The 60000-nt window shown below is 44.4% G+C and overlaps 3 protein-coding genes across 5 annotated transcripts in view; all 3 read left to right on the top strand.

Moving 5' to 3' along the window:
* cped1 (cadherin-like and PC-esterase domain containing 1) overlaps positions 1-14076 on the top strand; it is a 25428-nt gene extending 11352 nt beyond the window's left edge. Inside the window, exons 12-23 of one of the 3 annotated variants that reach the window (XR_013772995.1) lie at positions 3599-3666; positions 3758-3938; positions 5231-5402; positions 9406-9505; positions 10328-10464; positions 10625-10845; positions 10919-11020; positions 11616-11703; positions 11790-11936; positions 12075-12950; positions 13068-13176; positions 13458-14076. Coding sequence is in view for 1 of the 3 variants with exons in the window: in XM_079294062.1 (XP_079150188.1) it covers positions 3599-3666; positions 3758-3938; positions 5231-5402; positions 9406-9505; positions 10328-10464; positions 10625-10845; positions 10919-11020; positions 11616-11703; positions 11790-11936; positions 12075-12242 (1384 nt within the window). In the remaining 2 variants the exon portion in view is untranslated. Of the gene's footprint in view, positions 1-3598; positions 3667-3757; positions 3939-5230; positions 5403-9405; positions 9506-10327; positions 10465-10624; positions 10846-10918; positions 11021-11615; positions 11704-11789; positions 11937-12074 lie in introns of all 3 variants that reach the window. The other 2 variants (XR_013772996.1, XM_079294062.1) reach the window with 2 other exon arrangements.
* A 4770-nt stretch (positions 14077-18846) lies between these two features.
* Positions 18847-24213, top strand: wnt16 (wingless-type MMTV integration site family, member 16; the record flags this gene model as incomplete). Its single annotated transcript, XM_079294828.1, has 3 exons — positions 18847-19093; positions 20765-21054; positions 23543-24213. The coding sequence occupies 3 exons, from the start codon at positions 18847-18849 to the stop codon at positions 23999-24001; spliced, it is 996 nt and encodes a 331-aa protein (XP_079150954.1). The 3' UTR covers positions 24002-24213.
* Positions 24214-24934: 721 nt separating this feature from the next.
* Positions 24935-31650, top strand: stab2 (stabilin 2; the record flags this gene model as incomplete). The annotated part of the gene is given in 11 exon segments (XM_079294827.1): positions 24935-25024; positions 25707-25831; positions 26021-26136; positions 27291-27376; positions 28393-28459; positions 28815-28839; positions 28841-28908; positions 30364-30486; positions 30571-30767; positions 31231-31355; positions 31545-31650. Coding segments are annotated over 11 exon segments (1128 nt in total).
* Positions 31651-60000: the final 28350 nt, after the last annotated feature.

The following is a 60000-nucleotide window of genomic DNA, read 5'->3' as shown; positions in this document are numbered from 1 at the left end:
GTTTAGAGAAAGGACGCCTGCCTTGTAAACTCCTATGGGCCTGATTTGAATACAAAGGTTTTGCTCAAGCTGAATCTGCAATTGGGCGACTGCTACCATCATAACTCCATCTGATCATCCACAACATGACTCAAATATCAAAACATGATCAATACTAAAGTAACAACACAGTCATTACTTGAAACTGAAACATGTCCTGTTCATCTTCAAAAGAAGTTGGTTTTCAAAATTGCGAGAATTCCGTCTCGCTCATCATGGGCTGAAGACTAGTCCTGCGATGCTAAATATCCTTTCACAGGCCGCTGAGGCAGGTAGAGGTGTGTTCAGCGTCACAGACAGCTTGCGCACAGCTGCGAAGAATTCCCCGAATGCTGCGCTCTCGCGGCTCCTGTCAATCCGTGTATATAGCTATAGCTAACGTTAGGCAACTAGTGCTGCACAACTGTCAACACTTCCTCAGCTCACTAACTCGCTAGCGATCCACTGGTGTTGGTCTTCGTCACCACCGTCGTTTGTTGCGGGAGTAGCAGGTGCTTCCATTTCTGCTTCCATCATGAAATCAGTCATCGTAGAGTGGAATTATACTCAGGTAGTCGCCCGCTAGCTATAGCATGTAGCATCCTGGGAATCACTGGGAATCAAACACCGCGGCTTTGAGAGCACTTGTTTGCAATTGTGCATTAACGTGATTAACCAATGATTTAACTTGCTGCTAGGACCACTGATTCAACAAACCTGCTTGCTTGCAGTCTGTGTTCCACCACAGTCCCCGACGCTGCTCTCATGATTCATTTTGTTTCTAAAGATAGATTTGATTTTGTAGCGAGTAACGAAGGTTTCAGGGGAAATGTATCGGAGTAAAAGTATCAGTTTTCTTTGCAAAATGTAGTGAAGTAAAAGTAAAAGTAAACATAAATATAAGTAGTAAAGTAAAGTACAGATACCCAAAAAAACTACTTAAGTACAGTAACGAAGTATTTCTACTTCGTTACTATACACCACTGTTAATATCCATAAGTAAAAAATCTTAATAAATGTCACTAGAATATGCACAAATCTGACTTAAATTTTACCTTATTTTTCACGTCTGTCCTTCTCACTTCTCCAATGGTTGTACACTTTGTCCAGGTTGATGGCTTCGTCTGCTTCTTGCTTTGACTTTATGTCGCTGCCCGTTCGTTTCGCCATGATAAGGGTTAGCATTTGCGTCTCGTAACTCCGCCGCACTGTTGATAGCTAGCTAACCTGCACGGCGCGAATGGGCAGGGCAATAGTGTCAATGCTATGATTGGCTGCGTAGCGTAAGTGAACCGAATCGTATCATTGGCTGGACACCTGTCACTCACTGAGTTACGTTGCAAAATAGTACAGAAAACAAAATTATTATTATTATTATTATTGGTTTAATTGATTAGATAAGATTAGGACTAATATTAGATATTAATTAATACGTTTATGTTGAATTTTATTTTATGCGCTGCATAGATTTTCTTGTGCGCTGAGAATGTGCGAGCAGTGCGCGATTGCTCAAGCGCGCAGCTTAGAGGGAACATTGGTGGTGATGATGGTGGTGATGGTGATGATGATGATGGTGGTGATAATGGTGGTGATGATGGTGGTGATGATGATTATGGTGGTGATGATGGTGGTGATGATTATGGTGATGATGATTATGGTGATGGTGGTGATGATGATAATGGTGATGATGATGGTGGTGATGATGGTGATGATGGTGATGATGATGGTGATGATGATTATGGTGGTGATGATGGTGGTGATGATGATTATGGTGGTGATGATAGTGATGATGGTGGTGATGATGATACTGGTGATGATGATGGTGGTGATGATGGTGATGATGGTAGTGATGATGGTGGCGATGATGGTGGTGATGGTGATGATGGTGGTGATGATGGTGGCGATGATGGTGGTGATGATGGTGCTGATGGTGGTGATGGTGGTGATGATGGTGGTGATGATGGTGGTGATGGTGGTGATGATGGGGATGATGGTGGTAATGGTGGTGATGGTGATGGTGGTGATGATGGTGATGGTGGTGATGGTGGTGATGATGGTGGTGATGGTGATGATGGTGGTGATGATGGTGATGATGATGGTGGTGATGATGGTGGTGATGATAGTGGTGATGGTGATGATGGTGGTGATGGTGATGATGGTGGTGATGATGGTGGTGATGGTGGTGATGATGGTGGTGATGATGATACTGGTGATGATGATGGTGGTGATGATGATGGTGGTGATAATGGTGATGATGGTGGTGGTGATGGTGGTGATGATGGGGATGATGGTGGTGATGGTGGTGGTGGTGGTGATGGTGGTGATGATGGTGATGGTGGTGATGATGGTGGTGATGGTGGTGATGATGATACTGGTGATGATGATGGTGGTGATGATGATGGTGGTGATAATGGTGGTGGTGATGGTGGTGATGATGGGGATGATGGTGGTGATGGTGGTGGTGATGGTGATGGTGGTGATGATGGTGATGGTGGTGATGGTGGTGATGATGGTGGTGATGGTGATGATGGTGGTGATGGTGACGATGGTGATGATGATGGTGGTGATGATGGTGGTGATGATGGTGGTGATGGTGATGATGGTGGTGATGGTGATGATGGTGGTGATGATGGTGGTGATGATGGTGATGATGGTGGTGATGATGATACTGGTGATGATGATGGTGGTGATGATGATGGTGGTGATAATGGTGATGATGGTGGTGGTGATGGTGGTGATGATGGGGATGATGGTGGTGATGGTGGTGGTGGTGGTGATGGTGATGATGGTGGTGATGATGATGGTGGTGATGATGGTGGTGATGATAGTGGTGATGATGATGGTGATGATGGTGATGATGGTGGTGATGATGGTGATGGTGGTGATGATGATGGTGATGATGGTGGTGATGATAGTGGTGATGGTGGTGATGATGGGGATGATGGTGGTGATGATGGTGATGATGGTGGTGATGGTGGTGATGATGGGGATGATGGTGGTGATGATGGTGATGATGGTGGTGATGATGGTGGTGATGGTGGTGATGATGGTGGTGGTGATGATGGTGGTGATGGTGGTGATGATGGTGATGATGGTGGTGATGATGGTGATGATGGTGGTGATGATGGTGGTGATGGTGTTGATGATGGTGGTGATGGTGGTGATGATGATGGTGATGATGGTGATGATGGTGGTGATGATGATGATGATGCTGATGGTGATGATGGTGGTGGTGATGATGGTGGTGGTGGTGATGGTGGTGGTGGTGGTGATGGTGATGATGGTGCTGATGATGGTGATGATGATGATCATGGTGGTGATGATAATGGTTGTGGTGGTGATGATGGTGATGGTGGTGATGATGGTGATGATGATGGTGGTGATGATGGTGGTGATGGTGGTGATGATGGTGATGATGATGGCGATGATGGTGGTGATGGTGGTGATGGTGATGGTGGTGATGATGGTGATGATGGTGGTGATGGTGGTGATGGTACTGGTGGTGGTGATGGTGGTGATGATGGTGATGGTGTGGTGGTGATGATGGTGATGATGGTGATGATGATGATGTTTCCTGCAGAACCGATGAGTCAGAAGAACGGACCAATCAGGAGCCAGCTCTGTCTTCTTCTCAAGACTTGACTGAAGGTAGAGTGAATAATATGAAGCTTTTATAAGAACTACATTCCCATAATGCCTTGGGGCCATGTTGACAGTGTGAGGTCTCTGTGTGATTCAGGTCCCTGTGTGGACCCCCTCCTCAGACAGATCTACAGCGACCTCACCCTGATCCCCCCCTTCAGCCCCCGGGTGAAGGAGTACCGGGCCGAGGTGACCTTTGACACGGTGATGGTTAGGATCCGCCCACAGCCCGTCAGCTCAGCCTGTCGGGTCCACCTGGACGAGCACCGAGGACCCAGGTGAGACCAGGACCTCTGACCCTGATCCTGACTCCAGACCCTAGACTCCTGAACACTGACTTGTGACTCTTGACTCTTGTCTCCTGAACACTGACTCTTGACTCTTGACTCCTGAACACTGACTCTTGACTCCTGAACACTGACTCCTGACTCTTGACTCTTGACTCTTGACTCTTGACTCTTGACTCTTGACTCTTGACTCCTGAACACTGACTCCTGAACACTGACTCTTGACTCCTGAACACTTGACTCCTGAACACTGACTCTTGACTCCTGAACACTGACTCCCGACTCCTGAACACTGACTCCCGACTTCTGAACACTGACTCCCGACTTCTGAACACTGACTCCTGACTCCTGAACACTGACTCCTGACTTCTGAACACTGACTTCTGAACACTGACTCCTGAACACTGACTCCTGAACACTGACTCCTGAACACTGACTCCTGAACACTTGACTCCTGAACACTTGACTCTTGACTTCTGAACACTGACTATTGACTCCTGAACACTGACTCCTGACTCTTGACTACTGAACACTGACTCCTGACTCCTGAACACTGACTCCTGACTCCTGAACACTTGACTCATGACTGCTGACTCCTGACTCTTGACTCTTGACTCCTGAACACTGACTCCTGAACACTGACTCCTGAACACTGACTCTTGGCTCCTGAACACTTGACTCTTGACTCCTGAACACTAACTCTTGACTCCTGACTCCTGAACACTGACTCCTGAACACTGACTCCTGGACACTGACTGCTGAACACTTGACTCTTGACTCCTGAACACTGACTCTTGACTCCTGACTCCTGAACACTGACTCCTGACTCCTGAACACTGACTCCCGACTCCTGAACACTGACTCCTGACTTCTGAACACTGACTCCTGAACACTGACTCCTGACTTCTGAACACTGACTCCTGAACACTGACTTCTGAACACTGACTCCTGACTCCTGAACACTGACTCCTGACTCCTGAACACTGACTCCTGACTTCTGAACACTGACTCCTGAACACTGACTCCTAAACACTGACTCCTGAACACTTGACTCCTGACTCCTGAACACGACTCCTGAACACTGACTCTTGACTCCTGACTCCTGAACACTGACTCTTGACTCCTGACTCCTGAACACTGACTCTTGACTCCTGACTCCTGGCTCTTGACCTCACAGCTCAGAGTATTGAGTTCAGGTTCTTCGTCTTTGTCTTCGCCTCATTTCTTTACGTCTGACTCAAAGTTGTTGATGATGAAGATAAAACGTCTCTCTTCATCTCCAGGATGGCGAACTACCCGGTCGGCCTCGGCAACAGCCGGATCAGCATCCTGGTGACGGACGATGATGGCGAGCCGGAGTCCGTCGTCATGACGATCTACACCGTCCGCGTGTACCGGGAGAGCCGGCCCAGTCTGCCGATGTTCGGCGATCACGTGACCTGCGGCTTCGTGCAGGTACGTCAGCCGCTCTCCTATTGGCTGCTGGGCTGTGGGCGGGGGGGGGGGGGCAGGATGTGATGTCAGGTGGTCAGGTCATAAATAACGATGACTCATCATTTAAATTCTGCCATCTGAGCCGAGCGGTGATGTCATAACATTTAACATAATTAATCCAGTTTTATTTTTTTATTTTAGATTTGTTTTCATCCAAACACACAAACACAAACTAGGCAAAAACAACAAATAACAATAAAAAAGAAGGAAAATAAATCAAATAAAAAATTAAATTAGAACCCAAATTAATCCAATTCATTTATTTAAATAAAAGATATTTACATTTTTATTCGTCCAAACACACAGATACAAAAAGTAGGCAAAATAAAAAATGTAACAACAAAAATATTTTAAAAAACAGTAGAATGAATAAATAAATAAAAAGGAAAATAAACTAAATATATATGTTTTAATCCAGTAAAAATAATTAATCCAGTTTAATTTGTAAAGGTTAACATCTGGACTTCACATCTGTTTGAAACCTTCTTCAGTATGACGTCATCTGTGTCATCTTCCTCTTCATCAGAGCTGCAGTTCAACCAGCAGGTGACAGCGTAACACTCAGAGTTTAATCTTTTACTCTGAAAAACAGCCTCTCACCTTCAAAATAAAACTCTTCAAATTAAACACAAATCAACGAGTTTCAAAAAGAATAATATGTTTCTGGATTTCATGACACCCTTCAACATGTGTTTATTCTAAGTTTGTAATGACAAAATACTTCCTGTTGTTTTTATTGTTGACCAAGTTTATTTCTCTCATTATTTTGTGAATAATTTATATATTCATGAATAAATATATCATGAATAGATAACAATTTAAAATGCATTAGTTACTCTCGATATATTTAAAAACAACAAAATGAACATTTCGACCTCAATATTTAATATTTTGTTTATTTAATATGTTCATAAAACAAAGTCTATCTATTCATCATAAAAACTGTTTATTCAGAATAAAGTCTCATTAATATTCTGCTACACAAATTAAATATTAATCTTCATGATAAAAGTGAAATCATTCCAAAAACTAGAATAATGAAAATGAAGTTACATCAATTTATATATATATATATATATATATATATATATATATATATATATATATATATATATATATATATATATATATATATATATATATATATATATATATATATATATGATATAAACAAACCCTTCTTTAATCGTCTTTATTATTTAATATGTCATCTTTAATCTTTATTATTTAACTTTATTACTATTTAACTGTATTCACATTTCTTTAACCTGCAGATGAATGAAGACTCATTGAGACATTAATGTTACATTTAAATGAGAGAAAAACTGAAATAAACTATAAATATAAATCTGAAGTAATTTCATCACAAAAACATTCTGGATTATTTCTTTGTTTGAGTCACAACAACAACCCTCTGAAACATAAACAGGGTTCAATATTCAATGACCACGTTTATCCATCACACAAAGAGGTCTTGAGTTCTGGGTCTTTAGTTCTGGGTCCTGGTCTCTGGGTCTTTAGTTCTGGGTCCTGGTCTCTGGGTCTTTAGTTCTGGGTCCAGGTCTCTGGGTCTTTAGTTCTGGGTCCTGGTCTCTGGGTCTTTAGTTCTGGGTCCAGGTCTCTGGGTCTTTAGTTCTGGGTCCAGGTCTCTGGGTCTTTAGTTCTGGGTCCTGGTCTCTGGGTCTTGGTCTCTAGGTCCTAGTCTTGGTCTCTGGGTCTTGGTCTCTAGGTCTTGGTCTCTAGGTCTTGGTCTTGGTCTCTAGATCTTGGTCTCTAGGTCCTGATCTCGGTCCCGGTCTTGGTCTTCGGATCTTGGTCTTCAGGTCTTGGTCTCTAGGTCTTGGTCTCTAGGTCTTGGTCTTGGTCTCTAGATCTTGGTCTCTAGGTCCTGATCTCGGTCCCGGTCTTGGTCTTCGGATCTTGGTCTTCAGGTCTTGGTCTCTAGGTCTTGGTCTCTCAGTCCTGGTCTTGGTCTCTAGGTCTCTAGTTTCCTGGTCTTCAGGTCTTGGTCTCTAGGTCTTGGTCTTCAGGTCTTGGTCTTCAGGTCTTGGTCTCTAGGTCTTGGTCTCTCTGTCCTGGTCTTGGTCTCTAGGTCTCTAGGTCCTGGTCTTCAGGTCTTGGTCTCTAGGTCTTGATCTTCAGGTCTTGGTCTTCAGGTCTTGGTCTCTAGGTCTTGGTCTCTCTGTCCTGGTCTTGGTCTCTAGGTCTCTAGGTCCTGGTCTTCAGGTCTTGGTCTTCAGGTCTTGGTCTCTAGGTCTTGGTCTTCAGGTCTTGGTCTTCAGGTCTTGGTCTCTAGGTCTTGGTCTCTCAGTCCTGGTCTTGGTCTCTAGGTCTCTAGGTCCTGGTCTTCAGGTCTTGGTCTCTAGGTCTTGGTCTTCAGGTCTTGGTCTCTCGGTCCTGGTCTTGGTCTCTAGGTCCTGGTCTTCAGGTCCTCTCTGTGTGATGAAGACCGGCGGCGGTGCGTTTGATGTCCTCAGTGGGTGCTCTGTGTCGTGGCGCGGCGGTCCAGCGGCGGTCCAGCGGCGGTCCAGCGGCGGTCCAGCGCTGGTCCAGCGGTGGTCCAGCGCTGGACCAGCGGCGGTCCAGCGGCGGTCCAGCGGTGCTGATCTCAGAGCAGCGTCCCGAGTGTTTGAGAGCTGACTCTGACTCTCAGGTACGAACAAGAAAATCCCTGTTAAGTTTTCTTCTCTCACTTTGTTGTGAACTGAGATGCCGCCGTGCAGAATGTGACGCCGCCGTGAAGAAACCTGCGTGTGTGTGTGTGTGACGGCCCCTCTGAAGTCGGGTCCAGACCCGGCGGCTCCCACGGGGCCCCGAGCTGAGGTGTCCTGGTTTACTTTACCGCTGACCTCTGACCAGGAGAGGAGGACGCTGGCCAGAGATCTGTGGAACAAGAGAAGAAGAAGAAAGCTTTGATTTAAGGGAGAGAAGAAGAAGAACGCTTTGATTTAAAAGAGAGAAGAAGAGGATGAAGAACGCTTTGATTTCAGGGAGAGAAGAAGAAGAACACTTTGATTTCAGGGAGAGAAGAAGAAGAACACTTTGATTTCAGGGAGAGAAGAAGAAGAAGAAGGCTTTGATTTAAGGGAGAGAAGAAGAAGAAGAACACTTTGATTTAAGGGAGAGAAGAAGAAGATTATGAACGCTTTGATTGAAAGGAGAGAAGAAGAAGAACGCTTTGATTTAAAAGAGAGAAGAAGAAGATGAAGAATGCTTTGATTTAAGGGAGAGAAGAAGAAGAACACTTTGATTTAAGGGAGAGAAGAAGAAGAAGAACAACAACAACAACAACAACAACACTTTGATTTGAGGGAGAGAAGAAGAAGATGATGAACGCTTTGATTGAAAGGAGAGAAGAAGAACGCTTTGATTTAAAGGAGAGAAGAAGAAGAAGAACGCTTTGATTTAAAAGAGAGAAGAAGAAGAACGCTTTGATTTAAAAGAGAGAAGAAGAAGAACGCTTTGATTTAAAAGAGAGAAGAAGAAGAAGAACAACACTTTGATTTAAAAGAGAGAAGAAGAAGATGAAGAATGCTTTGATTTAAAAGAGAGAAGAAGAAGATGAAGAACGCTTTGATTTAAAGGAGAGAAGAAGAAGAAGAAAGAAGTCAATAATGAGAAGAAGAAGAAGAAGAAGAATGCTTTGATTTACAGGTTTCCTTGTATTGATCCAGGAGACACCAGATCACTGTCACGTCATCAAATTCAAAACATCAATAAAATAAAACGACTCATCCAAACAGAAAAATATCAACTTGTCATACATGAACGATCAGCTCTCCCTCTGCCCCCTGATGTAAAGGAGAGAAGAAGTTAAAACAAAAAAATCAGCTTCATTTAATAAACATTGAGACTGAAAATATAAATATATTTGTATAGGTATGTATATAAGTATAAGTAAATGGTATAAATGTCCTGTTAATATATATGTATATAATGTTAAAGAGTCCTCTGTGTCTTTCAGGATTGTGGTCTTCCGGTCCAGCCTGGTCGGTCTTGTGGTCTCCAGCCTCTCATCAGGACCCAGAGTTCACTTCAGACCTGCAGCTCAGGACACGTACCAGGTCTGATGTCACTTCCTGTCACCTGTGAAGACACAATGACACGTTCACATTGTTCTTTGTTACACTGGATGTATTTAACTCTGTCTCTGTCTCACCTGTCTGTCTCTCTCTGTCTCACCTTTCTGTCTCTGTCTCACCTGTCTGTCTCTCTCTCACCTGTCTGTCTCTCTCTCACCTGTCTGTGTCTCTCTCACCTGTCTGTCTCTCTCTCACCTGTCTGTCTCTCTGTCTCACCTGTCTGTCTCTCTCTCACCTGTCTGTCTCTCTGTCTCACCTGTCTGTCTCTCTCTCACCTGTCTGTCTCTCTGTCTCACCTGTCTGTCTCTCTCTCACCTGTCTGTCTCTCTCTCACCTGTCTGCCTCTCTCTCTCTCTCACCTGTTTGTCTCTCTCTCTCACCTGTCTGTCTCTCTCTCACCTGTCTGTCTCTGTCTCACCTGTCTGTCTCTGTGTCTCACCTGTCTGTCTCTCTCTTACCTGTCTGTCTCTGTCTCACCTGTCTGTCTCTCTCTCACCTGTCTGTCTCTCTCTCACCTGTCTGTCTCTCTGTCTCACCTGTCTGTCTCTCTCTCACCTGTCTGCCTCTCTCTCTCTCTCACCTGTCTGTCTCTCTCACCTGTCTGTCTCTGTGTCTCACCTGTCTGTCTCTCTCTTACCTGTCTGTCTCTGTCTCACCTGTCTGTGTCTCTCTCACCTGTCTGTCTCTGTCTCACCTGTCTGTGTCTCTCTCACCTGTCTGTCTCTGTCTCACCTGTCTGTGTCTCTCTTACCTGTCTGTCTATCTCTCTCACCTATCTCTCTCTCTCTCACCTGTCTGTCTCAGGTCGGTGGGTGGTCCCGTGTCTCAGCTGTTCTGACAACAGGACGTGTGATTGGAGGGAGGTTGCTTGGCAACCAGACAGCTGTTATCACCCGTTGGTGGACCGCCCCCTTCTGCAGGACTGTCTGACGGACAGGAAGGTGAGTTCAGCTCAGACCAAACACTGATTGATTGAAACATCTGCTTCAACATGTGGTCCAACATGTGGTCCAACATGTGGTCTACTATGTGGCCTAACACCTGATCCAACACGTGGTCCAACACCTGGTCAGCAATCTGAATCCTCCCGTCTCTCCTCAGGTGTTGTTTATCGGCGACTCAACCAATCGTGGGATGATGTACTTCCTGATGGAGCGGGTGAACTCCAGTCTGGAGGACTGGGGGAAGGCTCACGACACGCTGGTCTACAGGAACCTGAACGGGGGCCAGACTCTGGTGAGCTACTCGTATTATCCTCAGTTCTGGATGGAGAAGAACCAGAGGCCCACCTTCAGACAGGCTCTGCTGCAGCTGATCGACAGGTGAGAGGGGACACCTGGAGAGGTCCTCAGAGGACATGCAACGTTCTCCTGCTGATGACTTTTCTCCCTGAAGGTCTCGACCTCTGGTGAACTCTAACCTGACGGTCCTGGTGGTGGGAGGAGTCCAGTGGCTCAACACCAATCACCTGAGGACAGTCAGAGAGGTGCTGAACAGGTGAGCAGCTGACACATCCAATGAAACCAAAGCAGTCACAACTTACATTCAAGTACGATTTAAAAATGTACTTTTATTTGTGTTTATTTGCAAAAGAAGATTCTCACCAAAAATTGTGTTATTGTAAATTTTCGACATGAGTTTAAGAGATAATTTCATAGATATGTTCTAGCCATAGACTTCTACTGAGGAGAACATGTTAGTGTCTTTTCTACCAACAAGATCATCACTGAAGATGAGCTCCAGAACAGAGTGGGAACCCTGGGACCATGAACCAGGAACCACGTTTTCTTTAGACCTTCTTTGCTGTTTGTTTCATGTGTAAACAACAGTATCATCAGCGTACAGGTTCACATCCACGCAGAAGCTCAAAACCAGAGAACCTAAACCTGATCCCTGTGGAACTCCTGTTCTGATTGTCATGTAAAAACTCCTGTTCGACCTTTACGGGGTGTGGTGGAGCCCTGAAACTCCACTGGTCCAATACTGTAGACTGTACAGATGCTAAAGTTATGGGGCTATCAAAGTCAGGATTGTGGTTTCTATGACACCTACTCCTCCTCCTCCTCCTCCTCCTCCTCCTCCTCCTCCTCAGAGAGTCCCTCAGTGACGTCCTGGTGCTGGTGAAATCTTTGGGGATGGGGTTCCATCTTCCTGTTGACGGGATCCGGTCTCTCAGTCTGGTACGTTCACGTTTCATGTCCGGCATCACGTTTAAAAAAAAGCTCTTCTGTACTCTGAAGGACTTAAAATGGATCTGTTCTTTCAGAAAGAGGTCCAGGATCTCTACAGAGAGAACCAGAACATCATCACCGCAGCAAAGCATCATGGGTACGAGGTGATTGACACCTTCAGCATCACGATGGGTCGGTACAAAGAGTTCCTGCAGGGACGATGTGCCTGCCACTTTCATGAGGTGATAGAGTTTGATATGTCAGATAATAATGTTTATTCATCCTTTAAATACGAAACATAATAAGAGGAATCAAAGTACAACTCTTCAATCTCAATGAACCTCGTTGAAGAACATCTGACTCTTCTTCTGCTGTAACAGGTGGAGAAGTTCTGGTCCTCCGGGCTCTCAGACGACACAACGGACCAGGAGGCGTGGCCTAAAGGTTCGTCCTATCACGTGAGAGGACCAGTGAACCAGGTGTACTCTGAGATCCTGCTGAGTCGCCTGTGTTCTAAAACCAGAAACAGAACACCTGAGAGAGAGTGAGTGTGTGTGTGTGTGTGTGTGTGTGTGGAGGATCAATGGAGCTCTGCTGAAGGATGAATAGAAGTAGAGCTTGTACTTTACTAATGGTCTTGTGATTCTCAACGAGTTCTTAAAGTGACAAAGGAACATCTGTACACATTTCTCTTCATTCATGCTGATGTTTCAGCTGCTTTGTAATGATTCTGCTGTTATGGATGCTAACTAGCCACTGGTGCCTACTTTGTAGATTTTGATCCTTGCTAGCTGTTTCTAATGCATTGTAGCTTGTCTGTGATGCATACTAACGAGTTTATTATGCATACTAACTAGTTTATTGTGCATACAAATTAGTTTGTAATACACTAACTACTTTTTGTGCACAATAGTCTCTGATGCATACTTACTAGGTTTAGTGAACAATAACTTGTCTCTGATGCATACTTACTAGGTTTAGTGAACAAGAACTAGTCTCTGATGCATACTTACTAGGTTTAGTGAAATAGTCTCTGATGCATACTTACTAGGTTTAGTGAACAATAACTAGTCTCTGATGCATACTTACTAGGTTTAGTGAACAATAACTAGTCTCTGATGCATACTTACTAGGTTTAGTGAACAATAACTAGTCTCTGATGTATACTTACTAGGTTTAGTGAACAATAACTAGTCTCTGATGCATACTTACTTGGTTTAGTGAACAAGAACTAGTCTCTGATGCATACTTACTAGGTTTAGTGAACAATAACTAGTCTCTGATGCATACTTACTAGGTTTAGTGAACAATAACTAGCCTCTGATAAATACTTACTAGGTTTAGTGAAATAGTCTCTGATGCATACTTACTAGGTTTAGTGAAATAGTCTCTGATGCATACTTACTAGGTTTAGTGAAATAGTCTCTGGTGCATACTTACTAGGTTTAGTGAACAATAACTAGTCTGATGCATACTTACTAGGTTTAGTGAAATAGTCCCTGATGCATACTTACTAGGTTTAGTGAACATTAACTAGTCTCTGATGCATACTTACTAGGTTTAGTGAACAAGAACTAGTCTCTGATGCATACTTACTAGGTTTAGTGAACAATAACTAGTCTCTGATGCATACTTACTAGGTTTAGTGAACAATAACTAGTCTCTGATGCATACTTACTAGGTTTAGTGAACAAGAACTAGTGTCTGATGCATACTTACTAGGTTTAGTGAACAATAACTAGTCTCTGATGCATACTTACTAGGTTTAGTGAACAATAACTAGTCTCTGATGCATACTTACTAGGTTTAGTGAACAATAACTAGTCTGATGCATACTTACTTGGTTTAGTGAACAATAACTAGTCTCTGATGCATACTTACTAGGTTTAGTGAACAATAACTAGTCTGATGCATACTTACTTGGTTTAGTGAACAATAACTCGTCTCTGATGCATACTTACTAGGTTTAGTGAACAATAACTAGTCTCTTATGCATACTTACTTGGTTTAGTGAACAATAACTCGTCTCTGATGCATACTTACTAGGTTTAGTGAAATAGTCTCTGATGCTGACCTGATCAGTTTTTCTGCATCTGCGGTCAGAGGAACATCCTTAGTAATATTATAGAGGATTCATATTTATAGATATCATATTTAATCACTTTGTCTTTCTCTGCCTCTTCCATATGTATGTATATGTATAAGCCTCAGTTATTGACTTTATTTTGTATATCAGATAATATTCAGAACCAAAGAAATGTCTTATTGATTCTCTGCTTATGTTTCTATATTTTTCTACTGATGTATATCTCCAAACATGTTTACATGCTTTATATGAATGTTGTGATTCTCCTCTTTAAAATATGAAAATGACAATTTATCAACAGCAAAATGATTTATTTTACTATATTTTTCACAAAACTCTTTATTGTATTTCATGAATGTTAAAGAATCTCTTTTCAAATATTTTTTCTACTTTAAACTTTCACAAATTCACCTTTTTAAAAAACTGTGTAAATTGTGTTTTTATACATTTTAATATATCTATTGCCATAAAAGTTCTAAGTATCATAAAACTGCGTTTTATCAACTGCTGTTGTTATCTTTGAACTTTCTCTTTTATCTCTGTCTTCATCACTTTATGGCTTCATCACTTTCTCTTCATGTCTTCATCACTTTCTCTTTATGTCTTCATCAATTTATCTCTTCATGTCTTCATCACTTTATGGCTTCATCACTTTCTCTTCATGTCTTCATCACTTTATGTCTTCATCACTTTCTCTTTTATCTCTTTATGTCTTCATCACTTTATCTCTTTATGTCTTCATCACTTTCTCTTTTATCTCTTTATGTCTTTATGTCTTCATCACTTTCTCTTTTATCTCTTTATGTCTTCATGTCTTCATCACTTTCTCTTTTGTCTCTTTATGTCTTCATCACTTTATCTCTTTATGTCTTCATCACTTTCTCTTTTATATCTTTATGTCTTTATGTCTTCATCACTTTCTCTTTTATCTCTTTATGTCTTCATCACTTTATCTCTTCATGTCTTCATCACTTTATGTCTTCATCACTTTCTCTTTTATCTCTTTATGTCTTCATCACTTTATCTCTTTGTCTTCATCACTTTCTCTTTTATCTCTTTATGTCTTCATGTCTTCATCACTTTCTCTTTTATCTCTTTATGTCTTCATCACTTTATCTCTTTATGTCTTCATCACTTTATCTCTTTGTCTTCATCACTTTCTCTTTTATCTCTTTATGTCTTCATCACTTTCTCTTTTATCTCTTTATGTCTTTATGTCTTCATCACTTTCTCTTTTATCTCTTTATCTCTTTATGTCTTCATCACTTTCTCTTTTATCTCTTTATGTCTTCATCACTTTATCTCTTTATGTCTTCATCACTTTCTCTTTTATCTCTTTATGTCTTCATCACTTTCTCTTTTATCTCTTTATGTCTTCATGTCTTCATCACTTTCTCTTTTATCTCTTTATGTCTTCATGTCTTCATGTCTTCATCACTTTCTCTTTTGTCTCTTTTCATCTGATTCGCTTCTCTTTCATTGTGACGGAAGTTCTTTCTTGACTGATGAAGCGGTTTGATGAAGAAGAGAAGCAGTTTGATGTGTTGATGAATGAGATGACGCAGAGAGATATTCTTCTGATGATCAGGAGCGAGTCTGTGTTGGAGCTCGTGTTTCCTGCTTTAGTCGGACCCGTGAACCGAACTCATTTAAAGACGAGACCGGGTGAAGACCAGCAGACTGCCGTTTGTGTCTCTGCTCTTTCTGTCCGTCCAATTAGCGTCCGGCTGTGACGTCATCTTCTGAATATGAATCCCCTACTGGTCCAATGAGGATCCTCCCGGACTGGGACGGACTGGGTCCACTTCACGCGGACAGTCTGCAACGCTTCATATCCCCGTTAATGAACCGAGCCCCGGACTGACCCACGTGCTGCTGGACCGGGTTCTGGTGTGAGACGGACTGAGCGCAGGTAGATGAAGCGGTCATGGAGACCCGGAGCTGTGGAGTCCGACACATGTGCACTCTGACCCTGCTGCTGGTCTCCGTGTGTCCGCTCTGCTGCAGAGCCTCCTGGATGTGAGTAGACCAGAGACCGAGAGGGACCCGCTCCGTTCAGGCCTCGCAAGATCTGATCCGGTTTATGGATCTGATTGACTTCAGAGATCACAAACTTATTTTTCTACGAACACCAGAATCGTGCGCGTGCATCTGAGCTGTCGCGTGCGTTTTACTCTGTAATTCATTTTAACTTGAAGTATTAATTCAATTATTTCTTCATTTAATTCACCGCTTCAGATTATTATTCAAATCCCGTTTTTAAATTCATAGAATCGTCTTTAGAGACGGTTATTAATAAAGACGGTTATTAATAAAGACGGTTATTAATAAAGTCGTTTAAAGTCTAATTTATACATAAATACAACAGATCCACTGTGAACACTGAGCAGGGGCAGTGGTGTATAAAGTACTCAAAAGCCATACTTGAGTAAAAGTAAAGATACCTTACTGGAAAACTACTCAAGTAAAAGTAAAAAGTCACCTCTTAGAATACTACTTGAGTAAAAGTCTTAAAGTATCTGATATTTATTGTACTTAAGTACAAAAGTACTTAAGTATCAAAAGTAATTTTCTGATATTAAATGTACATGATAACCTGTTCATTGAAAGTAAAAGTACAAGTAAATACTGTTAATAAAAAAGCAAAGGGTCAGAATTGTGAGAATGATGAAGTTTATTCTTTGAAGTGCTGTGGCACCATGACCAAGGACATGGAGCTGTGTTGAACATAATTGGGTTGGCTGTGATCCATCCAGGAGCAACAATGTTAAACATAATATATTGTACATAAGTATACTTTTGCATCTACTATGAACTTATCATCATAATTCTCCGTAAAGCAATATGACACTATGAAGGAGTTGTAACAGTGCGTTTATAAGTATGCTCATTAGACTAGAGGATATAGAGGACAAATGCATAATATTATGTTCAGCAAAACATATCCACTTGATGCATCAGGTCAGTGTTTAGAGAAAGGACGCCTGCCTTGTAAACTCCTGTGGGCCTGATTTGAATACAAAGGTTTTGCTCAAGCTGAATCTGCAATTGGGCGACTGCTACCATCATAACTCCATCTGATCATCCACAACATGACTCAAATATCAAAACATGATCAATACTAAAGTAACAACCCAGTCATTACTGGAAACTGAAACATGTCCTGTTCATCTTCAAAAGAAGTTGGTTTTCAAAATTGCGAGAATTCCGTCTCGCTCTTCTTGGGCTGAAGACTAGTCCTGCGATGCTAAATATCCTTTCACAGGCCGCTGAGGCAGGTAGAGGTGTGTTCAGCGTCACACACAGCTTGCACACAGCGGCGAAGAATTCCCCGAATGCTGCGCTCTCGCGGCTCCTGTCAATCCGTGTATACAGCTACAGCTAACGTTAGGCAACTAGTGCTGCACAACTGTCAACACTTCCTCAGCTCACTAACTCGCTAGCGATCCACGGGTGTTGGTCTTCATCACCACCGTCGTTTGTTGCGGGAGTAGCAGGTGCTTCCATTTCTGCTTCCATCATGAAATCAGTCATCGTAGAGTGGAATGCTACTCAGGTAGTCGCCCGCTAGCTTATAGCATGTAGCATCCTGGGCATCACTGGGAATCAAAACACCGCGGCTTTGAGAGCACTTGTTTGCAATTGTGCATTAACGTGATTAACCAATGATTTAACTTGCTGCTAGGACCACTGATTCACCAAACCTGCTGGCTTGCAGTCTGTGTTCCACCACAGTCCCCGACGCTGCTCTCAGGATTCATTTTGTTTCTAAAGATAGATTTGATTTTGTAGCGAGTAACGAAGGTTTCAGGGGAAATGTATCGGAGTAAAAGTATCAGTTTTCTTTGCAAAATGTAGTGAAGTAAAAGTAAAAGTCAACAGAAATATAAGTAGTAAAGTAAAGTACAGATACCCAAAAAAACTACTTAAGTACAGTAACGAAGTATTTCTACTTCGTTACTATACACCACTGAGCAGGGGACAGTGAGACAGTGAGACAGACAGTGAGACAGACAGACAGTGAGACAGTGAGACAGACAGACAGTGAGACAGTGAGACAGACAGACAGACAGACAGTGAGACAGTGAGACAGACAGACAGACAGTGAGACAGACAGACAGTGAGACGGACAGACAGTGAGACAGTGAGACGGACAGACAGTGAGACGGACAGACAGTGAGACAGTGAGACGGACAGACAGTGAGACGGACAGACAGTGAGACGGACAGACAGTGAGACAGTGAGACAGACAGACAGTGAGACGGACAGACAGTGAGACGGACAGACAGTGAGATGGTTAAATATCTGGAATAGAGATTTTATGTTTCTCATATGATTTGTTTTTACCTCATGGTGTTAAATTGTCTTCAAATTGTGTCCGATTAAAATTGGAAGATGAGCTTTTTAATAATTTGAATTAAACTAATCATAATAAAGTTCTGTCATTTATTCTGTCTGACTTTGAGCTGAATCTTTGACGTTAATATAGATTTATGATCAAAATGTCTCTTTAATTCAGAGCACGTGCTCGTCCTCGTTTATAAAGACATTCATCTAAATATATTTAATGTTTAATGTTTCAGCTGAAACTGATTTGTTACATTTACAGAAATAAAACAGTTCACTTTAATAACTAATATTAATAACTTCATATTCTGGAGCTATCTGTATGATTCTAGTATCCTTCATTTCAGGCCTGTGGATGAGTTTTACACAAATATACTATGTGTGTATATATATAATAAATATATATATATACACTATTATATATGATTATAATTAATTATATATAGTAGTTATTATATATATACTAATTATATATATTGTATAAATTATACCTCCTGTTTCTGTCGAGTTGTTTCTGACATTAACACTTTAACATGTTTACACAAAATTATTTCACGCATCTTTATTCTTAATATTTACATTTATTACCAAATGTATCAGAGTTGTCTCCAAACATCAGTTATGTGATAATCTCTAAATCTCAGTTATTATAATCACATATCTATCAGACCTTGTGAACAGAACGGGGTCTTGGTTCTCTGCAGACCGGATCAGTAAACATGTTGTTCTGCAGGCGGTTGGGTTTGACCCCTACCGGACCCCCTGAGGACCAGGACCAGGACTGTGCCGACCTCCCTCTGAGCCCCAGACAGAAGGACTTGTGCAGGAAGAAGCCGTTCCTGCTGCCGGGCGTCCAGAGCGGAGCTCGACTCGCCGTCTCCGAGTGTCAGAGTCAGTTCAGACACGAGAGGTGGAACTGCTCCACCACAGAGGACGCGTCTGTGTTCGGACACGAGCTAACCAGCGGTGAGGACGGTTACCCATGATGCAACGCTTCATGTGAAGCTGGTGGAGGAACTTCAGCTTTCAGGGTTCTTCTAATACTAACCAGAAACTAGTTAGTATGCATCACAAACTAGATAGCATGCATAATAACTAGTTAGTATGCATCAAAAACTAGATAGTATGCATATGAAACTAGTTAGTATGCATCACAAACTAGTTAGTATGCATCATAAACTAGATAGTATGCATCACAAACTAGATAGTATGCATAATAACTAGTTAGTATGCATCACAAACTAGATAGCATGCATAATAACTAGTTAGTATGCATCAAAAACTAGATAATATGCATATGAAACTAGTTAGTATGCATCACAAACTAGATAGTATGCATCACAAACTAGATAGTATGCATAATAACTAGTTAGTATGCATCACAAACTAGTTAGTATGCATCATAAACTAGATAGTATGCATAATAACTAGTTAGTATGCATCACAAACTAGATAGTATGCATATGAAACTAGTTAGTATGCATCAGAAATGAGTAAGTATGAACCAGAAACTAGTCTTAATGTTCACAAAAGTACACACTCCGTTCAGAATATTTGAATCTAAGACGGACAAACAAACGTACAGAATAAGTTGAGACAAAACACAAAGATCCAAATGTTCGAATGACCAACTTTACTTTGACTGGTTTTCTTCAGACCTCCAGTGAGAATGACAGAATGTTGTGTTTATGGACAACATGTTAAAAGATGTACGGAAGATTTCTCACAATCACATTTTAGTCTCGTCACATGTTTTAGATATTATATTATAATAATAAGAATATTAGAAGCATGTGCGACGTCATCGGAGATGGACAAAAACTAAACAAATGATAAAGTACTTTAAGTTCTATGAAGATCAGAGCAACTAAATCAAATAGAAAATATGGATTTTACTTTGAAATATCGTTTTGGATTCAGTTTTGTAAGTGAAAGTAAAATCACTGAGAGAAGTTTAGGAATATTATTTATGTTTCATGTTGTTTTGGAGTGTTTTCATACTTTTATTCTGACTCTTCATGAGCCGGACTGAAACTGTCACAATCAGGCTTTTGTGTGTTTTCCTGTAGCTCCTCACTCCCTTCACCTGTAATCAGTTCATTCAGTGCACCTGCCAGTCACGCTCACCTCATCAGTTCATTACGCTCACCTGCTCACTCTGCCTCTTCACTATTTAAACCCCGGCCTCACACGCACCAGGTCACGATGTGTTTTTCCCTACACGTCCGGTTCCCCAGTCTGCCTGTTTCGCCGTGTCCTGCCGGATTCCCCCCTCGGCTCTTGTTTGGTCCTTGGATTCCCTGTTTGTTTTTTGGTTTGTTCATTGAACCTTTTTTCACTTCACCTGACTGTCTGCACTTGAGTCCTCATTATGTCCCGTGACAGAAACTTGTTTGTTTGTCAGTGATCAGTTTGACCTGGAGAGACTCGATCAGTACAAGAGGTTTCCACCCCGTCTGACGTCACACTGACCCCCTCTGACGTCACACTGACCCCCTCTGACGTCACACTGACCCCCTCTGACGTCACACTGACCCCCTCTGACGTCACACTGACCCCTCTGACGTCACACTGACCCCCTCTGACGTCACACTGACCCCCTCTGACGTCACACTGACCCCCTCTGCCGTCCTGTAGGAACTAAAGAAACGGCCTTCATCTACGCGATGATGGCCGCGGGGCTGGTCCACGGCGTCACGCGCTCCTGCAGTCAGGGAAACATGACGGAGTGCAGCTGCGACACTCGGCTGCAGGGCGGCGGCTCGCAGGTGGAGGGATGGCACTGGGGGGGCTGCTCGGACCACATCGAGTACGCGATCTGGTTCAGCCGCAAGTTCATCGATAACACCGTCAAAAACACGTCGACGACCAGCGGAGGATACACACTGAGCACCATGAACCAGCACAACAGTGAGACTGGACGACAGGTGAGGACGACACAAAACGTATTGTTTCTGGTGTAAGTTACACAAGTACACTTGACTCGTAACTTGTTGGTCTTGACTTGTAACTTGTTGCTATTGACTCGTAACTTGTTGCTATTGACTCGTAACTTGTTGCTATTGACTCGTAACTTGTTGCTATTGACTCGTAACTTGTTGCTATTGACTCGTAACTTGTTGCTATTGACTCGTAACTTGTTGCTGTTGACTTGTAACTTGTTGGTCTTGACTCGTAACTTGTTGACTTGTAACTTGTTGGTCTTGACTTGTAACTTGTTGCTATTGACTCGTAACTTGTTGGTCTTGACTTGTAACTTGTTGGTATTGACTCGTAACTTGTTGGTATTGACTCGTAACTTGTTGCTATTGACTCGTAACTTGTTGCTATTGACCCGTAACTTGTTGCTATTGACTTGACTTGTAACTTGTTGGTCTTGACTTGTAACTTGTTGGTCTTGACTTGTAACTTGTTGGTCTTGACTTGTAACTTGTTGGTCTTGACTTGTAACTTGTTGGTCTTGACTCGTAACGTGATGCTCTTGACTCGTAACTTGTTGGTCTAGACTCGTAACTTGTTGACTTGTAACTTGTTGACTTGTAACTTGTTGACTTGTAACTTGTTGGTCTTGACTCGTAACTTGTTGCTATTGACTCGTAACTTGTTGCTAGTGACTCGTAACTTGTTGCTATTGACTCGTAACTTGTTGCTATTGACTCGTAACTTGTTGCTATTGACTCGTAACTTGTTGCTATTGACTCGTAACTTGTTGCTATTGACTCGTAACTTGTTGCTATTGACTCGTAACTTGTTGCTATTGACACGTAACTTGTTGACTTGTAACTTGTTGGTCTTGACTCGTAACTTGTTGACTTGTAACTTGTTGGTCTTGACTTGTAACTTGTTGCTATTGACTCGTAACGTGTTGGTCTTGACTCGTAACTTGTTGGTCTTGACTCGTAACTTGTTGGTATTGACTCGTAACTTGTTGCTATTGACTCGTAACTTGTTGCTATTGACCCGTAACTTGTTGCTATTGACTTGACTTGTAACTTGTTGGTCTTGACTTGTAACTTGTTGGTCTTGACTTGTAACTTGTTGGTCTTGACTTGTAACTTGTTGGTCTTGACTTGTAACTTGTTGGTCTTGACTCGTAACTTGTTGGTCTTGACTCGTAACTTGTTGCTATTGACTCGTAACTTGTTGCTATTGACTCGTAACTTGTTGCTATTGACTCGTAACTTGTTGCTATTGACTCGTAACTTGTTGCTATTGACTCGTAACTTGTTGCTATTGACTCGTAACTTGTTGCTATTGACTCGTAACTTGTTGCTATTGACTCGTAACTTGTTGGTCTAGACTCGTAACTTGTTGGTCTAGACTTGTAACTTGTTGACTTGTAACTTGTTGACTTGTAACTTGTTGGTCTTGACTTGACTCGTAACTTGTTGGTATTGACTCGTAACTTGTTGGTATTGACTCGTAACTTGTTGGTATTGACTCGTAACGTGATGCTCTTGACTCGTAACGTGATGCTCTTGACTCGTAACTTGTTGGTCTTGACTCGTAACTTGTTGGTCTTGACTCGTAACTTGATGGTCTTGACTCGTAACTTGATGATCGTGACTCGTAACTTGATGATCGTGACTCGTAACTTGTTGCTATTGACTCGTAACTTGTTGCTATTGACTCGTAACTTGTTGCTATTGACTCGTAACTTGTTGCTATTGACTCGTAACTTGTTGCTATTGACTCGTAACTTGTTGCTATTGACTCGTAACTTGTTGCTATTGACTCGTAACTTGTTGCTATTGACTCGTAACTTGTTGCTATTGACTCGTAACTTGTTGCTATTGACTTGACTTGTAACTTGTTGCTATTGACTCGTAACTTGTTGCTCTTGACTCGTAACTTGTTGCTCTTGACTCGTAACTTGTTGGTCTTGACTCGTAACTTGTTGGTATTGACTCGTAACTTGTTGGTATTGACTCGTAACTTGTTGCTATTGACTCGTAACTTGATGGTATTGACTCGTAACTTGATGGTATTGACTCGTAACTTGTTGGTCTTGACTCGTAACTTGTTGGTCTTGACTCGTAACTTGTTGGTCTTGACTCGTAACTTGTTGGTCTTGACTCGTAACTTGTTGCTCTTGACTCGTAACTTGTTGCTCTTGACTCGTAACTTGTTGCTCTTGACTCGTAACTTGTTGCTCTTGACTCGTAACTTGTTGCTCTTGACTCGTAACTTGTTGCTCTTGACTCGTAACTTGTTGCTCTTGACTCGTAACTTGTTGCTCTTGACTCGTAACTTGTTGCTCTTGACTCGTAACTTGTTGGTCTTGACTCGTAACTTGTTGTCTTGACTCGTAACTTGTTGCTATTGACTCGTAACTTGTTGGTCTTGACTCGTAACGTGATGCTCTTGACTCGTAACTTGAAGGTAAGTTAAATGAACCCTATCTGTGTCCTTCAGGCGATCGTCAGGACGATGGCGACTCACTGCCGTTGTCATGGCGTCTCTGGATCTTGTGCGGTGAAGACGTGTTGGAAGACGGTTGCGGCCTTCGAGCACATCGGCGCGTACCTGAAGGAGCGGTACGAGCACAGCGTTCAGGTGTCTGACCGGTCGAGGAGGAAGGTGAGGAGGAAGGATCAGCGACGCCTCCCCGTTGACACTCACCAGCTCATCTTCTTCAACAAGTCTCCGAACTACTGCCTGGCAGACCGGCGGCGGGGCGTCGCCGGCACCAGAGGACGCCGCTGCAACCGGACGTCCGCCGGCTCCGACAGCTGCGTCCTGCTGTGCTGCGGCCGAGGATACAACACTCACCTGGTGAGACACGTCCAACGCTGCGAGTGCAAGTTCGTCTGGTGCTGCTACGTCCACTGCAGGCGCTGCGAGAGCATGAATGACATGCACACCTGTAAATAAAGACCTGAACACACCTGTAAATAAAGACCTGAACACACCTGAACATGAAGACAGCAACACACCTGGACGTGAAGACAGCAACACACCTGGACGTGAAGACAGCAACACACCTGGACGTGAAGACAGCAACACACCTGGACATGAAGACAGCAACACACCTGGACATGAAGGGACATTTGATTTTTCTTGATTTGAACGGTTTTTGCAGGAAACCAGGAGAATCTGATGTTCAGCCTGATTCTATTATTGACTTCAATAAGAGCTGAGATCAACTTCCACAATGTTTATCATATGAATTAACAGAGAAAATTATGAAGTTAAAATGTTCTCGTTGATCGTGAAGCTGATAATCTGAATGTAAATATTATTAATAAACTAAATTAAACTTCAGAAGATCTGAAACTTTATTTTATCACTTCCGACTAAAACACTTTATTCTGGAACAAATAAATATTAAAATGAGCTCAAATCAAATATCTTCATTATGTTTATCGTGGTGTTTGTTGTTGTTGTTGTTGTTGTTGTTATTATTATTATTATTGTTTCCAGGAAGCTGCAGTGACACCTGGTGGACAAAGTGGACTTTTATTCTGAAAACATTTCAAACATAAATCATTATGAAGAATAAACAGCAGAACATGATTAAGAATAACAAAAAATACATCTTCCGAATAAATAAATATGAAAAGAAGAAATCGGATGTTTGTGGTGCTAATATATGTGTGTATATACGTATACATATACGTATATGTATATATGTATGTATACGTATACATACATATACGTATACATACATATATACGTATATGTATACGTAATATATGTGTGTGTGTGTGTGTGTGTGGAGGAGGAGGAGCAGGATGAGCAGCAGGAGGAGGACTGGATGGTGAAAAGGAGGAGACTCGGTGAGGAACAGATCACAGATCAGAAGTCATGGAGTGGGGTCAGAGTTTAAAGCTGCTGTTTGTCTCTCTGATGATGATGAAGATGAAGATGAAGATGACCTCAGCTGCATCACAACAGGTAGATTAATTTATTCATTATTTACTCATTTTACTCACTGATTATATTTCTGGTTACAAAGTTCATCAAACATGAGAAGTTGAGATGAAAGTGAATGAAACGAGCTGAGCTCTGGAGTGGGAAGCTGCTGATTTGAACAAATGATTGATGTCATTTGTACATATATTAGCACCACAAACATCCGATTTCTTCTTTTCATATTTATTTATTTGGAAGATGTATTTTTTGTTATTCTTAATCATTGTAGGTTGTAGTTTGTAGTTTGCAGGTTGTAGTTTGCAGGTTGTAGGTTGTAGGTTGTAGTTTGTATGTTGTAGGTTGTAGTTTGTTGGTTGTAGGTTGTAGTTTGTAGTTTGCAGGTTGTAGTTTGTAGGTTGTAGTTTGTAGGTTGTAGTTTGCAGGTTGTAGGTTGTAGGTTGTAGTTTGCAGGTTGTAGTTTGCAGGTTGTAGTTTGTAGGTTGTAGGTTGTAGTTTGTAGGTTGTAGTTTGCAGGTTGTAGTTTGTAGGTTGTACTTTGTAGGTTGTAGTTTGTAGTTTGTAGGTTGTAGGTTGTAGGTTGTAGGTTGTGTGTTGTAGTTTGTAGGTTGTACTTTGTAGGTTGTAGTTTGTAGGTTGTAGTTTGTAGTTGATTGGTCGCCTTGTGTTCCAATGAGAGTGAAGAGCTGCTGGTTGTTCTTCACAGAACTTCTGCTCCAGCTCTTCTGTGCTGAGGACTCGGGTGGCGTGTCACTCCTGCACCATCAGCATGTTGATGCCCTGTCTGCCCGGATACCTGCAGACCCCCGGATCCACCGCGCAGGACTGCAGGTGGTCTACTCAGTCCTCAACAAGCACACCTTCAGATACACACTGCACAGTATAAATACACGCTATCTGTATAGTGCAGTACAATGTGTACAGCATTATATCCTTTACTAGATATGTGGATAGATTAGAATATATTATATGTCGATTAGTAATTATATGATAAATAATAAGAGTTCTGTCTCGGTTCAGTTACTTCATCCGGACTCCCAGTCTGAAGCTGCACATCAGCGGCTGCTCCTTCGAGTGCTACAGGGAGGAGGAGCTGACCAGCTGCTGTCCAGGCTTCTGGGGTCCCCACTGTATCGGTGAGTTCAGGAACACACGGGGTTCATCCTCTGGGGAGCAGCACTGGGATCAGCACACACGATGGAGATGTGGAGAGTAGTGGGATTTGATTTTGGCCTGAAGGTGGCGCTAAAGGATGGTGACGGGCTGCTCATCAAGCTTCAAAGCTAAACTAATAACAATAATCATAAAAAAAAAAAAATAATGATAGTAATAATAATAATAATGTCAATATTATGACAATAATGATGATAATATATTCTATTGTCTCATGGAGGAGCAGCATTCCATCATATCTGATATCAATAACTGAATATGAAGAAAAAGAAACGCTGTTAGTTGTCGATGTCTTCAGAGGTTGGACATGTCTTCCCCTCTGGAGAGGACGTGTCCACTGAAGACGAGGCCTCCAGGTGACTCCTGTCACAGGATCAGGGTCAGTCCTGCAGGATGCACACGGTCCTGCAGGAACCAGGACTTCCTTCCTCCCACAGGCAGCAGGACACAATGTGCTGAGTCACACGGAGCGGGACAGACTTCAGCTTGTACTCACAGACACAATGTCCACACGTGTCCTGGGAGTCAAACCAGCAGCTGGTCAGAAGCTCCAGGATCCAATATTAATACAGTTACAAATTCCAGCTGAATTGAATGTTCAGTTCACTGTCGTCAAACTTCACCGAATATGATGATTGACTTTGTGTTTGTATCGCAATCGTGTGGATGAAGTTGATTTAATGTTTGAATCTAGATTTAACATTTCATAATTATATTTAACATTTACATGTCATATTTAGATGCAATGTTTAGATTTCACATTTGTATTTTTTAACAGTTATGTTTTGATTTGATGGAACTCTTTAGTTTTACGTGTAAACATGTAAAGAGTTACATGTTACATGTTGTTGAACACGTGTCACATGTGAGGACAGTGAGCTACACGTCAGAACTAAGAACCTCTGAACTCGATGAGCTCTGAGTGATGTGTTCTCATGATGCAGCTGTAAATGAAGAGAAGGAAACAGAGATGCTTGAAGAAGTGATGACCTGTGGAGATAAGAGAGGGACGGGAGATAGAGATGGGAGAGCAGGAAGTGGAGGGATGATGGAGGGAAGATCTGTTTCCTCTCAGAAAACATCAGAACAACGTCTGCTGACTGTTTCCTGTTCGCAGAGTGTCCGGATCGAGCCGACAGACCCTGCAGGAACCGAGGGCTCTGTTCTGATGGAGCGGGGGGGAACGGGACCTGCAGCTGTCAGGTAGACCACGAACAAGACAGTTAACATCAGTTATTACTCGTGTTACTACAACATCAGTTATTACTCATGTTACTACAACATCAGTTATTACTCATGTTACGACAACATCAGTTATTACTCATGTTACGACAACATCAGTTATTACTCATGTTACTACAACAGCAGTTATTACTCATGTTACTACAACATCAGTTATTACTCATGTTACTACAACATCAGTTATTACTCATGTTACTACAACATCAATTATTACTCATGTTACTACATCAGTTATTACTCATGTTACGACAACATCAGTTATTACTCATGTTACTACAACATCAGTTATTACTCATGTTACTACAACATCAGTTATTACTCATGTTACGACAACATCAGTTATTACTCATGTTACGACAACATCAGTTATTACTCATGTTACTACATCAATTATTACTCATGTTACTACAACATCAGTTATTACTCATGTTACTACAACATCAATTATTACTCATGTTACTACAACATCAATTATTACTCATGTTACTACAACATCAGTTATTACTCATGTTACTACAACATCAGTTATTACTCATGTTACGACAACATCAGTTATTACTCATGTTACGACAACATCAATTATTACTCATGTTACGACAACATCAGTTATTACTCATGTTACTACAACATCAGTTATTACTCATGTTACTACATCAGTTATTACTCATGTTACTACAACATCAGTTATTACTCATGTTACGACAACATCAGTTATTACTCATGTTACTACAACATCAGTTATTACTCATGTTATGACAACATCAGTTATTACTCATGTAGTAACACAAGAACATTACTATTTACAGTAATGTGTGTGTGCACGTGTGTGTTGTGTGTACGTGCGTGCGTGTTGTGTGCGTGCGTGCGTGCGTGTGTGTGCGTGCGCGCATGTGTGTTGTGTGTGCGTGCGTGCGTGTATGTATGTTGTGCGTGCGTGTGTGCGTGTGCGTGCGTGTGTGTGTGTGTCATCAACTCAGGTGGGATTTGCAGGAACTGCTTGTGAGGACTGTGCACCTGCTCGATATGGTCCCACCTGCATCTCAGGTAACTTTAAATAGCACGTGTTCTTCTTCTATGTCTTCTGGCTCTACAATGTTCACGTGTTCTTCTTCTATGTCTTCTGTCTCTACAGTGTTCACGTGTTCTTCTATGTCTTCTGTCTCTACAATGTTCATGTGTTCTTCTTCTATGTCTTCTGTCTCTACAGTGTTCACGTGTTCTTCTTCTATGTCTTCTGTCTCTACAGTGTTCATGTGTTCTTCTTCTATGTCTTCTGTCTCTACAGTGTTCACATGTTCTTCTTCTATGTCTTCTGTCTCTACAGTGTTCATGTGTTCTTCTTCTATGTCTTCTGTCTCTACAGTGTTCACATGTTCTTCTATGTCTTCTGTCTCTACAGTGTGTTCTTGTGTCCACGGTCTGTGTGACTGGTTTAAAAGGCGATGGGAGATGCACCTGTTTCTCTGGATATAAAGGTCCAAACTGTGATCAAGGTTAGTCTATGAACATTAGAAAAGTTACCTGTTACCTGAACTGTTGTTGTCTCACATGTTACCTGTACTGTTGTTGTCTCACATGTTACCTGTACTGTTGTTGTCTCACATGTTACCTGTACTGTTGTTGTCTCACCTGTTACCTGAACTGTTGTTGTCTCACCTGTTACCTGAACTGTTGTTGTCTCACATGTTACCTGAACTGTTATTGTCTCACATGTTACCTGTACTGTTGTTGTCTCACCTGTTACCTGTACTGTTGTTGTCTCACCTGTTACCTGTACTGTTGTTGTCTCACCTGTTACCTGAACTGTTATTGTCTCACATGTTACCTGTACTGTTGTTGTCTCACATGTTACCTGTACTGTTGTTGTCTCACCTGTTACCTGTACTGTTGTTGTCTCACCTGTTACCTGAACTGTTGTTGTCTCACATGTTACCTGAACTGTTATTGTCTCACATGTTACCTGTACTGTTGTTGTCTCACCTGTTACCTGAACTGTTGTTGTCTCACCTGTTACCTGTACTGTTGTTGTCTCACCTGTTACCTGTACTGTTGTTGTCTCACATGTTACCTGTACTGTTGTTGTCTCACATGTTACCTGAACTGTTATTGTCTCACCTGTTACCTGTACTGTTGTTGTCTCACCTGTTACCTGTACTGTTGTTGTCTCACCTGTTACCTGAACTGTTGTTGTCTCACCTGTTACCTGTACTGTTGTTGTCTCACCTGTTACCTGTACTGTTGTTGTCTCACCTGTTACCTGAACTGTTGTTGTCTCACCTGTTACCTGTACTGTTGTTGTCTCACCTGTTACCTGTACTGTTGTTGTCTCACCTGTTACCTGTACTGTTATTGTCTCACCTTTTACCTGTACTGTTGTTGTCTCACCTGTTACCTGTACTGTTGTTGTCTCACATGTTACCTGTACTGTTGTTGTCTCACCTGTTACCTGTACTGTTGTTGTCTCACCTGTTACCTGTACTGTTGTTGTCTCACATGTTACCTGTACTGTTGTTGTCTCACCTGTTACCTGTACTGTTGTTGTCTCACCTGTTACCTGTACTGTTGTTGTCTCACCTGTTACCTGAACTGTTGTTGTCTCACATGTTACCTGAACTGTTATTGTCTCACCTGTTACCTGTACTGTTGTTGTCTCACCTGTTACCTGAACTGTTGTTGTCTCACCTGTTACCTGAACTGTTGTTGTTTCACATGTTACCTGAACTGTTGTTGTCTCACCTGTTACCTGAACTGTTGTTGTCTCACCTGTTACCTGAACTGTTGTTGTCTCACCTGTTACCTGTACTGTTTTTGTCTCACCTGTTACCTGTACTGTTGTTGTCTCACCTGTTACCTGAACTGTTGTTGTCTCACATGTTACCTGTACTGTTGTTGTCTCACCTGTTACCTGTACTGTTGTTGGCTCACCTGTTACCTGTGTTGTGTTGCAGTGCTCCCTGAGTGTGCGTCTCTCGGCTGCCTGCATAACTCTCGCTGTATGGAAGAAGCTCTAACAGGAAAGCTGGTGTGTCATTGTCTACCTGGTTACCAGAAATCCGGAGGTCAGTGTTTATGTGAGTTTACACAAAAACTATAATAACTCCTTTGAGACGTCTTACAGACAACATTAGAAGAGGTTATGATGTTTGTCTCCTCAGCCATAAACCCTTGTCTCCAGCGGGTCTGCCACGCCGAGGCCTCCTGCGTCCACACTGGTCCAGACCAGCACCTCTGTGCCTGTAAGGAGGGCTACACGGGGGACGGGCGAGTCTGCATGGCCATTGATCCGTGTCAGACCAGACAGGGAGGCTGCAACGCCGAGTCCGTACGCTGCATCTACGACGGACCAGGGAAGGTAAGGATGGATCGGGTTAGGGGGTCAAGACCAGGGTTAGGGGTTAGGGGGTCAAGGGTTAGGGGGTCAAGGGTTGGGGTTGGGGTTAGGGGTTAGGGTTATGGGGTTAGGGTTAGGGTTGGGGTTAGGGTTAGGATTAGGGGGTTAGGGGGTTGGGGTTAGGGGGTTAGGGTTGGGGTTAGGGTTAGGGTTGTAGTTTGCAGGTTGTAGTTTGCAGTTTGTAGGTTGTAGTTTGTAGGTTGTAGTTTGTAGTTTGCAGGTTGTAGTTTGCAGGTTGTAGGTTGTAGGTTGTACGTTGTAGTTTGCAGGTTGTAGGTTGTAGGTTGTACTTTGCAGGTTGCAGTTTGTAGTTTGTAGGTTGTAGTTTGTAGGTTGTAGGTTGTACTTTGTAGGCTGTAGTTTGTAGTTGATTGGTCGCCTTGTGTTCCAATGAGAGTGAAGAGCTGCTGGTTGTTCTTCACAGAACTTCTGCTCCAGCTCTTCTGTGCTGAGGACTCGGGTGGCGTGTCACTCCTGCACCATCAGCATGTTGATGCCCTGTCTGCCCGGATACCTGCAGACCCCCGGATCCACCGCGCAGGACTGCAGGTGGTCTAGTCAGTCCTCAACAAGCACACCTTCAGATACACACTGCACAGTATAAATACACGCTATCTGTATAGTGCAGTACAATGTGTACAGCATTATATCCTTTACTAGATATGTGGATAGATTAGAATATATTATATGTCGATTAGTAATTATATGATAAATAATAAGAGTTCTGTCTCGGTTCAGTTACTTCATCCGGACTCCCAGTCTGAAGCTGCACATCAGCGGCTGCTCCTTCGAGTGCTACAGGGAGGAGGAGCTGACCAGCTGCTGTCCAGGCTTCTGGGGTTAGGGTTAGGGTTAGGGTTAGGGTTAGTTAAGAGCGGGGCCCTCCTAAGAGGGCCACGAGGGGCACTGGCACAAGGGGGCTGTCCTTTAAAAAGGCTTTAAAAAAAACCCTAATAAAAAACAATTAAAAAACAATTAAACAATTTTATTAAAAACAGCCTGACAGCAGAGCAACCGCCAGCGGGACAGACGGAGAGGAGATGCTAAAAGGGGAAGGGAGGTTAAAAGGCACAATAATTATATAAATATAAAAAGATAATTTAACATATAATAAATGTAAACACACACACACACACATCTAAAACTTAAAAAAAAAAAAAAAATAGATAAGTGCTTTTAAAAATTAAGTGCTTTAAAATGTAAAAAAACATACAAAATTGGAAACATGTCTAAAATTATGCCAAATAACCCTCTCCAACTTCAGCCACACGGTTGGGAATCTAAAAAATGGGCCTCGTCTGCCTGTGGGGGGAGGGAAGGACATAGGGTGCATCTCCAACATGGGAAGATTTAAAATAAATAAATAATCAGATAATTAAAAATATAAATAAATAATTTAACAATAATACACAATTAAAATCGTTAAGCGGGTGAATAAAAACATGCATAATATATTAAAACCAAACGTGAAAGACAAGTATAAATATATAAAGTATTAATAAATAAATAAACATGTATATAATATAAGATAAATACCCTGCTGGAGATGTAATGGGGGTGAGAGAAGGGACAAAGGGATGGCAGGCGAGGCTCCAATAAAAACAGACTGGGAGTTAGTATTTTTCGTTCAGCCCGTGAGGGTCTATAGTACCCAGTCTGTGGATCCATTTCCTCTCCGCTGCTTGCCGCTGTGCCCCGCTCCACTGCCCGCTGCTCTCCAGGCCCACACTTTGGAGACCATGTGAGCCATGGAGTTTAAAATGTGCATATAGGACGCTCGTACCATTCCCACTATTGATCATATAAAAATGCTGCTTAATTCTAAGATGCAGCTCATTCTTTGTCTCCCCCACGTATAGTTTGTGGCAGGCCCCGCATCTAAGAGCATAAACCACATTCGATGCTGTGGATGGCAGGGCCTGCCCCAAGTTAAAACCGAGTTTGCTCTGGGGGTTAAAAACGTGGGGGAGACGCATAAAACCGATCTCCGAACCTCGAAGCGCCTCCCTCCTGGTCTCTGTTTTGTTCAGGTCAGTGTGGACCAGGATATCCTTCAGGTTTTTATTCCTACGAAAGGCGGAGATCATCCGGCACCCAACCAGGGCGGCACAGTCCTCCCTCGTCCCCTGGAAGTTGCTTCTCAGTGTCTTTAGAAAGTTGTGTGTCCCATCTGAGAAGGTTGTAATTAAGGGGACAAGGGATAGGTCGGACGGACGCACCTGGGTGTTGTTGTTGAAGGTGCCGGCTACCTCCGCCTTAGTACTTCTGAGGAAGCGCTTCGAGTAACCCCTGAGCCTCAACGCACCAAAGAGGGTGCTGGTAGCCTCCTCCACATGCTCCGGGAAGGTGCAGATTCTGTGGAAGCGGATCAGCTGGGATTTGATGAGACCTCTGTACGTGTGCTTGGGGTGATAGCTCGACTTGTGAAGGAGTGCATGGCGGTCAGTGTCCTTAAAATATACCCTAGTGGCTAGTGTTTTCTGCTGGTCGCCGGAGTCACGGAAGAAGACCCGTGTGTCGAGGAACTCGACCGTGTCTGCCTGGATATTGTGTTTGAGTTTGATCCTGGGATGATGTGAGTTGAGGGTGTCCAGAAATGTATGAAAGTCCTGTTCTGTGTGATTCCAGAGGCCGAAGATGTCGTCCAGGTACCGGAAGTACAGGAGGGGTTTATGTTGCATTTTGGTGAAGGCCTCCTCCTCCCAATGGGCCAGGTAGATGTCGGCATACGATGGTGAGTATTTCCGGCCCATTGCACAGCCACACAGCTGGAGATAGTGCTTATTGTTGAATTTGAAGTCATTTCTGGTGAGGGTGATTTGTAATAACTGTATGATTTCTTTGTCTGGTCTGGCTGGATCTGGGTGTTTATTAAAAATGTTTTGAATGGCAGCAAGGCCGAGTGGTGTTTCAATATTTGTATACAGGGAGTCTATGTCTATGGAAAAAAGGAAAGTGTGACCGGGTACTTGAAGGTTTTTTATTTTATTAACAAACTGGTAGGTGTCTTGAAGATAACTGGGATGAAGTCTGGAGAGTGGGTTAATGAAATGGTCTATGTATTCTGTTATTCTATATGATTCGGAGCTACAGTCACTAACAATGGGGCGGCCGACCGGAACAACAGAGGGGACCGTCCACGTCCCAGGAGGCTTGTGGATCTTGGGGAGAAGGTAGAAGAGGCGAGGCCTGGGTTCATCTGGACCGTCCAGGTATTGCTTTTGTTTTGCAGTAATATGTTTGTTATGGTGTAGACTATGTGTAATGTTCCTTACAAGTTGTTGTGTTTCTAGTTGTATAGAATGTGTAAGTGGTTTATAGTATGTGTTGTCATTTAACTGTCTTTCGGCTTCTAAAATGTAGTTGTGTCTGTCCTGTAAAACTATTTGTCCCCCTTTATCTGCTGGTTTGATGACTATGTGTTTGTTGTTACTTAGTGTTTTAATGATGCGTTGATGTTCCTGGCTAATGTTGGATTGCGTGTGTGTAGGGGGACGCCATCGTGTGAGTGTTTGTAAATTCATGTGAATTAATTGTGTGATTACTGGTGAGATGGTGTCCGAGCGTGGTTCCCAGATGGACGGTCCAGTGAAGGGTACAGGCTCCCGCCCCTGTGCTCCCCAGAAGTGGTCGATCAGTTTCAGCCTCCTGTGAAAGGTGTGGAGATCCCCCCTGAGCTCCGGTCGGGTGGGAGGTCTTGGTGTGGGAATGAAAGTGAGACCTTTTTCCAGTATCTCCAGCTGTGCGGCCGTGAGGGAGAAGGTAGAACAGAGGTTGGTGATATTGGAGGTATGGGGAGATGTATGATTACATTCCTCCCCAGTTACATGTTTAAATGTTGCTTCCAGTACCTGAGCAACACTCCGGCCGTCTCCGCTGTCCAGTGAATGCCATCTTTTGGGTTGACGTGAAAGAGAAGTGGGTTAATTTCCGGAATGAAGTTGTATTTGTTAGCAATGAAAGTGTTAAACTGGGTGAGAAGTGTTTGTTTGCTGGGTGTCAGTGTGTCCGAAAAGTTGATAATTGGGATGTAGATGGTGGCGTTGGGAAAAGTGAGTTGGCTGGTCCTCCACAGATGTCCGAGTTGTTTTTGCATGGTGAGGAGATGGTTCTCTGCCAAACAGGGTTAGGGGTTAGGGGTTAAGGGTTAGGGTTAGGGGGTTAGGGGGTTAGGGTTAGGGTTAGGGTTGGGGTTGGGGTTAGGGGGTTAGGGGGTTAGGGTTGGGGTTAGGGTTAGGGGTTAGGGTTAGGGGTTAGGGTTAGGGTTAGGTGCAGGGGAAAAAAAGGGTCTGGCTGCCTTTAGGCAGTCAGAGGGCACGGGCACACAAAATATCGGCATTAATACTTGTATTTCTCAAGAGGGGTTTGTATTGTATATTTTTTCATATTTTCAGGTGTCCCCACCCTCATCAGAGGAGGTAAGTCCATCGTTTTGATCCACTGGCTCTAATTATTTTGGTTAAGACCATGTGGATAAACTGTATTAAGTTTATTAATCCACTGTCTTTCTTTAGCCAGTCGCTGTCTATCCGACCACCAGGATCCTGACTCCAGCCCCATGATGAGGAGGTTTTCCCTCCCATGTTGTCTAAAGTGTTCGTAGAGGTGAGTTACTTTATTCATTTTGTCGATCAAGTTGAGGTGTTGCTTCAGTCTTAGAATTAAACTGTTCTTGGTTTGCCCAATATACAGTTTGTTACAAACCCCACACTCGATACAATACACCAAATTCATTGACCCTGGTTTGGTCAGGTGCCAAACGGGTGCACTCAAGTGAGTGTGTTGGTTCACCATGAATTTAGTGTTTTTAAAGTGTCTATTATGCTTGTCTTTTTTCTGTTTTCCGCCCAGGGAGGCATGTACGAGAAGATCTTTTATATTTTTGTTTCTTCTAAACGCTGCTATAATTTTGAAATCCAAAAGTGATTCCACTTCGTCCTGTACCCTCTTAAAGTTCTTTTTCACCTTGACATTCAAGGTCCTGGAGGCAGGAGAAAAGGTGGAGACAAAGGGGAGCAGGTGATGGTTATCATCCCCCCCCCTGGGTTTCAGGCTTAGTTGGTAGTCCCGCTGGACATCAACCTTAATCCCCCGGAGGAAGGTCCTGCTATACCCCCGACGTCTCAGGGCCCGGAATAGGGTCATTGTCGCAGACTCGACATCCCCCGCTACCGTACAAATCCTACGAAACCTTATTAATTGTGATTTCACAATTCCCCGGTAGGTGTGTTTCGGGTGGTAACTGGACTTGTGTAACAGTGCGTGGGTGTCGGTCGGCTTAAAATACACCCTCGTTCCCAGGCTCCCCTCCCCATTTTCCCTCCTAATCAGAAACACCTCGGTATCCAAAAATGGAATTTTGTCTTGTTGTAAATCATATTTAACCGAGATGGAGGGGTGGTGGTTGTTAAGAACCGAAATGAAATCAGAGAAGTCGGCCTTGGAATGACTCCAAATCCCGAAGATATCATCCAGGTATCTGACATAGAAGCTTGGAAGTTTGCTGCACTTGGGGAAGACTGTACGCTCCCAGTCTGCCAGTTAGGGTTAGGGTTGGGGTTGGGGTTGGGGTTGGGGTTAGGGGTTAGGGTTAGGGTTAGGGGTTAGGGTTAGGGGTTAGGGTTAGGGTTAGGGGTTAGGGTTAGGGTTAGGGTTAGGGTTAGGTTCAGGAGAAAAAAAGGGGTCTGGCTGCCTTTAGGCAGTCAGAGGGCACGGGCACACAAAGTATAGGCCTTAATACCTGTACTTCTCAAGAGGGGTTTGTAAGTTTTTTTCATGTTTTGCAGGTATGGGTTAGGGTTAGGGTTGGGGTTGGGGTTAGGGTTAGGGGGTTAGGGTTAGGGGGTTAGGGTTAAGGGTTAGGGTTAGGGTTAGGGGTTAGGGGTTAGGGTTAGGGGTTAGGGTTAGGGGTTGGGGTTAGGGGGTTAGGGTTAGGGGGTTAGGGTTAGGGTTAGGGGGTTAGGGTTAGGGGGTTAGGGTTAGGGTTAGGGTTAGGGGGTTAGGGTTAGGGTGTTAGGGGGTTAGGGTTAGGGTTAGGGGGTTAGGGTTAGGGGGTTAGGGTTAGGGTTAGGGGGTTAGGGTTAGGGTTAGGGGGTTAGGGTTAGGGTTAGGGTGTTAGGGGGTTAGGGTTAGGGTTAGGTTAGGGTTTTTGCCTCCCGAACGTCATGACAACGTCCGAGAGAAGTGCACTGTCCATAAACCGACTCTGAGTTGCCAGCAAGGCAACCACCACCCCCCGGTGTCCTGGCCTTAGCCAAATTTGTCCGTCCATTCTCCCACCGACGTAACCCCCGATGTTCCACAAGGGTTAGGGTTAGGGTTAGGGAAATCGATTGTTTTGGCTAGCCCACTGCCGTAAAGCAATGGGTTTGCCGATGCACTGTCACATAACCCGCCCAACCCAGGAACCCTCAGCCCTCATTGAGGCCCCCCGGTGCTCTGGTGCCTAATCTGGCAATCCAGACTCTCTCCTTGTTTCTCCTTTGTGACACATTCCATCCTGTGTTGTATTCTATCACAGTGGTCCTGAGTGAGTCCCAGCCATGTGCTATAAAGTGTTTCACCAGGTGTGTGTCTGTCTTATTCTTATTAATGATATTGTATCTGTGTTGGGTAAACCTGGTGGAGACTGAGTTACCCGTTTCTCCCACATATTGCAACTTGCATGTTGTACAGTAAATTAAATAAACACAATTTGTGGTTTTCAGATTCCCCCTTGTCTTAATTTGAAAGATTTCTTGTGTATTTTGGTTCTGTATCCACTGTTTGTGTTTAAGGAAGGTCTCCGATTTATTAATTATAGGGACCGAGGCAGATCCTAGTTTGGCCCTCACGAGGAGATCTTTTAAATTTTTATTTCTCCTGTATGCAGGAAGAATACTATGATTTTGTAGAATATTTGTCCCTGTGGTGATTCTCTGGAAGTTTTTCTTACATTTATTGGCTAGCTCCCTGGTGGATGGTGAAAACCTGGTGATCAGCGGAATATTACTAGTGACCATGATTGGCTTAGTTTCCAGAAATGTCCTGTAGCAGTTTCTACAGAAGGTCCTGGAGTACCCCCTGGTGGACAAAGCCGTGAACAAGATTTTGACTGCTTTGTGGAAGTCTTCAGACCTGGTGCAAATCCTGTGAAATCTGAGTAGTTGTGACTTTATGAGTCCTGCATATGTATGCTTGGGGTGGAAACTGGTCTTAAAAAGTAGAGCATGTGTGTCTGTTTCTTTAAAGAAGACCTTAACGTCCAGTGTGTTTTTTTCTTTGAATTTTTCTCCTTTGTACGTGGTTGTGTCCAAAAAATCAACTGTTGTGATGCTATGTGTGGATTTAATTTTTATAGATTCTCTGTGATTATGTAGAGTATTGAGAAATGTGTCAAATTCTTCTCTGGAATGTTGCCATATTCCCCAGATGTCGTCTAGAAATCTGTAGTAATGCAGTGGTCTCAGTGTGCAGGCTTTTAGGGCTGATTCTTCCCACTCTGCCATGAAGATGTTTGCGTATGCTGGAGCGAATTTCTTACCCATCGCTGTTCCCTTGATCTGCAGAAAGAAGTCTTGGTTGAAAACAAAGTCGTTTCTCATCAGATTAATTTCTAGGAGTTGCAATAGCTCCTTGTCTGGTCTGTGCTTGCTGGGATTTTTTTGGAAGATATTTTTTATGGCTTGCATGCCCTCCTTCATATCTATATTTGTGTATAAGCTGTCGATATCAATAGTAAATAGAATAGCCTCTTCCGGAATAGTTAGTTCTTTCACCAGGTTTACAAAGTGATATGTATCTTTGATGTAGCTTGGATGTATAATTGAGAGTGGATTGAGAAAATAGTCCAAGTATTCTGCTGTATAATATGTCTCACTATTGCAGTCTGAAACTATAGGTCTCCCCGGAGGAATGCTGTATGGTATGCTCCACTTTGCAGTATCCTTATGGATTTTTGGCAGCATATAAAATATTCTGGCTCTGGGTACCTTGTCCCCCATCAAATAATACTGTTGTTTTTTATTTATGAAACCCTTTACATTGAGAGAATTTAGGATTTTGTTCACCATCGGTATTGTTTCCAAATAGATAGGTTTGTCTAATTTGACATAATATTTCGGATCATTCAGTTGTCTGTACCCCTCCCATAAGTACTGTTCTCTGTCCATAATTACAATTGAGCTGCCTTTATCCGCTGGTTTAATGACTAATCTTTTGTTTTTTGTTAATTCCGATATGGCCAGATATTCTTGAGGGGTCAAATTTGGAGGTGTCTGGTGATTGGTGAAGTACTCTTGGAAGTACTTTGTGTCCGCCCTGATAATTTTAACTATCTCTTGGGGGATTACTGATTGTGGGGGAGACCAGTTAGATTTACGAATGAATCTTAATCCGGTTGTTTCAGGTGAGTCCTCATAATAGGCTGCTAATTTCAGTCTCCTGTGATACTGTTGCAAGTCAAATCTAGCTTGTAATTTGATGTCCTCATTAGTGCCTTTAGTGGGGATAAAACTCAATCCTTTATTAAGGAGAGAAAGTTGGTTAGCGGTGCATCTGAAATTTGTGGCCAAATTGATAACTGTTTTGTCCCCCTCCTTATCAGGTAGGTTAGTGGGGACCTCTAGTTTAAACCAAGATGACTACACCAGTGATTAAAGATGACCTTTGCTGTTCGAGGTGTCCAATGGATGTGGTTGTGGTCCGTCCTGAATTCCTCCTCCTGCACTGTTGGGATGTTGTTCTCCAGGGCGGCAATGTGGGTGTTCAGGTGAGTCAGCCGCCGTCTTTCCTGTAGAGGGAGGCCTGGGGAGAAGTTGACTTGTGGGACCAGTACCTGTGCAAGAGGAAACTTGAGTTTACACATTCTCAATGTTCTCTGCAGCTGTTTGACTGCAGTCTCCTTGGATTTCTGCACTCTGTTGTTCAGGCCGAAGGCGAGGATGATTTTCTCCACTGGCCCTGTGGTCCTGGCGTTTTCCAGGATGTCCTCTGCATGTCTGAGGTTGGCTCCCGGGAAGCCGTCGACCTGCAGTCCTGTGACGTCATATGCGGGAAATCTGTTGACATTTGAGTCACCCATTATGATACATTTTTCCTTCATGTAGAGGATCCAGTCGTGTGTCTTTCTGGATGATGTCAGGTGTCTGGTGGGATGACAGGGTCCTGGTCCCTGTGGTGTGGTGACGTCCCCAGGTGTGCGGCCCAGTAGGGTCTGTACTGCAGTCTGGAGTCTGTTCCCCCCACCAGGAGTGAGTGACACCGGGCCCCTATTCCCGCTTGTGTGGGATGCGTTGTCTGCATCTTGGTCCCCAGGAACTGTGAGATCCTCCTGGGAGAGTTCCTCCGGGGAGCTGGTGGTGAACAGCGTATCTTGGCTGTCAGGACTTTGTGTTGTGGGAGGGGCCACTCTGAGGAGGGTCAGAGGGTTGGGTCCTTTTGTTTTTCTCGGCACGAGAGAGAAGGAGCCTCCCGTGTAACTGCGGCCGGCTGCTCGGCCCTGTATCCTCTGTGGACGTGGGGAAGGATGTTGAGGGTTAGTGGGCGTGGCCCCAGCGATGCCAGGCGTGTCCTCATTCCCTCGTGGTGGAGGGGGGAGGTGGTCCTCCCTCTGGGACTGGGACAGGATGGGGGTGCTGGGTGCACTCTGCTCTGCCTCTCCTGTTGTCATCGACCCCTGTGTTGCAGGTGCAGGAGACCTGTCCCTCGGTGTTGGTGTCTCATCTGCTGACTCCAGACTTGAGCTGCTGGAGGAATCATCGTCCTCCTCTTCCTCTTCTGTGAGCTGTCTCAATGTGTCTGTGATCACCTGCTTTGCATTTTCTAGTGTGTCTTCAGCTAATCTCCTTCCCAGGCTCTTTTTAGCCCAATTTGAGGCTATTTGAAAAGGAGCTCCCCATTCCTTTACTCTGAGCTTCGAGAGAGCCTCCACTTCAACTTCTGCCGTCCTCTCGTAATGTTCTTTGAGTGTTTTTAAAGTGTTTTTGGCCCAATTCTTGGCGTTGCCTTCAATTTTCTTTAAAATGTTGGGATTTGGGATTGCCGGTTTGATGGCTGTGGTCAGATGTTTTGTCATTTTTTCTATAGTCAAAGGTGGTTTTTCATTTGTGACATTTAGGAAATGATGTAAAGTCTTTATCACCTTGAACAGTATGCGGCACTTCAACGCAAAGTCCGGGTCATCCGACCTGGGTCCGCTGTCATCCCGTTGTTCATGGCTGCGGGAGCGTTGCTGCGTCGTTCTGCGTCCGCCGTCGTGTGGTCCTGCTCTGTGCGTGTTGTTGTGGCCCTCCCCGGTCCGTGGTCGACGGGTGCTGTGGTCTCGAGCACTTCTACGACCCTGCTCTTCCTCCCTGGTCCTCCGGGGCGGGTCACGTCTTTGTCCTGTATCGCGTTGGAATACGCTCCTCACGATAGGAGCGCGCGCTCCGCGAGCTCGCTCCAGCGGCCCGCGGCGCGAGCCGGGAGCCTGGTCTCTCCGGTTGTAATACTCTCTCTCTGTTCTTCTTACCGGGCTGGTCCGGTGGTGGTTGGAGTGGTCACGGTGTCGGGATGGCTCCATATGCCGTGGGGGTGGACCATCTCTGTCCGTGGCGCGCTGTGTCCAGGTGCGCTCCGCGCGTCCGTCGCGTCTGGACCGAGACCCACTTCCGTGTGCCCGTCGAGGAGAACCATGCCGTCTAACCGGGCCGCCTTCATCAGGTCTGCGCCCAGTTCTCGTGACCGAGGCGTACGACCGGCGGTAACGTGGTGACGGAGCGCGGTGTCTATGGGTTGAATCTGCGCGCCGCGCTCCGCTCCAGCTGCCCTGTCCACTATGCTCGTATCCGGTAATGTTTCCATCGGAATACTCATTGAGCCTACGGTTGTCCGAGTGGACCCTACCTCTTCGTGGGGAGGCAGGTCTGCCGTGGTGTTCTGGGCTGTGGTAGCGTGTTCTGCGGCCTCTGCTGCGTTCAACTCCATATTGGTCCGTGTTTCGTTCACGTCTGTGTGTGTCCCAGTTAGCCATGGTGGCCCTCGACGGGAAACTTCACGAGGAAAAAGTTGCAGAAGCCTTGCGTTTTACCTTTTATTCTCGTTGGTTGAGGTTAAACACAAATAAACAAATAAAAATATACAATAAAGCGACGTTTCGGTTAGTATTTAACCTTCATCAGGCTGAAAATAAGCATTGTAATCAAGAGTGAATTACAATGGACTGGGTTATGCTAAGTACGTTCGTACTGCAGCGTGCTCTGAGTAATAAGACAGGGTGGGGCCTAACAGTGCTTAGAGGTCAAATGTCAAACAGACCTGAGCAGGCGTGTCCCTCTAGTCATGTGGCCCCCTAAAACTTACACTCGACTCCAACTGCGTATTGTGGTTACAGTACATTGTTACATACAAACATGTGGGTTTCCAACTAATAATAACGAGTTGTCTGCCAATTACAATAAAGACTTCTGTGTAATAACAGAGAACAACATTTGCATTCATATTAATTTGTACATTTGTATCAATTGTTTTTACAGAATGAACACTGTACATGCAGGTAAATGATATGATGACATGAGTTGATGACTGAAAGTACATGTCATGATGACCAGGTGAGTATTTTTCACAATAAACCACAATTTTATTGCATTCATGTGATTCCAGGTTGTGTGTTAGGTTTGTATGTCAACCGGTTGAGATTAGTATACAAACCATGGTTAGGTCTTAAAAGCATGTCCTCTCCTGGTTAGGGTTAGGGTTGGGGTTGGGGTTGGGGTTAGGGGTTAGGGTTGGGGTTGGGGTTGGGTTAGGGTTAGGGTTGGGGTTAGGGTTAGGGTTAGGGTTAGGGTTGGGGTTAGGGTTGGGGTTGGGGTTGGGGTTGGGGTTAGGGTTGGGGTTAGGGTTAGGGTTAGTTAAGAGCGGGGCCCTCCTAAGAGGGCCACGAGGGGCACTGGCACAAGGGGGCTGTCCTTTAAAAAGGCTTTAAAAAAAACCCTAATAAAAAACAATTAAAAAACAATTAAACAATTTTATTAAAAACAGCCTGACAGCAGAGCAACCGCCAGCGGGACAGACGGAGAGGAGATGCTAAAAGGGGAAGGGAGGTTAAAAGGCACAATAATTATATAAATATAAAAAGATAATTTAACATATAATAAATGTAAACACACACACACACACATCTAAAACTTAAAAAAAAAAAAAAAAAAAGATAAGTGCTTTTAAAAATTAAGTGCTTTAAAATGTAAAAAAACATACAAAATTGGAAACATGTCTAAAATTATGCCAAATAACCCTCTCCAACTTCAGCCACACGGTTGGGAATCTAAAAAATGGGCCTCGTCTGCCTGTGGGGGGAGGGAAGGACATAGGGTGCATCTCCAACATGGGAAGATTTAAAATAAATAAATAATCAGATAATTAAAAATATAAATAAATAATTTAACAATAATACACAATTAAAATCGTTAAGCGGGTGAATAAAAACATGCATAATATATTAAAACCAAACGTGAAAGACAAGTATAAATATATAAAGTATTAATAAATAAATAAACATGTATATAATATAAGATAAATACCCTGCTGGAGATGTAATGGGGGTGAGAGAAGGGACAAAGGGATGGCAGGCGAGGCTCCAATAAAAACAGACTGGGAGTTAGTATTTTTCGTTCAGCCCGTGAGGGTCTATAGTACCCAGTCTGTGGATCCATTTCCTCTCCGCTGCTTGCCGCTGTGCCCCGCTCCACTGCCCGCTGCTCTCCAGGCCCACACTTTGGAGACCATGTGAGCCATGGAGTTTAAAATGTGCATATAGGACGCTCGTACCATTCCCACTATTGATCATATAAAAATGCTGCTTAATTCTAAGATGCAGCTCATTCTTTGTCTCCCCCACGTATAGTTTGTGGCAGGCCCCGCATCTAAGAGCATAAACCACATTCGATGCTGTGGATGGCAGGGCCTGCCCCAAGTTAAAACCGAGTTTGCTCTGGGGGTTAAAAACGTGGGGGAGACGCATAAAACCGATCTCCGAACCTCGAAGCGCCTCCCTCCTGGTCTCTGTTTTGTTCAGGTCAGTGTGGACCAGGATATCCTTCAGGTTTTTATTCCTACGAAAGGCGGAGATCATCCGGCACCCAACCAGGGCGGCACAGTCCTCCCTCGTCCCCTGGAAGTTGCTTCTCAGTGTCTTTAGAAAGTTGTGTGTCCCATCTGAGAAGGTTGTAATTAAGGGGACAAGGGATAGGTCGGACGGACGCACCTGGGTGTTGTTGTTGAAGGTGCCGGCTACCTCCGCCTTAGTACTTCTGAGGAAGCGCTTCGAGTAACCCCTGAGCCTCAACGCACCAAAGAGGGTGCTGGTAGCCTCCTCCACATGCTCCGGGAAGGTGCAGATTCTGTGGAAGCGGATCAGCTGGGATTTGATGAGACCTCTGTACGTGTGCTTGGGGTGATAGCTCGACTTGTGAAGGAGTGCATGGCGGTCAGTGTCCTTAAAATATACCCTAGTGGCTAGTGTTTTCTGCTGGTCGCCGGAGTCACGGAAGAAGACCCGTGTGTCGAGGAACTCGACCGTGTCTGCCTGGATATTGTGTTTGAGTTTGATCCTGGGATGATGTGAGTTGAGGGTGTCCAGAAATGTATGAAAGTCCTGTTCTGTGTGATTCCAGAGGCCGAAGATGTCGTCCAGGTACCGGAAGTACAGGAGGGGTTTATGTTGCATTTTGGTGAAGGCCTCCTCCTCCCAATGGGCCAGGTAGATGTCGGCATACGATGGTGAGTATTTCCGGCCCATTGCACAGCCACACAGCTGGAGATAGTGCTTATTGTTGAATTTGAAGTCATTTCTGGTGAGGGTGATTTGTAATAACTGTATGATTTCTTTGTCTGGTCTGGCTGGATCTGGGTGTTTATTAAAAATGTTTTGAATGGCAGCAAGGCCGAGTGGTGTTTCAATATTTGTATACAGGGAGTCTATGTCTATGGAAAAAAGGAAAGTGTGACCGGGTACTTGAAGGTTTTTTATTTTATTAACAAACTGGTAGGTGTCTTGAAGATAACTGGGATGAAGTCTGGAGAGTGGGTTAATGAAATGGTCTATGTATTCTGTTATTCTATATGATTCGGAGCTACAGTCACTAACAATGGGGCGGCCGACCGGAACAACAGAGGGGACCGTCCACGTCCCAGGAGGCTTGTGGATCTTGGGGAGAAGGTAGAAGAGGCGAGGCCTGGGTTCATCTGGACCGTCCAGGTATTGCTTTTGTTTTGCAGTAATATGTTTGTTATGGTGTAGACTATGTGTAATGTTCCTTACAAGTTGTTGTGTTTCTAGTTGTATAGAATGTGTAAGTGGTTTATAGTATGTGTTGTCATTTAACTGTCTTTCGGCTTCTAAAATGTAGTTGTGTCTGTCCTGTAAAACTATTTGTCCCCCTTTATCTGCTGGTTTGATGACTATGTGTTTGTTGTTACTTAGTGTTTTAATGATGCGTTGATGTTCCTGGCTAATGTTGGATTGCGTGTGTGTAGGGGGACGCCATCGTGTGAGTGTTTGTAAATTCATGTGAATTAATTGTGTGATTACTGGTGAGATGGTGTCCGAGCGTGGTTCCCAGATGGACGGTCCAGTGAAGGGTACAGGCTCCCGCCCCTGTGCTCCCCAGAAGTGGTCGATCAGTTTCAGCCTCCTGTGAAAGGTGTGGAGATCCCCCCTGAGCTCCGGTCGGGTGGGAGGTCTTGGTGTGGGAATGAAAGTGAGACCTTTTTCCAGTATCTCCAGCTGTGCGGCCGTGAGGGAGAAGGTAGAACAGAGGTTGGTGATATTGGAGGTATGGGGAGATGTATGATTACATTCCTCCCCAGTTACATGTTTAAATGTTGCTTCCAGTACCTGAGCAACACTCCGGCCGTCTCCGCTGTCCAGTGAATGCCATCTTTTGGGTTGACGTGAAAGAGAAGTGGGTTAATTTCCGGAATGAAGTTGTATTTGTTAGCAATGAAAGTGTTAAACTGGGTGAGAAGTGTTTGTTTGCTGGGTGTCAGTGTGTCCGAAAAGTTGATAATTGGGATGTAGATGGTGGCGTTGGGAAAAGTGAGTTGGCTGGTCCTCCACAGATGTCCGAGTTGTTTTTGCATGGTGAGGAGATGGTTCTCTGCCAAACAGGGTTAGGGGTTAGGGGTTAGGGGTTAAGGGTTAGGGTTAGGGGGTTAGGGGGTTAGGGTTAGGGTTGGGGTTGGGGTTAGGGGGTTAGGGGGTTAGGGTTGGGGTTAGGGTTAGGGGTTAGGGTTAGGGGTTAGGGTTAGGGTTAGGTGCAGGGGAAAAAAAGGGTCTGGCTGCCTTTAGGCAGTCAGAGGGCACGGGCACACAAAATATCGGCATTAATACTTGTATTTCTCAAGAGGGGTTTGTATTGTATATTTTTTCATATTTTCAGGTGTCCCCACCCTCATCAGAGGAGGTAAGTCCATCGTTTTGATCCACTGGCTCTAATTATTTTGGTTAAGACCATGTGGATAAACTGTATTAAGTTTATTAATCCACTGTCTTTCTTTAGCCAGTCGCTGTCTATCCGACCACCAGGATCCTGACTCCAGCCCCATGATGAGGAGGTTTTCCCTCCCATGTTGTCTAAAGTGTTCGTAGAGGTGAGTTACTTTATTCATTTTGTCGATCAAGTTGAGGTGTTGCTTCAGTCTTAGAATTAAACTGTTCTTGGTTTGCCCAATATACAGTTTGTTACAAACCCCACACTCGATACAATACACCAAATTCATTGACCCTGGTTTGGTCAGGTGCCAAACGGGTGCACTCAAGTGAGTGTGTTGGTTCACCATGAATTTAGTGTTTTTAAAGTGTCTATTATGCTTGTCTTTTTTCTGTTTTCCGCCCAGGGAGGCATGTACGAGAAGATCTTTTATATTTTTGTTTCTTCTAAACGCTGCTATAATTTTGAAATCCAAAAGTGATTCCACTTCGTCCTGTACCCTCTTAAAGTTCTTTTTCACCTTGACATTCAAGGTCCTGGAGGCAGGAGAAAAGGTGGAGACAAAGGGGAGCAGGTGATGGTTATCATCCCCCCCCCTGGGTTTCAGGCTTAGTTGGTAGTCCCGCTGGACATCAACCTTAATCCCCCGGAGGAAGGTCCTGCTATACCCCCGACGTCTCAGGGCCCGGAATAGGGTCATTGTCGCAGACTCGACATCCCCCGCTACCGTACAAATCCTACGAAACCTTATTAATTGTGATTTCACAATTCCCCGGTAGGTGTGTTTCGGGTGGTAACTGGACTTGTGTAACAGTGCGTGGGTGTCGGTCGGCTTAAAATACACCCTCGTTCCCAGGCTCCCCTCCCCATTTTCCCTCCTAATCAGAAACACCTCGGTATCCAAAAATGGAATTTTGTCTTGTTGTAAATCATATTTAACCGAGATGGAGGGGTGGTGGTTGTTAAGAACCGAAATGAAATCAGAGAAGTCGGCCTTGGAATGACTCCAAATCCCGAAGATATCATCCAGGTATCTGACATAGAAGCTTGGAAGTTTGCTGCACTTGGGGAAGACTGTACGCTCCCAGTCTGCCAGTTAGGGTTAGGGTTGGGGTTGGGGTTGGGGTTGGGGTTAGGGGTTAGGGTTAGGGTTAGGGGTTAGGGTTAGGGGTTAGGGTTAGGGTTAGGGGTTAGGGTTAGGGTTAGGGTTAGGGTTAGGTTCAGGAGAAAAAAAGGGGTCTGGCTGCCTTTAGGCAGTCAGAGGGCACGGGCACACAAAGTATAGGCCTTAATACCTGTACTTCTCAAGAGGGGTTTGTAAGTTTTTTTCATGTTTTGCAGGTATGGGTTAGGGTTAGGGTTGGGGTTGGGGTTAGGGTTAGGGGGTTAGGGTTAGGGGGTTAGGGTTAAGGGTTAGGGTTAGGGTTAGGGGTTAGGGTTAGGGGTTAGGGTTAGGGGTTGGGGTTAGGGGGTTAGGGTTAGGGGGTTAGGGTTAGGGTTAGGGGGTTAGGGTTAGGGGGTTAGGGTTAGGGTTAGGGTTAGGGGGTTAGGGTTAGGGTGTTAGGGGGTTAGGGTTAGGGTTAGGGGGTTAGGGTTAGGGGGTTAGGGTTAGGGTTAGGGGGTTAGGGTTAGGGTTAGGGGGTTAGGGTTAGGGTTAGGGTGTTAGGGGGTTAGGGTTAGGGTTAGGTTAGGGTTTTTGCCTCCCGAACGTCATGACAACGTCCGAGAGAAGTGCACTGTCCATAAACCGACTCTGAGTTGCCAGCAAGGCAACCACCACCCCCCGGTGTCCTGGCCTTAGCCAAATTTGTCCGTCCATTCTCCCACCGACGTAACCCCCGATGTTCCACAAGGGTTAGGGTTAGGGTTAGGGAAATCGATTGTTTTGGCTAGCCCACTGCCGTAAAGCAATGGGTTTGCCGATGCACTGTCACATAACCCGCCCAACCCAGGAACCCTCAGCCCTCATTGAGGCCCCCCGGTGCTCTGGTGCCTAATCTGGCAATCCAGACTCTCTCCTTGTTTCTCCTTTGTGACACATTCCATCCTGTGTTGTATTCTATCACAGTGGTCCTGAGTGAGTCCCAGCCATGTGCTATAAAGTGTTTCACCAGGTGTGTGTCTGTCTTATTCTTATTAATGATATTGTATCTGTGTTGGGTAAACCTGGTGGAGACTGAGTTACCCGTTTCTCCCACATATTGCAACTTGCATGTTGTACAGTAAATTAAATAAACACAATTTGTGGTTTTCAGATTCCCCCTTGTCTTAATTTGAAAGATTTCTTGTGTATTTTGGTTCTGTATCCACTGTTTGTGTTTAAGGAAGGTCTCCGATTTATTAATTATAGGGACCGAGGCAGATCCTAGTTTGGCCCTCACGAGGAGATCTTTTAAATTTTTATTTCTCCTGTATGCAGGAAGAATACTATGATTTTGTAGAATATTTGTCCCTGTGGTGATTCTCTGGAAGTTTTTCTTACATTTATTGGCTAGCTCCCTGGTGGATGGTGAAAACCTGGTGATCAGCGGAATATTACTAGTGACCATGATTGGCTTAGTTTCCAGAAATGTCCTGTAGCAGTTTCTACAGAAGGTCCTGGAGTACCCCCTGGTGGACAAAGCCGTGAACAAGATTTTGATTGCTTTGTGGAAGTCTTCAGACCTGGTGCAAATCCTGTGAAATCTGAGTAGTTGTGACTTTATGAGTCCTGCATATGTATGCTTGGGGTGGAAACTGGTCTTAAAAAGTAGAGCATGTGTGTCTGTTTCTTTAAAGAAGACCTTAACGTCCAGTGTGTTTTTTTCTTTGAATTTTTCTCCTTTGTACGTGGTTGTGTCCAAAAAATCAACTGTTGTGATGCTATGTGTGGATTTAATTTTTATAGATTCTCTGTGATTATGTAGAGTATTGAGAAATGTGTCAAATTCTTCTCTGGAATGTTGCCATATTCCCCAGATGTCGTCTAGAAATCTGTAGTAATGCAGTGGTCTCAGTGTGCAGGCTTTTAGGGCTGATTCTTCCCACTCTGCCATGAAGATGTTTGCGTATGCTGGAGCGAATTTCTTACCCATCGCTGTTCCCTTGATCTGCAGAAAGAAGTCTTGGTTGAAAACAAAGTCGTTTCTCATCAGATTAATTTCTAGGAGTTGCAATAGCTCCTTGTCTGGTCTGTGCTTGCTGGGATTTTTTTGGAAGATATTTTTTATGGCTTGCATGCCCTCCTTCATATCTATATTTGTGTATAAGCTGTCGATATCAATAGTAAATAGAATAGCCTCTTCCGGAATAGTTAGTTCTTTCACCAGGTTTACAAAGTGATATGTATCTTTGATGTAGCTTGGATGTATAATTGAGAGTGGATTGAGAAAATAGTCCAAGTATTCTGCTGTATAATATGTCTCACTATTGCAGTCTGAAACTATAGGTCTCCCCGGAGGAATGCTGTATGGTATGCTCCACTTTGCAGTATCCTTATGGATTTTTGGCAGCATATAAAATATTCTGGCTCTGGGTTCCTTGTCCCCCATCAAATAATACTGTTGTTTTTTATTTATGAAACCCTTTACATTGAGAGAATTTAGGATTTTGTTCACCATCGGTATTGTTTCCAAATAGATAGGTTTGTCTAATTTGACATAATATTTCGGATCATTCAGTTGTCTGTACCCCTCCCATAAGTACTGTTCTCTGTCCATAATTACAATTGAGCTGCCTTTATCCGCTGGTTTAATGACTAATCTTTTGTTTTTTGTTAATTCCGATATGGCCAGATATTCTTGAGGGGTCAAATTTGGAGGTGTCTGGTGATTGGTGAAGTACTCTTGGAAGTACTTTGTGTCCGCCCTGATAATTTTAACTATCTCTTGGGGGATTACTGATTGTGGGGGAGACCAGTTAGATTTACGAATGAATCTTAATCCGGTTGTTTCAGGTGAGTCCTCATAATAGGCTGCTAATTTCAGTCTCCTGTGATACTGTTGCAAGTCAAATCTAGCTTGTAATTTGATGTCCTCATTAGTGCCTTTAGTGGGGATAAAACTCAATCCTTTATTAAGGAGAGAAAGTTGGTTAGCGGTGCATCTGAAATTTGTGGCCAAATTGATAACTGTTTTGTCCCCCTCCTTATCAGGTAGGTTAGTGGGGACCTCTAGTTTAAACCAAGATGACTACACCAGTGATTAAAGATGACCTTTGCTGTTCGAGGTGTCCAATGGATGTGGTTGTGGTCCGTCCTGAATTCCTCCTCCTGCACTGTTGGGATGTTGTTCTCCAGGGCGGCAATGTGGGTGTTCAGGTGAGTCAGCCGCCGTCTTTCCTGTAGAGGGAGGCCTGGGGAGAAGTTGACTTGTGGGACCAGTACCTGTGCAAGAGGAAACTTGAGTTTACACATTCTCAATGTTCTCTGCAGCTGTTTGACTGCAGTCTCCTTGGATTTCTGCACTCTGTTGTTCAGGCCGAAGGCGAGGATGATTTTCTCCACTGGCCCTGTGGTCCTGGCGTTTTCCAGGATGTCCTCTGCATGTCTGAGGTTGGCTCCCGGGAAGCCGTCGACCTGCAGTCCTGTGACGTCATATGCGGGAAATCTGTTGACATTTGAGTCACCCATTATGATACATTTTTCCTTCATGTAGAGGATCCAGTCGTGTGTCTTTCTGGATGATGTCAGGTGTCTGGTGGGATGACAGGGTCCTGGTCCCTGTGGTGTGGTGACGTCCCCAGGTGTGCGGCCCAGTAGGGTCTGTACTGCAGTCTGGAGTCTGTTCCCCCCACCAGGAGTGAGTGACACCGGGCCCCTATTCCCGCTTGTGTGGGATGCGTTGTCTGCATCTTGGTCCCCAGGAACTGTGAGATCCTCCTGGGAGAGTTCCTCCGGGGAGCTGGTGGTGAACAGCGTATCTTGGCTGTCAGGACTTTGTGTTGTGGGAGGGGCCACTCTGAGGAGGGTCAGAGGGTTGGGTCCTTTTGTTTTTCTCGGCACGAGAGAGAAGGAGCCTCCCGTGTAACTGCGGCCGGCTGCTCGGCCCTGTATCCTCTGTGGACGTGGGGAAGGATGTTGAGGGTTAGTGGGCGTGGCCCCAGCGATGCCAGGCGTGTCCTCATTCCCTCGTGGTGGAGGGGGGAGGTGGTCCTCCCTCTGGGACTGGGACAGGATGGGGGTGCTGGGTGCACTCTGCTCTGCCTCTCCTGTTGTCATCGACCCCTGTGTTGCAGGTGCAGGAGACCTGTCCCTCGGTGTTGGTGTCTCATCTGCTGACTCCAGACTTGAGCTGCTGGAGGAATCATCGTCCTCCTCTTCCTCTTCTGTGAGCTGTCTCAATGTGTCTGTGATCACCTGCTTTGCATTTTCTAGTGTGTCTTCAGCTAATCTCCTTCCCAGGCTCTTTTTAGCCCAATTTGAGGCTATTTGAAAAGGAGCTCCCCATTCCTTTACTCTGAGCTTCGAGAGAGCCTCCACTTCAACTTCTGCCGTCCTCTCGTAATGTTCTTTGAGTGTTTTTAAAGTGTTTTTGGCCCAATTCTTGGCGTTGCCTTCAATTTTCTTTAAAATGTTGGGATTTGGGATTGCCGGTTTGATGGCTGTGGTCAGATGTTTTGTCATTTTTTCTATAGTCAAAGGTGGTTTTTCATTTGTGACATTTAGGAAATGATGTAAAGTCTTTATCACCTTGAACAGTATGCGGCACTTCAACGCAAAGTCCGGGTCATCCGACCTGGGTCCGCTGTCATCCCGTTGTTCATGGCTGCGGGAGCGTTGCTGCGTCGTTCTGCGTCCGCCGTCGTGTGGTCCTGCTCTGTGCGTGTTGTTGTGGCCCTCCCCGGTCCGTGGTCGACGGGTGCTGTGGTCTCGAGCACTTCTACGACCCTGCTCTTCCTCCCTGGTCCTCCGGGGCGGGTCACGTCTTTGTCCTGTATCGCGTTGGAATACGCTCCTCACGATAGGAGCGCGCGCTCCGCGAGCTCGCTCCAGCGGCCCGCGGCGCGAGCCGGGAGCCTGGTCTCTCCGGTTGTAATACTCTCTCTCTGTTCTTCTTACCGGGCTGGTCCGGTGGTGGTTGGAGTGGTCACGGTGTCGGGATGGCTCCATATGCCGTGGGGGTGGACCATCTCTGTCCGTGGCGCGCTGTGTCCAGGTGCGCTCCGCGCGTCCGTCGCGTCTGGACCGAGACCCACTTCCGTGTGCCCGTCGAGGAGAACCATGCCGTCTAACCGGGCCGCCTTCATCAGGTCTGCGCCCAGTTCTCGTGACCGAGGCGTACGACCGGCGGTAACGTGGTGACGGAGCGCGGTGTCTATGGGTTGAATCTGCGCGCCGCGCTCCGCTCCAGCTGCCCTGTCCACTATGCTCGTATCCGGTAATGTTTCCATCGGAATACTCATTGAGCCTACGGTTGTCCGAGTGGACCCTACCTCTTCGTGGGGAGGCAGGTCTGCCGTGGTGTTCTGGGCTGTGGTAGCGTGTTCTGCGGCCTCTGCTGCGTTCAACTCCATATTGGTCCGTGTTTCGTTCACGTCTGTGTGTGTCCCAGTTAGCCATGGTGGCCCTCGACGGGAAACTTCACGAGGAAAAAGTTGCAGAAGCCTTGCGTTTTACCTTTTATTCTCGTTGGTTGAGGTTAAACACAAATAAACAAATAAAAATATACAATAAAGCGACGTTTCGGTTAGTATTTAACCTTCATCAGGCTGAAAATAAGCATTGTAATCAAGAGTGAATTACAATGGACTGGGTTATGCTAAGTACGTTCGTACTGCAGCGTGCTCTGAGTAATAAGACAGGGTGGGGCCTAACAGTGCTTAGAGGTCAAATGTCAAACAGACCTGAGCAGGCGTGTCCCTCTAGTCATGTGGCCCCCTAAAACTTACACTCGACTCCAACTGCGTATTGTGGTTACAGTACATTGTTACATACAAACATGTGGGTTTCCAACTAATAATAACGAGTTGTCTGCCAATTACAATAAAGACTTCTGTGTAATAACAGAGAACAACATTTGCATTCATATTAATTTGTACATTTGTATCAATTGTTTTTACAGAATGAACACTGTACATGCAGGTAAATGATATGATGACATGAGTTGATGACTGAAAGTACATGTCATGATGACCAGGTGAGTATTTTTCACAATAAACCACAATTTTATTGCATTCATGTGATTCCAGGTTGTGTGTTAGGTTTGTATGTCAACCGGTTGAGATTAGTATACAAACCATGGTTAGGTCTTAAAAGCATGTCCTCTCCTGGTTAGGGTTAGGGTTGGGGTTGGGGTTGGGGTTAGGGGTTAGGGTTGGGGTTGGGGTTGGGTTAGGGTTAGGGTTGGGGTTGGGGTTGGGTTAGGGTTAGGGTTAGGGTTAGGGTTGGGGTTGGGGTTGGGGTTAGGGTTAGGGTTGGGGTTAGGGTTAGGGTTAGGGTTGGGGTTAGGTTTGGTTAAAAGCGGGGCCCTCCTAAGAGGGCCACGAGGGGCACTGGCACAAGGGGGCCGTCCTTAAAAAAGGCTTTAAAAAACCTTAAGAAATAAAAAACAATTAAACAATTTTATTAAAAACAGCCTGACAGCAGAGCAACCGCCAGCGGGACAGACGGAGAGGAGATGCTAAAAGGGGAAGGGAGGTTAAAAGGCACAATAATTATATAAATATAAAAAGATAATTTAACATATAATAAATGTAAGTAAACACACACACACATCTAAAACTTAAAAAAATTAAATAAAAAATAAAAAATAAATAAATAGATAAGTGCTTTTAATTGCTACAAGTGCTTTAAAATGTAAAAACATACAAAAACGGAAAAATGTCTAAAATTATGCCAAATAACCCCATCCAGCTTCAGCCACACGGTTGGAAGTCTAAAAAGTGGGCCTCGTCTGCCTGTGGGGGGAGGGAAGGACATAGGGTGCATCTCCAACATGGGAAGATTTAAAATAAATAAATAAATAATCAGATAATTAAAAATATAAATAAATAATTTAACAATAATACACAATTAAAATAGTTAAACGGGTGAATAAAAACATGCATAATATATTAAAACCACACGTGAAAGACAAGTATAAATATATAAAATATAAATAAATAAATAAACATGTATATAATATAAGATAAACACCATGGTGGAGATGTGATGGGGGTGAGAGAGGGGACAAAGGGATGGCAGGCGAGGCTCCAATAAAAACAGACTGGGAATTAGTATTTTTCATTCAGCCCGTGAGGGTCTATAGTACCCAGTCTGTGGATCCATTTCCTCTCCGCTGCTTGCCGCTGTGCCCCGCTCCACTGCCCGCTGCTCTCCAGGCCCACACTTTGGAGACCATGTGAGCCATGGAGTTTAAAATGTGCATATAGGACGCTCGTGCCATTCCCACTATTGATCATATAAAAATGCTGCTTAATTCTAAGATGCAGCTCATTCTTTGTCTCCCCCACGTATAGTTTGTGGCAGGCCCCGCATCTAAGAGCATACACCACATTTGATGCTGTGGGTGGCAGGGCCTGCCCCAAGTTAAAACCGAGTCGACTCTGGGGGTTAAAAACGTGGGGGAGACGCATAAAACCGATCTCCGAACCTCGAAGCGGGTTAGGGTTAGGGTTAGGGTTAGGGTTAGGGTTAGGGTTAGGGGTTAGGGTTAGGGGTTAGGGGTTAGGGTTAGGGTTAGGTTTGGTTAAAAGCGGGGCCCTCCTAAGAGGGCCACGAGGGGCACTGGCACAAGGGGGCCGTCCTTAAAAAAGGCTTTAAAAAACCTTAAGAAATAAAAAACAATTAAACAATTTTATTAAAAACAGCCTGACAGCAGAGCAACCGCCAGCGGGACAGACGGAGAGGAGATGCTAAAAGGGGAAGGGAGGTTAAAAGGCACAATAATTATATAAATATAAAAAGATAATTTAACATATAATAAATGTAAGTAAACACACACACACATCTAAAACTTAAAAAAATTAAATAAAAAATAAAAAATAAATAAATAGATAAGTGCTTTTAATTGCTACAAGTGCTTTAAAATGTAAAAACATACAAAAACGGAAAAATGTCTAAAATTATGCCAAATAACCCCATCCAGCTTCAGCCACACGGTTGGAAGTCTAAAAAGTGGGCCTCGTCTGCCTGTGGGGGGAGGGAAGGACATAGGGTGCATCTCCAACATGGGAAGATTTAAAATAAATAAATAAATAATCAGATAATTAAAAATATAAATAAATAATTTAACAATAATACACAATTAAAATAGTTAAACGGGTGAATAAAAACATGCATAATATATTAAAACCACACGTGAAAGACAAGTATAAATATATAAAATATAAATAAATAAATAAACATGTATATAATATAAGATAAACACCATGGTGGAGATGTGATGGGGGTGAGAGAGGGGACAAAGGGATGGCAGGCGAGGCTCCAATAAAAACAGACTGGGAATTAGTATTTTTCATTCAGCCCGTGAGGGTCTATAGTACCCAGTCTGTGGATCCATTTCCTCTCCGCTGCTTGCCGCTGTGCCCCGCTCCACTGCCCGCTGCTCTCCAGGCCCACACTTTGGAGACCATGTGAGCCATGGAGTTTAAAATGTGCATATAGGACGCTCGTGCCATTCCCACTATTGATCATATAAAAATGCTGCTTAATTCTAAGATGCAGCTCATTCTTTGTCTCCCCCACGTATAGTTTGTGGCAGGCCCCGCATCTAAGAGCATACACCACATTTGATGCTGTGGGTGGCAGGGCCTGCCCCAAGTTAAAACCGAGTCGACTCTGGGGGTTAAAAACGTGGGGGAGACGCATAAAACCGATCTCCGAACCTCGAAGCGCCTCCCTCCTGGTCTCTGTTTTGTTCAGGTCAGTGTGGACCAGGATATCCTTTAGGTTTTTATTCCTACGAAAGGCGGAGATCATCCGGCACCCAACCAGGGCGGCACAGTCCTCCCTCGTCCCCTGGAAGTTGCTTCTCAGTGTCTTTAGAAAGTTGTGTGTCCCATCTGAGAAGGTTGTAATTAAGGGGACAAGGGATAGGTCGGACGGACGCACCTGGGTGTTGTTGTTGAAGGTGCCGGCTACCTCCGCCTTAGTACTTCTGAGGAAGCGCTTCGAGTAACCCCTGAGCCTCAACGCACCAAAGAGGGTGCTGGTAGCCTCCTCCACATGCTCCGGGAAGGTGCAGATTCTGTGGAAGCGGATCAGCTGGGATTTGATGAGACCTCTGTACGTGTGCTTGGGGTGATAGCTCGACTTGTGAAGGAGTGCATGGCGGTCAGTGTCCTTAAAATATACCCTAGTGGCTAGTGTTTTCTGCTGGTCGCCGGAGTCACGGAAGAAGACCCGTGTGTCGAGGAACTCGACCGTGTCTGCCTGGATATTGTGTTTGAGTTTGATCCTGGGATGATGTGAGTTGAGGGTGTCCAGAAATGTATGAAAGTCCTGTTCTGTGTGATTCCAGAGGCCGAAGATGTCGTCCAGGTACCGGAAGTACAGGAGGGGTTTATATTGCATTTTGGTGAAGGCCTCCTCCTCCCAATGGGCCAGGTAGATGTCAGCATACGATGGTGAGTATTTCCGGCCCATTGCACAGCCACACAGCTGGAGATAGTGTTTATTGTTGAACTTGAAGTCATTTCTGGTGAGGGTGATTTGTAGTAACTGTATGATTTCTTTGTCGGGTCTGGCTGGATCTGGGTGTTTATTGAAAATGTGTTGAATGGCAGCAAGGCCGAGTGGTGTTTCAATATTCGTATAAAGGGAGTCTATGTCTATGGAAAAAAGGAAAGTGTGACCGGGTACTTGAAGGTTTTTTATTTTATTAACAAACTGGTAGGTGTCTTGAAGATAACTGGGATGAAGTCTGGAGAGTGGGTTGATGAAATGGTCTATGTATTCTGTTATTCTATATGTTTCGGAGCTACAGTCACTGACAATGGGGCGGCCGATCGGAACAACAGAGGGGACCGTCCACGTCCCAGGAGGCTTGTGGATCTTGGGGAGAAGGTAGAAGAGGCGAGGCCTGGGTTCATCTGGACCGTCCAGGTATTGTTTTTGTTTTGCAGTGATATGTTTGTTATGGTGTAGACTATGTGTAATGTTCCTTACAAGTTGTTGTGTTTCTAGTTGTATAGAATGTGTAAGTGGTTTATAGTATGTGTTGTCATTTAACTGTCTTTCGGCTTCTAAAATGTAGTTGTGTCTGTCCTGTAAAACTATTTGTCCCCCTTTATCTGCTGGTTTGATGACTATGTGTTTGTTGTTGCTAAGTGTTTTAATGATGCGTTGATGTTCCTGGCTAATGTTGGATTGCGTGTGTGTAGGGGGACGCCATCGTGTGAGTGTTTGTAAATTCATGTGAATTAATTGTGTGATTACTGGTGAGATGGTGTCCGAGCGTGGTTCCCAGATGGACGGTCCAGTGAAGGGTACAGGCTCCCGCCCCTGTGCTCCCCAGAAGTGGTCGATCAGTTTCAGCCTCCTGTGAAAGGTGTGGAGATCCCCCCTGAGCTCCGGTCGGGTGGGAGGTCTTGGTGTGGGAATGAAAGTGAGACCTTTTTCCAGTATCTCCAGCTGTGCGGCCGTGAGGGAGAAGGTAGAACAGAGGTTGGTGATATTGGAGGTATGGGGAGATGTATGATTACATTCCTCCCCAGTTACATGTTTAAATGTTGCTTCCAGTACCTGAGCAACACTCCGGCCGTCTCCGCTGTCCAGTGAATACCATCTTTTGGGTTGACGTGAAAGAGAAGTGGGTTAATTTCCGGAATGAAGTTGTATTTGTTAGCGATGAAAGTGTTAAACTGGGTGAGAAGTGTTTGTTTTCTGGGTGTCAGTGTGTCCGAAAAGTTGATAATTGGGATGTAGATGGTGGCGTTGGGAAAAGTGAGTTGGCTGGTCCTCCACAGATGTCCGAGTTGTTTTTGCATGGTGAGGAGATGGTTCTCTGCCAAACAGTTATTGAGGCCTATTGAGAGAATGATGTGTACTGTGTCTAACTGAGGAGGGAGTTTCTTAAATACGTCTGTGATATGGTAAAGGGTGGCTCCGGGGTAACTATCTATCTGTATGTGTGGATGTCTAAATGTTGGGATGCGTGCGAGGTTCGAGTCCCCAACAATCAGGGTCGTCTTCCGCACGTCCAGCGACCAGTCTTGTGATTTTCTATGGGTGTGGGGGTGTTTGTGGGGTTCTAGCCGTCCTGGGGAGCCAGGTGGCCCCGCCGAGCCCCTGCTGTGGTTTGAGGTGGACAACTCAGGTGTTGGGGATGAAGTCAGCTTTTCGCTTTTTGTTGTTCCCTTCATCATCATGAGTCCGTTGTCCACCTCAGTGCCCGCCTGCGTGTTAGCGGGCCCGACGGCAACCAGCACTGGCTCCCTCTGCTGTCCGGGTGTTATTTCTGTCAATGGAGAGGATGAGATTGTGTTAGGGTTAGGGTTAGGGTGAGGGTGAGGGTGAGGGTGAGGGTGAGGGTGAGGGTGGGGGTGGGGGTGGGGGTGGGGGTTAGGGGTTAGGGGTTAGGGTTGGGGTTAGGGTTGGGGTTAGGGTTGGGGTTAGGGGTTAGGGTTAGGGGTTAGGGGTTAGGGGTTAGGGTTAGGGTTGGGGTTAGGGGTTAGGGGTTAGGGTTAGGGTTAGGGTTAGGGTTAGGGTTAGGGGTTAGGGGTTAGGGGTTAGGGGTTAGGGTTAAGGGTTAGGGTTAGGGTTAGGGGTTAGGGTTAGGGGTTAGGGGTTAGGGGTTAGGGGTTAGGGTTAGGGGTAGGGGTAGGGGTTAGGGTTAGGGGTTAGGGGTTAGGGGTTAGGGGTTGGGGTTGGGGTTGGGGGTTAGGGGTTAGGGTCAGGGTTAGGGTTGGGTTGGGTTAGGGTTGGGTTAGGGTTAGGGTTAGGGTCAGGGTCAGGGTTAGGGTTAGGTGCAGGGGGAAAAAAAAGGGTCTGGCTGCCTTTAGGCAGTCAGAGGGCACGGGCACACAAAATATCGGCATTAATACTTGTATTTCTCAAGAGGGGTTTGTATTGTATATTTTTTCATATTTTCAGGTGTCCCCACCCTCATCAGAGGAGGTAAGTCCATCGTTTTGATCCACTGGCTCTAATTATTTTGGTTAAGACCATGTGGATAAACTGTATTAAGTTTATTAATCCACTGTCTTTCTTTAGCCAGTCGCTGTCTATCCGACCACCAGGATCCTGACTCCAGCCCCATGATGAGGAGGTTTTCCCTCCCATGTTGTCTAAAGTGTTCGTAGAGGTGAGTTACTTTATTCATTTTGTCGATCAAGTTGAGGTGTTGCTTCAGTCTTAGAATTAAACTGTTCTTGGTTTGCCCAATATACAGTTTGTTACAAACCCCACACTCGATACAATACACCAAATTCATTGACCCTGGTTTGGTCAGGTGCCAAACGGGTGCACTCAAGTGAGTGTGTTGGTTCACCATGAATTTAGTGTTTTTAAAGTGTCTATTATGCTTGTCTTTTTTATGTTTTCCGCCCAGGGAGGCATGTACGAGAAGATCTTTTATATTTTTGTTTCTTCTAAACGCTGCTATAATTTTGAAATCCAAAAGTGATTCCACTTCGTCCTGTACCCTCTTAAAGTTCTTTTTCACCTTGACATTCAAGGTCCTGGAGGCAGGAGAAAAGGTGGAGACAAAGGGGAGCAGGTGATGGTTATCATCCCCCCCCCTGGGTTTCAGGCTTAGTTGGTAGTCCCGCTGGACGTCAACCTTAATCCCCCGGAGGAAGGTCCTGCTATACCCCCGACGTCTCAGGGC

This window comes from Melanostigma gelatinosum (genome assembly GCF_949748355.1).
Source record: "Melanostigma gelatinosum genome assembly, chromosome: 22".
In the NCBI taxonomy this organism is placed as follows: Eukaryota; Metazoa; Chordata; class Actinopteri; order Perciformes; family Zoarcidae; genus Melanostigma; species Melanostigma gelatinosum.
This window is presented reverse-complemented; position numbering and strand designations above follow the sequence as displayed.